Source organism: Nicotiana tabacum, chromosome 6, assembly GCF_000715075.1.
Source record: "Nicotiana tabacum cultivar K326 chromosome 6, ASM71507v2, whole genome shotgun sequence".
Classification (NCBI taxonomy): domain Eukaryota; kingdom Viridiplantae; phylum Streptophyta; class Magnoliopsida; order Solanales; family Solanaceae; genus Nicotiana; species Nicotiana tabacum.
The window spans coordinates 153,325,526-153,397,614 of NC_134085.1; the positions used below are offsets into that span (position 1 = coordinate 153,325,526).

Sequence of the window (72,089 nt, forward strand, 5' to 3'; positions counted from 1 at the left end):
TTTCCTAAAACCAGGCACCCACCTGCATAACAAGGGAATACATCCTAATCTAGTGTTTAGTTCACTCTCAGCACTGCACCAGTAGTATCAGTGGGCTACGATTTTGCTAACGACTCACCAACCTTCCCAGTGCAAACTGGGTTAGGAAATTTTGTTTGTTTTGTTTGTTTTGATTGTCAGGGGCCTGCCTGTAGAGCAGAAGATTGTTATATGTCAAAGATTGAAGAGGTTAGGGGTCCGCCTGTAGAACAGCGGGATCGTTCTAAGTCAAGCCGTAACCCATTGGAAGGCAGAAGGCTACAACAAAAATCCCCAGCACTCAATCCAAGATAGAAGCGACAAGAAGCTCGCCCCAAGAATGCGAGTCAACAGTCTGAGAGGGTCAACAAAAGCTAGTCACAAAAACAAAAAAAAATGAAGAAAAAAGAAGAAAAATGAATGAATCCAAAGCACGGAAGTGGAGAACAGATGTGATCTGCTCAAGAACTAGCGCCTACAACTAGAAAGTATCAAGGTTCAAATCCAAAGTCTGTATGAAGCACCATTCAAGACTCAAGACCAAGTTTCAGAAGACTTAAGAGATAGGGATCCTTGTAACTAGTAGCTGATAGGCTTAGTTAGTCTTTTTCAGTTTTCATTTATGATGACAGGACCGCGGACCGGAACCTCAACGGAACGGCACCTCGATCGGCTCTCCACCTCGGTACCCTCTACCATCTCTCTCATTCCCGAACTACACGTGGCCTGATTCCTGTATAACCAAGGATATGTAGGCAGCTCAGATACCAGGGCTCGGTCACATTCCCTCCCTTTCCTTAAGTGTAGTCCGTCCAAGTAATGGTCGGGTCAAAAACACGTCCGGTCGTTCTTTGTCGGAAAACTCTTCGTGTTTCCAGTCAAAGAGGGGCAGCTGTAAGCACGTGATTTTTGACCCTCCCCGAGAATTTTCACATTTTTAGCGTGAATATGTGAAATTGGGTCTAGTATAGTTATTTTAACTATTTTTACTTTATTTCGTTGCAAAAGAAAAATTTCAAAAAAAATATATATAAATTTTAGTTTATGTATCTCTCATAAACTTGAAAAATACAAAAAAATTGTACTTTATTTGGTACTTTATATAAATTCGAAAATTAAAAAAAATATATATATAGTTCTATTAATGTTTGCAGTCGTTATAATTTTGAAAAATACAAAAAATATTACTTCATATTTTATCTTAATATTTAAAAAACGAAAATTACAAATAGTTTTATTAATATTTTGTAGCTATTTTAAACCTTGAAAAATATTTAAAAAGATATAGTTTTGTTTAAATACTAGTATTATCTTGGTAGTTATTTTGCTTACATAGGACTAGTTAAGCAACATGTTCCTATTTCTCGGGTCCGGGCAAAAGAATAATATTCGGGTTCAAACTACTCGGTTTTAGGCCTAATTTTCGGACCTAGCCCATAATAAACCGTGTCCAGGACACATGGGGAACCCCACCACGCGTGGGGGACATATGCCTCGAACCCCACCACGCGTGGGCTCATTTTTCTGGGCAAAACCCAGTGCAAAACACGGACAAAAGCATGGGAGAGGAGAGACTTTTTTGAAAAAGGGGAATTTGAAAAATGGGAAAGACTACTGTTCTTCTTCCTTCTTAACAAAAAAAAGAAGAAGCAGAAACCAGGAGGAGGCCTTCGACCACCGGACCTCCCTCCCCACGCTCACACTCCCCGTCACGACCCCTCCGTTAAACCACCCAAACGACCCTCCAGCAGCACCAAACAAGACCCTACCATTGTTCCTCTTTCTTCTTCAAAAAGAAGAAGAAAGAGCAAACCCTACGGATCGGAATCCCGACTTCCCCCAGCGTCCAAAAACCCAAAGACCACCCCGTCACCTTCCCCAGCTCCCTCTCCGCCATAACCACCAGCCCTCTCACGTCCAAAAACCAGCTCAACACCACCACCAAACGTCACTGCCCAAACAGCTCGACCACCGTCCGAACCAAACAACCCCACTCACCCAATGCCGGAACCACCATCGAACAACCCTTCCATCAGCTCGTTCACTAGTCCGGCAGCTTGCTCGACGCAGCTGCTTCCGGACGACCTTCCATAGCTCCTCCTTCTTCGCGTCCAAAACGACCCCTTTCCATTGCATTTCTCGAGCCCACCTGCTGCGTCGAAAAATCCAGCAGCAACTAACCTCTCGAAAAATCCAGCAGCAGCAACAGTTTTTGGCCAAGCTTTCTATTTCATCGAGGTCGTCTTTGGTTCGTCGAGGTCCGGTACGTCGAGGTTGTTGTCCGAGGTTGTTTGTTGAGTTTTGCTGCAGAGTTTTTGGTCCATGGCTCTATGCGTTTCTGTTTATTCAGGTTAGTAAGCCTCGATGTATTGGGTAAAGAAATTTTACGTTCAATGTTCGAAGTTGCAATGTATCGATTGATATGATAATTTTCTGCTTATGTTTCACCGTATGCATTTTAGTTCATTTTTGTGTTATGTTATTATCGTTTACTTGATGTCGTTTAATTAAATTGGACTAGTCGTTCTATGACACAAGTTTGACGTTAATCTGTTCGTCCTTTCCTTCGGTTAGGTCATTCGAAAAAAAATAGTATTAGTGCATGCTGTTACTACTACCGAAACACTCATTCACTAAACTCCCTTTATTAAACTTCTAACAAGTCATGGGATTTTAGTTGTAAAGAGGCCGTAAGTTTTAGTATTGTTAAAGACATAAAAATGGCATCATTTTAAAAAATAAAAAATAAAAAATAAATAATAATAATAATAATAATAAAGAATAAAATGAGACGAGCCTCGCCGAATAAAAGGGACAAATGGCGGGGCCCTCACAAAATATATTTATTAAATACTTAGATTCCGGGATGGGCCGTTTAACAAATTTCACGGCCCTCCCCAAAAATAATAATGCGCTAGTTGCTTTAGGAGCGCCTTTAATAATGTTATCTCCCTAAACTCGGGTGCACATTTATGTGACCCAAATCCAAATCTCAACGGAATCGAAATGTGTCTCTAATCACGGGTACATTGACTGTGACGTGGTCTGAGATGCATTTCCATGACGTTGCAAATTCTAATAAAAAAATGAGATGAGCCTCGACAAATAAAAAATACAAAGTTGCGGGGCCCTCTAAATGTATATATATTAAAACACTTAGAATTCGGGACAGGCCGGTTAGCGAATTTTACGGCCTTCCCCAAAATGACAATACGCTAGTCGCGTTAGGCACGCCATTAATAATTCAATTTCCTTAAACTCGGGTGCGCATTGATGTGACCCAAGTCCAAATCTCAACGGAGTCAAAGTATGTCGACGACCACGGGTACACTGATTGTAACGTGGTTCAAGATACATTTTCACAACGTTGCAAATTCTTGATAAAACAGTTAAATGATAAAAGCGGTTAAAAGTTAAATTTTGCACATAAGTTCACGCTTGTATAAAATCAGATAAATAAGCCGAATATAACAATTGAGCGACCGTGCTAGAACCACGGAACTCGGGAATGCCTAACACCTTCTCCCGGGTTAATAGAATTCCTTATCCGGATTTCTGGTACGCAGACTATAATATAGAGTCATTATTTTCCTCGATTCGGGATTAAAATTGGTGACTTGGGACACCCTAAATCTCCCAAGTGGCGACTCTGAAATAAATAAATAAATCCCGTTTCGATTGTCCTTTAATTGGAAAAAACTCCCCTGCGCCCCTCGGGTGCGGAAAAAGGAGGTGTGACACGTCCTAATCCGTAAGGCAAGTGTACTTAGCCGATTTTAGGAACCTACATAAAACTTAACTTCAGACCTGAGGTCTGGTGAAATATACAAATATCTGTTTTAGAACCTTATTTATAAATTCTTTAAAGTTTAGCTGCCGTATAATCAACTTTCTTTGGTTGTGTAGTGAAAATGACCAACTTGATGGTCATGTCCTTATTCAATTGCCCGAAGACGACATATTTACTCGGAATCTGGCAAATGCACAGAGTCAGAAAGAGAATAGTGATTATGACAACAATGCTGATGAGTCTGAAGATGACACACCCTTTCTTGATGAGGGTGATGAGGAGGAGGAAGGGAATGTCGAACCTGATTTGACGAGGGAGCATACTCCATCTCCCGTTGGACCAAGAGTGTACCAGTCTCACGTGTCGTTTCATTCAAGGCATATTCCCTATCTTGATCATTTGCCAAGTATGCCGGATGTGGATGCCCTCACAAGGTATATTGACGAAATTTGGATAGCAATGTGAGATGAATGTAGACCAACAGTGTTGTCAAAGGGCATGCTTTTTCCTGATAAGGCGCGCCTAATCAGGGCGGTGAAAATGTATAGCGTAAAAGAGTGTCGTAAGATGATGGTATGAAAGTCATATCCGGATGTATACAAGGCTATTTGTCGTAGATGGTTTACAGGTTGTAATTGGATGTTGCGTGCGAGGAAGAAGAAAATAAATATGTGAGTTGTGGTAAATACATTGGCACCCACAATTGTGAAATGGACACATTCATCGGGAATCACTTTAACTTGGATGTTGACTTGATTTCTCTTGTCTTGATTCCACAAATTGAAGCCTCTATAAGGTACAAGATCAAAAAGTGTATTACATCTGTCTACCAGGAATATGAGTGTAACATTACCAAAAGAAAGGCATTTCTTGGGCGCAAACGTGCGTTTGAAATTGTTTATGGTGACTGGGATAAGTCATTTGCATCTTTACCCAAGTACATGGCCGCATTGCAACACTTTAACCTCGAGACTGTTGTTGAATGGAAGCTTGAGCGGAGTTCGAGAATACCAGAATATATATTTAAATATATGTTCTAGGCATTTAAACCAACAATTAATGGTTTTGTGCATTGTTAGTCGGTAATATCCATAGATGACATTCATGTCTATGGAAAGTATGATATTAAGCTATTGATCGCCGTTGCAGTAGATGCTAATGGACAAATATTTTCCCTAGCTTTTGCTATTTGTGCCAATGAAATCCAAGAGATGTGGATGCTATTTTTGAACCACTTGAAGGAGCACGTTGTCAAACAACGTTCAGGTATTTGCCTAATATCTGATCGGCATGGCGGTATTTTAAGTTCTGTACAACGTTTGCCTAAGTAGCAGGAACTGTATGCATACCACATTTACTATGTGAGGCACCTGAAAGCCAATTTTCAGAAGGCACATCCCAACAAGGACTTGCATAATTTAATGTGGATGGCTGCAACTGATCACCAAGAGTGCAAATTCAGGAGGCGCATGGAATCGATCAGTCAGGAAGATGAAAGAGCCTATCATTGGTTGATGCGACATGAGCTTGACAAGTGGACAATGTATGCGGATGGTGGCAGACGATGGGGAACCCTGACTACAAATATGTCAGTCTTTCAATGGGTTATTGAAGTCTGCACGTGGATTGTCTGTCACTGCCATGGTGCGGATGTCATTCAAACAGATGGCAGAGAGGTTTGTTGAAAGGCATAGAGGTGCATCAAAATTGATGGAGAGGGGTGTTTAATTTATGCCAATACCAATGAAAAGATTTGAGAAATACAGGAGACGAGCACATTGACATTCATTTTTACAGTATTATAACGAGCAAAATATTTTTGAAGTTCGCACCGCTATCCATCAAAACCGGGGGAATAATACACACACCGTAAATGAAGCCAGCAGGTTGTGTTCTTGTGGGAAATGGTCCATCTACCATATACCGTGCTCACATGTCATGAAGTGCTTTCAACATACAGGTTTCGCAACAACCCTGTACGTTGATAAGCAATATAGTGTTGCTGCATACTTAAATACATATAGTGGGCAGTTGCAGCCAGTGGGTGCTGAGCATTATTGGCCGCCGGAACCATTTAGAATAGTGTGTAACAAGGAGTATTTGCGTAAGCTACAAGTACAAAAAAGAACGCGTATAAGAAACCAAATGGATGTTGGTGATACCGTTTATACGCGTAAATGTGGCATATGCTCGCAAACAGGACACATCCGTCATAAATGTCCTTCAGCTGGTTTGGGTGGCGGTGGTAATCTAACTCCTAGTAGAAGTTCAACTAATGTGCCCAACTATCAAAGATACACATAGTGTTTTATTTCCGTAATATGGTTGTAATAAGTGTATGTACTTATTTATCTTACAGAATGTATAAAAGAAAATTATATTTCCATTGTTGTTAAATCTTTTTGATATTTAACATTAATACTTCAGTACACCAATCTAACATAAACCATTAAAAAAATAGCCTTCAAAATAATCTTTTTTGATATTAAACATTAATACACGTAGTGGCATTTTTTTAATGGATGTTGTAATGTTTATTCAAAAGGTCTTTGAAATACATATGACTTGGTTCAGTTTAAGAAGCTTTCTTATACCCGAAATAATTATTATCACGTGAAGCATAGCGCAGTTACATACCATGTTGCGTGTATTGTCTTGTCAACCTGAAAAAACTGCCGTTCTGGAAAACCTGTCTTTTGGAAAAGCATTATTGTACTGTAAAGAATCATTAGCAAGCGAAGCATAGCACGGTTAAATACCACGTTATGTGTATTGTCTTGTCAATCTGATAAAGTTACCATCCTGAAAAAGCTATCTTTTGGAAAAATATTATTGTACTGTAAAAATCATTAGCGCGCGAAGCATAGGGTGGTTAAATACCATATTATGTATTTTTTCTTGCCTATAAATGACCAGCACATTTTAGTTATTATCTGCATTTAACCAAAACAAATAGCAAAATTGTCCATAAATTTATCATTTTTCTTGCATAACAAATGATTGGACGCAATGGCCAACCAAAGTGCTATTGTGGCAAATGTGCGATTATGAAGGCATGTTGGTCCGATGGTAATGTTGGACGCAGATACTGGATGTGTCTATACATGTTTGGAGGCAATGACGGAAATCATTGTATGTTTGAGGAATGGTATGATGAACCCATTAACCAGGAATACTACAAATCAATTTGCAGTATGTTTGGAATAGGAACGCTGAATACCAACGATAGATCTTTGAAATGCAACAAGAAATTATGGCACTACAGGAGAAACTAAAAGAGGCAGAAGAAGAAAAAAAATGGAAAAGAATTTTAAGTGGTTGGAGCAGAGAATAATGAGCGGTAGTGACTAAACAAACACATGTATGTGTTTAGTGTGATATTTTATCTTTATGTTTTCCGTGTCATGTATTTTCATTAGTTGTATCGAATTTAAATTATGTTAAGTTGCTATTTTTGTTTTGCCCAGTTTTACTAGTAAAATAACAAAGAAATCGAGAAATAAAACATAATGCGCATATAATGTTAAACCATAGATAAAGTTACTATTGTTTACTGATTGTCATATGTACATAAAATAAAAAAAAATCAATGTATCCCACAACATTTATGCTTTAAAGAAGCCTCTGGCCTGAGGCGCATCCCATCCCACCCAACTACACTATCAGGATCATCCTCATCATGTCGCCTCTTTATCGGAGGATGCGCTGCATCATGATCGTCACTAAGGCTAGCAGGCTCAATAGAAGTAGTCGTCGTTCCAACATTAACCTACAGAATAATGCGATATTTTAGTATATGAAATATGTATTAGTAATTTATGTGTTAGCTAAAAAAAATCAAAATGTCTTACCATGGTCTCATCGGCCTCCTCAATATAATCAACCGTCTCAGGCCTATCCGTGATGGGAGAGGAAGATGGCTTCAAAAAAAAATTGGCTTTAGATATTTTTGACTAATCAATGAAATAACACAAATATAAATAATAGTAATACAAATTAACCAAATCCTGTGAAAGATCCTCAACATCCATCACTGATGAGCCATAATTCAGTCGGCGCCCACTATTCACATCTCGTACCGGACGAGCATGAGCAACCATCGATGCATCTGGAGGGTTAGGAAAATATGCATCCCAGTCATGTGAAGTCAAGGTCGTGCCCTCGATCAACAATGGAGCTGACAGGGTCACTTGTGAAGTCCCTGGAGTAAGCCCTAGGCTAAATGACGGGATATTACTAGGATCAGGGTGGTCACCCGGCTGATCAACTCCAACACCCGCAACAGGTGCCTCAACGCCCCCTTGCTGGGGACCACCTCCTCACCGAACCCTATAACCTCGTGGGACACCCCTTCCATGTCGACCACATTCAGGCTGCACTGGTAGCCCACGATGGTACTGCTCTAGCACCATATAATCAGCCTCATGTCCCAAGCACTCATCATCCCAGGCTCGCTGCAATGTCTGGGCAGCCAAATCTGTAACCCACAGGCCATAGTCGTGCAAAACAGTCACTCCCTCGCCGGTATACTACTGCATCTGTAGTCCCAACTGGTGGAACTGATGTAGGCCAATAACTTGCATAACATGTAAAATACTAATTACGAAACGGTAAGGTTAACGTTATAACTAAGTATACCAAATAACATACCAGCGCCTCATGCCTCCTAGCGTATGGAACGAACTGACCGCCAACACGATGAATGGGATTCCTGATGAAAAGTCAGGTAATGCTGCGGTACCAGCCGATATATGCATGCTCACCATCCATAAGATGGGCTGGAGGGGGTGGCAGAATCAGGTCACGTCGCTGGTCCCAAGTCTGGATCTGCAACTCTAGCCATGCCTCATATGCCTGGTCAACCCTCGAATGATCATCCCTCTAGTAATGTATCCTGAGCCAAGCGGGCGGTGGAGGTACATGTTGCGGTCGACCAAACTGGCGAAGGACTCACTCGGTGGGATGATGCTTGACAATATCGAGACACATCACCGGGACGGAAGAACTCTAGATAAGTCGCTCGGTCGAGCAATAACCGGGCAAACCAGCTATTAGCTCGTTGTTGTATGGCCTCCAAATGAACTATTACGTAAAAACAGGAACTGTGAGTATACACAACATATATAAATCCAGGCCAAGTAAACTTAAGTATAGAATTACCTACGCGTCCTCCAGCAAATCTCTGCAATAGGGGAGATTATGTCGAGCCTCGTACTCACGTCCGTATCCCCGCCTATCAACCTACCTCCTATCCAAAGGGAGAAACAGTGTAGGTGGTGCATCCTGAGCTATGGGTGATAGAGGTGGCTGAAACTACAAGAACCGCTCCCAAGCCCAAACTTACTATACAATTTGGACGTAAAATTTAAGGTATATTTTTATGATGTATGTTATAATGAAGAGAGTATTTGACTATGTTTTCACCTACAGTAGTGGCATAAATCCTACAACGTCTCGCTGGGTGCCTGATCGGGTCCAACCCTATACCACTACAGAGTAACAAGAGCGGTCGATGCAGCTTTTACCCGAAAAGGTCGCGATCGAATCTACAGGGAGCTAATACATTTGGAGTTGGATTCCTATCTAATCTAGCAGTGTGTAGTACTCTTGATTACACTTCCAATCATTTTTGTTTGTTTGTTACTTCTAATTTTATACTAATGATGTGCGAAATTAAGCTAAGTAGATAAGTTTGTAGGGTTTTCTAAATGGGTAAAGAGGCACTAGGAAAGTGACTTACTCCTAGGTGAGTATCTAACGGGATCAAGAACTTAGAGCAGTAATATTATAGTTGGGATCGTGATATAGCCAATGCACAAAGCTACTCACTCTATACCTCTCGGTAGTAAGAGTGACCTTGCCCTAGTGGGCTTTCTCAAGCCCAATTGGGTGTTTAATTTGGGCAAGCAATGTTGGCTCAAGTCGGGTATTACTATCTCTAGGTTTAACCCTTTAATTGTGGCTATCAATCTCTTGAATACACCTCAATTCCTTGTTGGCTTGAAATTTATAGACTTAGTCTCTCTTTCTCAAGAAGAACCTAAGTCAAAAAGGCACAAATTAGTGTTTGCAACCACTAATTCAACATAGAAAGCATAAATCAAGCCAAATAACAATCACCCATAAACATCTAAGCCCTAAAATAAAAGACCCATTAAATACCCACACTAGGGTTGAGCTACAACCCTAGCTAGTGGGTTTAGCTACTCATAATTGAAGAAGAAATCATAGATTGAGATGAAGAATAATCCATAAATTGTAATTACAAGCTAAGAGACTAAGATTAATTGCTAAGTAAGCTACAAAATTACTCAAAATAGTCAAATACGATGTTTCACATGCTCAACTGACGTAAGATGACCTAAAAATTTGAAAAAAAAGTATTTATATACTGCTAAATTTTTCGGACAAAAATGCCCCTGACGGAGGTACCGATGACAGCGGAAAATAGACCGCTGCAGCGGTGAGGTTACCGTGGCCGCGGTAAATCAACCGCGAACCGCGGTCTTCGGCTTTTGCTCAAACTCCAGGCTCTCTGAACTTCTTCTCCGCGGACCGCGGTAAACTGACCATTGTCGCGATGGAGGCATCGCGGTCGCATAAAATCACCGCGGACCGCAGTAGCTTGAATTCCAAAAATGCCAACTTTCTGAATCTTTGCCACTGCAAACCGCGATAAAAGGATCGCGATCGCGGTGAGTCTTATGCAGCCGCGGTGGATTTTCCACTGTAGCGCTGCTTTGACTTGGCTTTGAACTTGTGCAAGTTTTACTCCTTTTTGAGCTGGTTATGACATCCTTGTCTCCTTTTTATCAAACACTGCAAACAAGCACAACAAGTTAGCTTTTTGGGAATACTTTTACACATTTTAGTCCAAAACTCAAGCAAAAAGGAGCATAAACTAGACTAGAATCCCTAGTTATCAGTGCCCATGCATGCTCGGCACATCCACCTGTACAAGTAACCATGAACAACAACACTCCAGCTGTACTGATATAAATCATCTAGCTGCTCAAGATGATAAAGAAATCTCAAGCTGACTAGGTTTCCCGAAGTGTTCAGCAACAATACGCCTCCAAACATAAGCAGCAACAGCGACCTCGTGTACCGATTAATATGAACATCCGGTGTATCATGAGTAAGTCCATCATGCATGGCCTCCAAATGCAGCCGAACGGGCGTCAACACAAGATGACTAGCCCCAACCAATGCACCCTCATCCTCTGGCGGGAAACCAATGAGTCATTGCAACGTCTCCAGGTACTGATCTCCCGTATAATCTCTCATGGCTTGCGGCAAAGTAATAGGAAATCCATCAACCTGTAGCCCATACAGAACCTCCATGTCATGCAGTGTGATAGTGGCCTCGCTAATGGGCAAATGAAATGTGTGTGTCTCTGGTCGCCACCGCTCTATCAATGTCGTGATCAATGACCAATCCAGATGTAGCCGGCCGATCTCAATGATCCTATAAAAACCCATATCCTACAACCGTCTGAATATACGGGGATGGAGCTGGTGGTTTTTAAGAAAGTCTCACATGTCGTCTACTCTCCTAGAACATAAAGTCTGGGCCAATAACTGCCCCTCCCATATGTAGAAAGACCTATGCTCGGCCTGTAGCAATAGTAACTCTAGGGAGGCAGGTCCGAGATGCAAAGACGGAACCTTCATGACGAGTACTGTAAATTGAACAAAATTAATTACATTATTTTTCTTTTCCATTGCTTAAATATATTGCAATACCTTGAATATTAAATTTTATTCGATATTTTTACTATATTGTTAATTAGGTTGATACATTTTCAATATTATAACTTTATATTTTATATGTTAGTTTTATTATTTTATATGTTTGTTAGTTATTCACCTATTTTTAATATACATGATTTAATTATTAAATATTCACATTTTGGTTTCAGACACAATATTTGAAGTCCAGTAGCACCAATGTATCCTGAATTCTTATATTCATGATGATAATTTTTTTTCGATGTTTCACTCAACATGTCTGTTATTTTATATGTTAGTTTATTATTATATATGTTAGTTTTATTATTTAATATGTTAGTTTTATTATTGTATATGTTTGTTTGTTACTGACTTATTTTTTACTATGCTAAAATTAAATAATTAATTTTCATAACTATACATGATTTAATTATTAAATATTCACATTTTGGTTTCAGACACAATATTTGAAGTTCAGTAGCACCAATGTATCCTGAATTCTTATGTTCATGATGAGAATTTTTTTCCGATGTTTCACTCAACATGTCTGTTATTTTATATGTTAGTTTATTATTATATATGTTAGTTTTATTATTTAATATGTTAGTTTTATTATTTTATATGTTTGTTTGTTTGTTTGTTTGTTTGTTACTGACTTATTTTTTACTATGCTAAAATTAAATAATTAATTTTCATAACTATACAAGATTTAATTATTAAATATTTACATTTTGGTTCCGGACACAATATTTGAGGGCCAGCAGCACCAATGTATCATGAATTCTTATGTTCTTACGTTAGTTGACTATAATTGGAGATAGTTTGTGTTTGAACTATTAGTTTTTTGACTTATTATTGGGAATAAGAGATAATTAAATGATTAATTTCTATAACTACAAGGATACTACGCTAAAGGGCACTACGTTTTACTACACTAAAAGGTCACTACATTATAAATACGAGCACTACATTAGGCCACAAGATACCACTACAGGGAACTAAAATAATAATTTATGTAGTTTACTAGCCTTTTAACAAATAAATAGTCTAAACCGGATAAAAATAATAAATCAATTTTATTACAAAACAATCACGAAAATAAATATACCACAGTAAAAAGTAACTAATTAATATTTTTTAAACAAGTAATAACAAATTCTCTATTTTACGATTTTTTTTAGCACACTAATACTATAGTCCGGATAAAAAATAACAAATTAGTTAAATCGCAAAACGATCACAAAATAATATAGAGCACATAAAAAATAACTAATATGCATTTTTATCCAAGTTTTAACAAAAACTAAGTGAGAATACCTCGATTTAAGTTTTTTAAAAAGTTGAAGATTTTGTGATTTGGAGCCGAAACAAGCAACAATGTCCGAAATAATGCCTTAGCTAGCACGTGGGACCAAGAATCTTTACTTTTTGTGGGACGGGTGGGTTCCACTCAAGCTTTTTTGATTAAAATGGAAGGGAGGGGGGACCGTTTTGATTTTTTAATTTGGGAGTTGGGTTCGATGATTCTATTTTGGGAAGGAAGAAGACGGTCTATATTATATCTATCGTGTCTTTTGTTAATACGCTATATATATAAAGTCTTAACAAAAGATGCTATACTTAAGTGGCCAAACGATCAATTAGAAAACGCTATATATATTATGGTCACTATATTTTTGTTCTTTGAATCCATAATAACCACATTTTGGTTTCGGATAAATAAATTCACTTCAACACGGGAAGAAAAACACCAAAGTACAGAAAAGAAGAGGAGACAACTGTATTTTACCCTACTTTTTATTCCTTGAGAGAGAAAAAAAGAAAGAAAAGAGCAAATGATTGGAAATTGTACAAACTTCCGACCAAAAAAATACTACTACTAATGTTTTCTTATTTTCAATTGAAGGGTTTAAGGGGAAAAAAAACACAGAAGGGAAACGTTGTAAAACCCTAAACCCTGTCCCCGCTCCGCCCTCAACCCTCCTTCAGTGAACTGGCGCAAAATTCTTTCTAATCTCATCCTCTGATAATTTTACAAATAGTGGGTGTTTCTGAATTTCACTGCTCAAACCCTAGGAAGAGACTAAAATGGCGTCACCGGCATTGAAGAAAAGTTACAAGTGTGTGCAGTCTCTTCAGCAATTCTACACTGGCGGGCCTTACGCCGTAGCTTCGGATAATTCGTTTCTCATATGTGCTTGCAATGACACAATAAAGATAGTCGATTTATCAAACGCTTCAATAAAATCGACCATAGAGGGTGATTCTGAGCCAGTGACAGCTCTTGCTCTAAGCCCTAATAATAATTTCCTCTTTTCTGCTAGTCATAGCCGACAGATTAGGGTTTGGGAACTTTCCACCCTCAAATGCCTCCGCTCCTGGAAGGTAAAAATCTTTCATTTTTAGCTTTACGTGTTAGAATACAAGTTATTTAGTAGTGGTATGAGCCGAGAGTCTGTTGGAAACAGACTCTCTATCTTAACAAGGTAGGGGTAAGGCTGCATGCACTACCCTCCCCAGACCCCACTATGTGCGATTATACCGGGTTTGTTGTTGTTGTTAGTAATGGAATGAAGCGTGCTTTAGTGCTATAGCAGAATCATAGGGATCGAGTGGGTTTTTGTTGTAGTTCCAAACTGCCCAAGTTTTGGTGGGCGGAGTTACTTGTGTTGGTAGGAGGTTTCAAGTTACCCGTGACATTAGGAGGTAGCAGGTATTCGTGCTGGCAGGAGGTAGCAAGTACCCGTGTTGGTAGGAGGTAGTAGGTACCCGGGCTGGTAGGAGATTGCAGGCACTCGTGCTGGTTGAAGGTAGCAGATACCTGCGCTGGTTGGAGGTAGTAGATACCAGTGTTGGTTGGAGGTAGACGATACCTTAGGAGGTAGTAGGTGCCCGTGCTGGTAGGAGGTAGTAGGTACTCGGTGGAATAGTCGAGGTGTGCACAAGTTGACATGGATACCGCCGTCATAAAAAAGTTTTTATGTTGTTCCTTTATAGGTGGGATAGCTAGCAGAGAATTTGGTGCTCTTTTGGATCTTGAACACTGGCAACTTACTTTTACAGGGGCATGAAGGACCTGTGATGGGGATGGCTTGTGATGCATCAGGTGGATTGCTGGCAACAGCTGGGGCTGACAGGAAAGTTCTCGTGTGGGATGTCGATGGAGGCTTTTGCACTCATTATTTCAAAGGTCACAAAGGGGTTGTCACCAGCATTATGTTTCATCCTGACCCGAATCGGCTGCTGGTGAGATTTTATGATTGTTATAGTTAGTGGTTTGCTTCCTTGTCACATTAAAGATGTAAACAAATTGCCTTGTTTCTTTCAGCTAACTGTTTATAGAAAGCAGGGCACATTTATCAATTTCTTGGTCCATTGAGCTTTTCGTGTTCCAATTTGTTTTGAATGGTTTCTTTTGTGTTTTCCTTTGAACATATTCAAGGACAGGAAGTATTTATGTGTTATATGGATTCGGCTACAGGTGCATTGCCAATATGCGTGTGTATAAGTATCCTGTATGGCTCCAAGCATCTTTTATTTAATTTTAGTGTATTTTAGAGTATGACACCAAATGAAAGAATCAAATGCAAAATACTATAATCCCATTGTCACTGGAATAGTCATTTTTTAATTACAAATTGGACACCCAGAAGCTGATTCATTCTCCTAGGTTTTATTTTTGTGTCATTTTCTTTCAAAATTTTTAAATTTGATTCGAATGTCCACTGCGCTTCATAATCCTATGTGAATTTTACCTTGCCGGTCCTAAACCTGGATAACGGATGAGGGTTGGTGACTACAGAGGGTCAACAACCAGCGAAAAACTAGTTGAATGATGATAAACCCTCACAATAAGAATGGATATAGAGGATTCATATATTCGACTTCAACTGAGATTTAGGATTTGTAGTACTAGTTGTTTAAGCATATCCAATTTTTTCATGATTTTCTAATGGTCTCTCATATCCCTGTTTTTGCTGGGAATGGTGACTCTTTAACAAGTCCATCTCAGGCAAGGCTTTTGTCTAATAGAGTTTTTTATGATATTCGAACTTTCAAGACTGAATAGGCAATCATTATGCAGCCTGGTGACTCTTGCTATATCATGTAGAAGTGCAGCAAACTGCATTTTTGGTTAGGCAATCATTATGCAGTCTGGTGACTCTTGCTATATCATGTAGAAGTGAAGCAAACTGCATTTTTGGTTAGGTGTTAGAATTTAAAGATGAAAAAGGAAAGTCGTAAAAAACCTTCTCCTTTTTTGTATCAGTAAAACCTTCCATTTCGTTTTTGAAACAACAAATAAAAACCTCCTATTTTTTTGAGCTAGTAAAGTTTTTGTTTCAACAAATTATTGCTACTACCTACCCCCTCTTTACAATAGCTAGCTATCAAGTAAGCCTTTTTATGTGGTTAATGAGTTTTTGTGCTTCTTCTTCCCCATACTTGCTAATATAAGTTTCTTCTAGTTATGTTGTGGGGGACATGCTAAATTCTACCCTTTTAATCTCTGGGTTATTTGGAAAGAGAGGAATAGAAGGGCTTTTGAAGGTGTGGAACAAGATTCTGTAAAATTGCAAAAGTCTTTTGTTTCTAGTTTCTTTTTGGTATCGTGAGGTCCCTATTTGTATAGAGGATTGGGCCTCTTCTTATTGAATTAATTGGCTCAGCTTTTTGTATTTGTCTATACTCTATAGCTGTTCTCTGGTGGTGATGATGCTTCCATAAAGGTCTGGAATCTGACGAGGAAGAAATGTCTGTCAACACTAGAGAAGCATCAATCAGCTATCACTTCCATGGCAATATCTGAAGATGGATGGACTCTGCTTAGCGCAGGGAGAGACAAGGCATGTTCTCCTTTTTACTTTATCTTTTTCTCCCACTTTATATTTTAGTGGGGTAGGTTGAGAAAAAACTAATTGTTGCTAAGGTCATGAAAAAAAGTAATGAGGATTAGAAGGAGCTTTATCCATCTTGTGGCCTTTAAAAGACGAACCCAAGAATCTAAACAGAAAGTAATAGCCTGCATCAATCTATAAGCCAGTAACTGTCCTGCCAGAAGTCTCTTTCCCGAAAAAGAGAAATCTTTGTTTCCAGATTGATATTAAGTTATCAACAAAGGGAAGGTCACCTTTCAGAAGATAAGGCATGAACATACTCCTAGCGATGAATTAAACTCCTTTTTTCTTTTGGTTTGGGAGAAGAGTTACATGTGAAGGTATGCTTAATAAAATTTGATCCAGAGGGAGATGTGAAGTCAATGCCCCTATTCTGGAATGGCTGCTACTTTAACCATTATTATATCCTGGCCTTGTTGAGGACCGGGTACTTTTTACAATTTACCATGCTTGGCACAAATCTTTCTATTTGCCGTACAAGAAAATATTAAAGAATATCATGTCATAGAGTTGTTAGATGACCTATATACATGCTAATGAGACTTTCAAGCATGGATATTACTTATCAAATGTTTTTGATTCAAGTCATAAGCTTGGAAGTGCTCCTTTTTTCCAATTCTTCTTCACGAGGACACCTTGAGTGTCAGTTGAAGCACTATCTGATACTAAGATTAATGACAGGTTGTAAATTTGTGGAACTTACATGATTATGGCTGCATGACCACCATACCAATGTTTGAGTCACTGGAAGCCCTGTGTATAATTGGTCCAGAATCTCCTTTTGCTGCATGCCTGGCTTCATTGACATATCCGCAGACAAAGAAGAGAAACGATGTACCATCAATTAATTTCATCACTGTCGGTGAACGGGGATTAGTACGGATATGGAGTTCTGATAGGTACGTGTCAATCACTTAAAGTTCTAAAAAGGATCTAGCATTCAAAGCAGTCGAAACTTGAAAGATACATCAATTCAGCTCTTTAGTTGCATCTATTGTTTCTAATTGTTCTCTTTTATTATTGATTTTGCTTGATTATGGTAGCCATTTTCACTCTTGTGATTCCTACAGTTCTGTTGGAACTAACTTTGTTATATCTTCCGACAGTTATAAAAACAAAAAGTATTATAGATCCTGCTCTAGCATTCAAGGCAGTCGAAACTTGAAAGATACCACAATTCAGCTCTTTAGTTGCAACAAATTGTTTCTAACTGTTCTCTTTTATTGTTGATTTCTCTTGATTGTAATAGACATTTCAGTCATGTGATTCCTGCAGTTCTGTTGGATTATTAAATTGTTTAATTTTCTTTTGCAACAGGGCACTGTGCCTTTTTGAGCAGAAATCCTCTGATATTGCCGTAAGCTCTGACAACGAAGATTCGAAGAGAGGCTTTACTTCTGCTATGATTTTGCCTGCAAGTCAGGAGTTACTTTGTGTTACAGCTGACCAGCAGTTTTTTCTTTATTATCCGGAGGAATCTGAAGGTAGTCTGAATGTAGTTCTTAGGAAGAGGTTTGTTGGATACAATGAAGAGATTGCAGATATGAAATTTTTGGGTGACGAGGAACAGTTCCTTGCTGTTTCAACAAGCGTAGAGCAGGTCAGTTCTGCAATGCTTTCCTGGGTTTAAATTATTGAATAATATATAGAATACTGCACATAGTTGTAAGGTTTTTGTGGCCCATCTTGAAGTTGCTCTTCAGCATTTGACATCCTTGAATATCTTTTTCCAAAATTATAATTTAATGACTTGTGAGAGGAGAAAATTGTTTAACTGAATTTGGCTATTAGCTATCAAAACCATGTTATGGTGATATCTTATTTGAGAATTACAGGAATCATGTACACCAGGTTTATTATCAATTGTTTAGCAGTACTTTTTGGTTGGTTAAGGGGCCTCTAGCCTTTATTGGGCCCATGTTGAGGATATTGCTATCTGCTCCATTGTCATTTGTTGTTTCATATGATGTGCACTTTTATATGCTGAAGAGAAAAATGGTGTAGAAGAGATATTACTGTTTGCCTGCCATTTTTGGTTAAACTTTTGCATTTTTATTCAGAAGTTGCCTAGGCCTCCATTTCCAACATATTTACTGAACCTGTGAACATTTATCATTTTTGTCAAAACAAAGCAGTGAGAAAAGACCTGTCAAAATGTTCTACTTTAAAATTTGTTCTTACCATTATATACATTTTGAAGAATATGAATGAATATGAATTGAGTAGATTCTTTCATGTAACATACAGTGTCCTAATTCGAATAGTCCAAACCATTCTTTGTCTTTTTGTTTATTTTACAAGCCTCTTATCTGACTAGAAAGATAGCATACAAGTCTAGTACTCCTTTCTATTTCTTTTTATTTTATGTGACACAAGGATTAAGAAATTGATTGTTTGGCTGTAATACTGGTGCATGTATCAAAGTAATAGTTGGAATTTACTTTTGATAAAGCAGTCATCACATCACCGTTTAATTTGACTCTTTTCTCAGGCTCTAAATCATTTCATGTATACAGGTGCGAGTGTATGATCTTACATCAATGTCATGCTCTTACGTGTTGGCTGGGCATACTGATGTTATTTTGTGCCTTGATTCCTGTGTATCAAGTTCTGGAAGAACACTTATTGTGACAGGGAGTAAGGACAACTCCGTAAGTCTGTCCTATCTCTTTCTGCTCTTTAGACACATGCAGCATTTGATGTACGCTTTTAATCTTTATCTGCCTGGTTACCAAGATTGTACTTTGCTCTGCAAGATTAGTACCAATTTTTTCTGCTTCTGATTCTACTGTTTCAATAGGTTAGGTTATGGGATTGCCAGAGCAAGGCTTGTGTTGGAGTTGGCATAGGTCACATGGGAGCTGTCGGAGCTGTTGCTTTATCAAAGAAACATCGGAACTTCTTTGTGAGTGGTAGTAGGTAAATGATTATCCCTGAACGCTGTAGTGGGCATACCCTTCTTCTATAAATTTGTATGAGAACAGGATCTGTCCAAATTAACTTTTCAGGAATCAAAATTATGTGACCTAGAAATCTTTTTTTAGCTTCAATGTTGAATTTTAGCTCACAAGTAGGAATTCATAAAGGCACAATTGTAAATATCTTGCTTTTAGAATTAGTTGATAATCACGTCTTTGCCATGACCGTCCTTTAGTAGAACTCTTTTATAAGAATTAAAACTAGTGTTGTGAAGAGCGTGAAGCGAGGAAAAGCGACAACCCCTATTTCACGAAAAGCGAGAAGCGAGAAGCGAAGCGCTTGCTTTTCTTAAGTGAAGCAGATTTTTAAAAAAAAAATTAAAATAAATACTGCATAGATAACACATGTAATTGTAAGCAAATGTTCAATACTTCAATTAAAAAACTAAAGAGTAGCATCAATTAAAGCACAAAATGAGCATCCTATTCTTCTACAACATTGTCAAATTCTTGTATTCCACTATCATTATTATATTGCTCGTCATCTTCTTCAACTTCATCTTCTTCATCAACTAGGGACAAAGTAGCTGCCTGTTTTTCCTTCCTCTGTGAACTTGAAGTTGAGGTACTCCCCCTCAAACCATAAATCCTCTCCCCAATTCCACGCGCCTCCGCAACATCACCCCAAGTGAAATTAGAAGTATCCTCAAATACTTCTTCATCTGCATGATCTTCCGGGACTCCAGTTAGCCATTCATTAGCATCATCGATGTTGTCCAAACTAATTGGATCAATTACATTGCGAACATTGTAATGACGCCTCAACGTTCTATTGTACTTAATGAAGACTAGATCATTGAGGCACTTCAAGGTTAGTTTGTTCCTCTTTTTGATATGAATCTGCAAATAATAAGTAATTAGTAATATTAGGACAATTGAGATATAATTTAATTATCTCAATATATTAAATCTTTCATATTAGTTCTTACATGCTCAAACACGCTCCAATTCCTTTCACACCCGGATGAGCTACATGTTAGACTTAGAACCTTGATGGCAAACTTTTGTAAATCTGGAGTGGAATGACCATATTGCTTCCACCATTCAACTGTAGAAGTAGAACAAATTTTCAAAACATAATATTGATAAAGAAATAACTTATTAACTATAAAACAACATATAGGCACTCGCTCACCTGGTGACTTCGTCTTTCTTTGTTTAATGGCCATGTTTTTTCCAAAAAGTTAGCTCAGCATTCCTATAAATACTAAATTGCTCTGTGATTTTATCTTGCACGGATTCTTCAGGTATCAACTTCTCAATACATTCATAGTATCCATTCTACAAAGGTTCATCTCCTAGAATCCTCTCTTCATTGTCATAAAACAGTTCCGGATTCAAAACAAGTCCAGCTGCATGCAAAGAGCTATGAAGCTTACTATCCCACCTTTTATCTATGATCTCAAAGACTCTTTTGTATTTTCTTTGATCACTAAAAGAGGCTTGAATAGCCTCCTTTGCCCTATCAATTGCTTCGTACAGGTAGCCCATTGGTGGCCTTTGTTCCCCATCCACCAAACGAAGCACTTTAACTAAAGGACCACCAATCTTCAATGCATGAACCACATTGTTCCAGAATGAAGAAGAAAGTATAATATCTGCAGATTCTCTCCCTCGAGCTTCCCTTCCATAGGCACTGCTAGTGTACTCATCGAAACAAACAACTTCTTCAAATTGCTCTTTTGCTCATACATCCTAGCCAAAGTCAAGAAAGCAGTAGCAAATCTTGTCTTTGCAGGTTTCACCAAGCCTCTTTGTTTAGTGAATCTCTTCATCATGTTCAATAACAAAGGCCTTTGAACAATATAGGAATGCACTCTAATTGCCTGATTAAAGACAATACTGAAGGGTCTTTCCTTGAAAATATCACCGAAGATCAAATTAACAGAATGTGCTGCACACGGAGTCCAATAGATATGCGGGTAGCAAGCAGACATCATATCACCAGCTTTAACATTTTCACTGCCATTGTCCGTGACAATTTGAACAACATTTTCTGCTCCAATAGAGTTTATTGTACTCTTGAACAAGGAGTACATTTTGGTTGAATCAGTCGAAGAGTCGCTTGCATCAACGGACTCAAGAAACAGGCTTCCCTTGGGAGAATTCACCAAGATATTGATGATCATTTTTCTATTTCTCGCCGTCCACTTATCCATCATAATGGAACAACCAAACTTGTTTCATTCTACTTTGTGCTCCTCCACGATTTTGTTCACCTCCGCCGCCTCTTTTTTAGATATGACCCTCTAACTTCATAATAAGTTGGAGGCTTCATTCCTGGGCCATATTGGCCTACAACATCAATAAAAGCAGCAAAAGTGTCAGTATAATTAACACAATTAAAAGGAAGACCTGCATCATACATCTACCGGGCAAAAAAGGTAACTGCACGGTCCCTCAAAATCGCTTTGGCATCAACTTGAGGATTACCACCTTTTCCTCCCTTATCTCCAGATTTTTGCGGGAAGTAACAATCCATAGGACCTTTGGTCTTGCCAGTAGATCCACAACTAGAAGACATTGGTGGAAGCATCCTTCCCCGCTTTTGTGATTTTGGTGGAAGCGACGAAGCATCGTCACCTTCTTCTGTTTCATCATCATCATCATCTAGATTATAAAGTTCCTGTTCATGAATCATTTGAGTCTTTAACTCTTTCTTTTTTTGAAGGTAAGCTTTCAATACTTCCTTCACATGCCCCGGAACTTTAGGACAAGATGCGACATTTGGATCACCACCTATTAGATGTGCTTTTTGACGATAGATTCCTCCATTTGTAATCTTATCACAAAAAAGACATCTAATGACCATCTTGTTGGTCTCGTTAACTCTTGCAGAGTAAGCCCAAGCCGGATCTTTCCTATCTTCTTTTGGCGCCATTAAAAGAACAACTATATAACACATAAGAAAGGCAATAAGAACTAAGAATAAAAAATATAATAATTGGGCAGAAATTGAGTAGAAACTGGGCAGAATTTTTCTGAAAAAAATTCGCCAGCATTTTGGCGCTTTTTGGACGTTTAGAAAGAAAAAGAAAAAAAGAAGAAGAAGAAGAATGAAAATAAAAAGTGCAGAACATGCCTGTTGAAAGTTGCTGTTGTACTGCTGAAGAAGAAGAAGAACTCTAGTTTGAAGAAGAGAAATCACTGCTTGAAGTTAATGAAATAGAGAAGAAGAAATCGCTACTGCTGAAGAACCCTAGTTTCTTGCTGTCGCTGCTGAAGAAGTCGAAGAAGTCCAGAGAACTAAAACAGAACCAAGTTTTTAATTAAATAGGGCTTTGGGTCTTTTAAATCAAAAAAGCGTCCGCTTCACTCGCTTCTTCTCGCTTCACCGCTTCTCGCTTTTTACAGAGAAGCGGTCGCTTATACATACCAGAGCCGCTTTTAATGGTAGAAGCGCTGACCCTTCCGCTCCGATTCGCTTCTCGCTTAAAGCGAGGAAGCGCTCGCTTTTTTTTTTTATCACTGATTAAAACTATTATGTTATACAAAGAATAAAGCCCAAAAGAATACTGGTGAGTGTGGCTGTCTTTCTTCTAAAAAATGTTTTTGCTGGTGTCAGCATGCATGCTGTAAAGTGACATTTATCAGATCTGTGTCATTCAGATCTGTGTAAACTCCTTGATGCGTCCGCAATAATTCTCTTTCTGAATTGTAGTGCTCAACCTTTTTAATCTAGTTATACCACTGTGATGCTTCTGCTTCCTTGATATTTGAAGTACATGTCATGAGGATTTAGCACTGAGTTGAGTTTGCTTACGGCTTTGTTGACCTGAGTTGATATTCTTTTTTACTGGTTGAATGCAAATAACATTCATTGTCCTGTATCTGCATACCATCTTCTTTTAGCCTTAGATCGTGTACTTCATCTTTTTAGGCTTCAATATCTGTTACAAGATGTTGATTATTGAAGCCAAATGATCTAAAGTGTTCCTAATCATATCTTCTAGAAATTATATCTTTGATCTTTCTACATTCTTTCCAGTGACCGTACGCTAAAGGTATGGCATTTTGATGGTGTCTCTGACAACAATGAAGAAGTCCTAACTTTGAAAGCAAAAGCAGTTGTAGCAGCACATGACAAGGATATTAACTCTTTGGCAGTAGCTCCAAATGACAGTCTTGTTTGCAGTGGTTCCCAGGTTTGTAAGATTAGAACATCTGATTAAATCTTCGCATAAAAAAATCTGCTGCAGGAGACATATTATTATCTCATGCTTCTTTTATATTTTCTAAATCTTTCATCCCATCTCCTCATATTACTAGGATCGCACTGCTTGCATATGGAGACTTCCAGACCTTGTATCAGTGGTTACACTGAAAGGGCATAAAAGGGGGATATGGTCTGTTGAGTTTTCTCCCGTTGATCATTGTGTGATAACAGCTTCTGGAGACAAGACAATAAAGATATGGGCAATATCTGACGGATCATGTTTGAAAACATTTGAAGGGCATACGTCAAGTGTGTTAAGAGCAACATTTCTTACCCGTGGCACCCAGTTTGTTTCTTGTGGTAATGACATTCTGGAAGCCATTGTAGCTTTATTTAAGTGTTGATATGTCTGTTTCTCATCGCCTACTTTTGCTAAAAAGTATGACCGTCTCTCCAGGTGCTGATGGTTTGGTGAAGCTGTGGACAGTTAAGACAAATGAGTGTATTGCCACATATGACCAACACGAGGATAAGGTGCTCAAATTTTTTTGTTATTTATTTATGTCCATTCACTTGAAAAGAGCATTATATTATCTCCACCTTGGAAGATCCAATTGTTCTGAATTAATGAGCATAAGCCTGCACAGCATATTTGGTTTTTGACCAGTGCCATTGGCCATTTACATATCAATATTTGAGTGATTGACCAAAGATTCGATGAACGCTTTTTTCCAACTGTCGTTTGAATTTGCCATTTTCATGGCAACTGAGGAGCAAAGTTTGGGTCCTGGCCTGTTGATTGATGAAGTGACTCTCCAGTTTCTATTACCTGCAGTTTAAAATGGTACTGAAATTTGAATGACGCGGACGATTGGGACGAGAAGCTCTGAGGAAACCTTAAGAAAGCTTGAATATTCATTCTCAAGTAGAGCTCTTAGGGACTTGGCATATTCTGGCATGTTCATGTGTGCTCTGTATGAAATTACTTTATTTGTTGCTGCGTTCTGGTACCACATGTTATTAGGTCTTTGAATGTGATTGTAAAATCTCTCTATTGGGAGATTGTTGGCTATTTGACTGAATAATTTCGCCTTGCTTCTAGTTTGCACCATCTTTACAAATGATAGGTTAGCGAAGCTAGCTAGTTTCGTAGTTTTATACATTGTAAAGTTGCTGACAATTTTACTGTTTTCTTACAAAATGACACTCGTTCATTTTCTTCTCAGATATTTGCCACACAGTTGGGATTGGTAATATCTTGTTTTCTCTCTAACTTGCTATCCAGATTTGGGCCCTGGCTGTTGGTAAGAAAACAGAAATGCTTGCAACTGGCGGTGGTGATGCGGTGATCAATTTGTGGCATGACTCGACAGCTTCTGATAAAGAGGAAGCTTTTCGTAAAGAAGTAAGTAATCATATCAATTTTCTCTTGAAGTGATAGTCATCGAACAACATTGTTGGGTGTTGATGAAAAATAATTCTGCCAAGGCATAGTTTCTGTGGAAGAAACTTTGTTAATGGGCGTCTTTTGCCCCAGCGAGGTCCTGATGGCTTGATCACCTTAAACTTTTGTTTCCCAAATGTCTAGAGCAATTCTTGAAGAATGCTGCCTTCTCTCGAGCTTCGTAATTGAGTCAAGGAGTACTTCCAGTTAATGTTATCAGACTAACAGTATAACCTTTTACTTTTCTTCTGTCTTTTAAAACTTTTGAGAGATTTTTGCGAACTAGTTCTGTGAACAATTCAGGATGCCTATGGTGTTACAGTCATATTAGTATAATTGAATTAGTTAATTAGTTGCTATGAGCTGTAATTTTATTTGTGTTTATTACTATATATACAAAGGGAGAAGAAGATCCGGTCTGTTTGTGATGTGGTTGTGTCTGAAAAATTACTACAGAACTTCATGTGATGATATCAATATGTTGCTCATGCAGGAGGAAGGCGTTCTAAGGGGTCAAGAGCTAGAAAATGCTTTAATAGATGCTGAATACACGAGAGCAATTCAGATTGCATTTGAGCTTCACAGACCACATAAACTTCTAGAGTTATTTGGCGACCTCTGCAGGTAGTCTTGACCTCTCCATTTTTTACCTTTTCTCTTAGTGATGGCTCTATTTTTCTGTTCCCTTTTTGGTTATTGATGGTGCAAATGCTATTGTACCACAACTTTCATCTAACATCTAGCTCTTGGCAGGAAGAGCGATGCGCAAGATCAGATAGGAAAAGCAGTAAAGGCTCTTGCTAAGGAAGAGCGTCGCTTGCTTTTTGAATATGTCCGGGATTGGAACACGAAGCCAAAGTTTTGTCATATTGCACAATATGTTCTTTTCCGGGCATTCTGTGTTCTCTCACCTGCCGAGATTCTTGAGGTACCATTGTGTCTTCCCCTTAAATGTACATGGAAAATTTGGTCACAACCGTAGAAAAAGAAATTGTTAAAATTGATACATGTTCCAGAAGATTTACCATGCCAGCAAAGTCCACTAACTGGGGGGGTGAGACTTCCAGAAATGTTTCTCCATTGCTTCAACGGGCTGTCAAACTGTTATTATATCACATGCTATAATATCTATCAAGAAAATGATTGCATATATTAGCTTGGTGTATTGGTCTTTTCAGTGCTCGAATTTTTTCTTTATAGCAGGAAAGTCCATTTAGTTGATTGGCTACTTGATATACTTGCTTGATTAGGCATACATTAGACTTTACCATATCTAGCATCAATCTCTTGGTACTATTCTGTAACACTATGCTGTGCTCTAGGCACTACTTTTATCTGTTTTGCTCTATTTGGAACTAGTTTTACTTATCTAGTGCTTCCTTGAGAGATCTTATGGTTTTCCTTCTCATTATACAGATTAAGGGTATTGGAGAACTGCTTGAAGGTCTTATTTCTTATTCTCAGAGGCATTTCGATAGAGTAGATAGATTAGAAAGAAGCACGTTCATGTTTGACTGTACTTTAACTGGAATGTCGGTCATTGAGCCAGAAGGTAATGAGGGGAGATCAGAGGACAAGGATGCCAGACTTTCTATTGGTGCAAATAGCGAGCAGTTAAGTGAGATTGATTCAATGGAGCAAGAGCAGCAGCACGAAGAAATGAAAGAAAAAAGATCTTCAAAAAAGCGAAAAAACAAATCAAGAGATGCCACTAGTAAGAAAGTGAAGGGGGTGACTGACATTTGAGATTCAGTTATAGCATCAGTGGCGTAAGATGTTGCTATTTGATGAACTAAGCGAGTTGCTTCCCTTTGTTGAGCTTGATGATTGAAAGGGGTTGAGCCTTGGTGTTGCTGATCTTCATTGAAAGGGGTTGCACGTGCAAAATGCGGAAATCTCTTTGCCAGGAAGGTCTTTTCCTCTGCCCCGAAAAGATTTTGGATGCTAGCCATAGAATACATCAGCAATTTTTAACTACTGTAAAGATTTTGGACGGCAAAGGAAAATTTTGGACACTGGAGTGGAAGTTACCTTGACCCCTCTCCAGTATTTTTAGGTTATTTATTGATATTTCAATTTTAAACTGACTTTTCTTTGTAACTTTATAAGAAACATATTTATTATCTTATAGTCTGTAACCTGAAGATGTCCAAGGACATCACATTTGTTAGTTCTATTCCACTCGGACGCCACAATATCTGCATAGCAATTGTCCTTGCTAGTGGATTTTTCCCATGAACACTGGGTGAAGGTTATGTCCTGAATGTGAAGAGGCTAATCTCAGGTATTGAATTCCTCAATAGTCAAAGTCAAACATCCATTTGCCTATAAATGTTGCCTCTCTTTATCCTATTGCATGTGATAACTTTGACAGAAACGCTATGTGCAATAATTTCAATGTATCATCTGGTTGAGTCGCATAGAATTTTGTAAAGTTTTCTGCTCTATTAGCAATCTTAAAGCTGGAATATAGAGATCTGAATTGTCGACATCGATAGCCGAGCTCTAAACGTGGATCTCCTTATGGTTTGGCTTAAAATCCGAGCGTATATTATCTGCAGTTGCTCTTTACGAAAAATTGTGGAATAAAAGTATAAAAACAGATCCTAATTAGGCATATTTTCCCCGTATTCCAAATCGCAGATCTCAAACAATAAAAAAATATTTACTAATTAGGCTTAAAGTTATACCGTTGCTGTAGGTTATTTTAACCCGATTGTTTAATTGTTGTACATACTCTTAGGGTCGTTTGGTACATGGGATAAGGATAATAATTCCGAGATCAAGGTTGGGATTAACTTTATCCTATATTTGTTTTGGGGTATTTGCTATCGGGGAATAACTTTATGGTGGAATTAGTTATCTCATATATAGAAGGTGGGATAACTAATCTGGTGGGATCTCCTACCCCATGGGACATCCCACCATTGTACCAAACAACCCTTTAGGGCTTTGAGGGATAAGGGATAATTAATCCTGGGATTAAATTTGAGATGAGTTTATCCCACGTTTGATTGAGATAAAATCACGGTATAAGTGTATAAACTAATCCTAGGATTAGTTATCGGGATTGTAGTGTTATTTTTATCCCTATGGGAGGGCGCAATAACAATCTCTAAATAACTAATTCCAGGATAATTAACTATGGGAGAATTTATTTTCCAACCAAACAACCCCTTAGGGATCGTTGGGAAATTATTTCCCATAATTAAACATGGGATAAATAATCTCGCATTTTATCCTGGAATTGTTATCCCTTGTACCACCAGCCAAACAATACCTTAATGAATATAATTAAACTCTAAAAAAACTAGTCTCTCTTTTATCTCCATTTCCTTTCTTTGGCTTCCCAGTAGTGACACGTTGGAAAGTCTCTTTGCGTGAGTTATGTTCCCACCTTTCTTACTTTCAAGTTTCAAGAGTCGTGCCTTATTCTCTATTCCAATATGATCTAGAACATCAAAAGAATGAAAAATCAAATACGTGTGTTTGGTAAATTATCTTTCTTAGGAGCGAAAATAATTTTCTTTCTCTCTCTATATATTCTATTAATACCACTAAAAATTGGGACCAGTTTAAAGAGATGAGGAAGAACAGTCTATGTGTGATTAACGAGGGTGGCCGGCATTTACACCAATCATAATCAAGTTCAACTTTTAATAACTAGAATTTATTATTATTAAAAACAAAACAGAAAGTAACTATTACTTCTAAACTTTTGAATAAATTTCTCTGAGGTTATGCCAGCTTGCATAGCGCTTGAGATCAATAAATAATGCAACCAAATTAAAGAGGGCAGACAACAACACTCAACTAATTTTTTAAAAAATTAACATGTTGTATCAAGTATGTAATTTTTCTCCCTTTCTACGTTTTGACTAAAATAGGCTATCACATTAAATGTTTTGCGTGTGAACAGCAAAGAATTCGGAAATCAGAAATTCAGCATTCTGTAATTTGAATTTTGAGCCACATGATTTTAACAAGTAGCCCCAACTTCTTCCTATTTCTTAGTGTGTCTTTCTGTCGTCTGCTCATTGACAGTTAGGTAAGTTCTTGTGTTGTACACATAAACAGAGCCCACATAGGTGACGAATTTAATGCAGATTTAGTGATTTTTCAAAACACCATTTTTTCTTCAGTAGTTTGGTATATTACTACACGATGTTCTTTTCGCCTTATTTTCTTTTATTTTGTTCTCGTTATTGCTTGTTGCTATTGTTCTTTTTCTATTTTTTCTCGTGTCGAGGGTTTACTAGAAACAATTTCTCTACATTCAATGTAAGGGTAAGGTCTCTGTATTATCTACAGAAGCGGACCCAGTATTTTTACGGGGCACATTATTCTGCTCAACCAGTGCCCCTAAAGGCTTGTAGTGTCCCGGTGCGAACTACTTTAAATTAACCATTTTCAAGATATATACTTGTATATATACAGGATTTTGGCCGAAGTTTAGGGGGTTCAGTGACCCCTCACCCATACACATGGGTCCGCCTCTGTTAATCTGCCATCCCCAAATCCCACTTGTGAGATTATACTGAGTTTGTTATAATAGTTTGGTATAGGCTGTATTAACTACTTCTACGATTCGTTTGCCAACCATCTACTTAACCACACACTCTTTTAATGTTTAATTTCTTTCTTCTTTTTTCTTCTTTAAATACCATCTTACTTTTTCTTATCCTATTATTACTAGCTTGTGCTTTTTTCAATTTGTCCAGCTAAAGAAAGTTGTACTTGACATTTTAAAGGAGAAAAAAGGGTTGCTTCTTATTTGGCCGAGGTAGTCATGACTATTGCACAAGACTTGTATAATGAGGAGGATTCAATGTTTTGTTCAAAGAAAGTTTGTGTAATGGAGGCAGCTGGTCAGCTTGGATCCACACTCGTACACCGTCTCTTGCTCAGAGGTTACACTGTCCACGCCGCTTTTCAAAACCATGGTTCGTTTCTTCCCTTAATAGGGTAGCCCGGTGCATTAAGCTCCGAGCGGGATCCGGGAAGTGCCGGTCTATCATACGTAGCTTTACTTTGTATTTCTGCAAGAGACTGTTTTCATGGCTCGAACCCGTGACCTCTTGGTTCATGGCACCAACTTTACTGTTTAGTTTCACCATCATAAATCGGGGACATTTTGTCTCCTCTAATTCTTGATAGTATAATAATGATATTATTGCAGTAATAGAAAATCTGATCCTGTATTTTGCTTTTGGACAGATGAAATGCAGCGTTTTAAGAGGAAATATGCTGGTGGAAATGTGGATGAAAGTAGAAGTAAGAATTTGATATGTTTTCATGCTGATCCCTTGGATTATCACAGCATCGTGGATGCTCTCAAAGGCTGCTGTGGCTTGTTTTACTCTTTCGAGCCTCCCTCCGATTATCCTACCTACGACGTGAGTTATTCCACAATTACTATACTTGTTTTCCATGTCTATTGGAAACAGCTTCTCTACCTTCACTCGTTAGTAGTAAGGTCTGCGTACACACTACCCTCCCCAAAACTCACGTGTGAGAATATACTGGGTCTGTTTGTTATTGTCGTTACTGTACTTGTTTTCCTGCATTGTATTTGGAACAAGATGATTACTCAATTTTGCTCTCATTTTCCTGCTTTTATTTTATTTTATATTGAAGTCAAAGTGCCAACTAAAAGTTTTTGAGTTATGTTGCAGGAATTGATGGGAGAAATGGAAGTGAGAGCAGCTCACAATGTGATGGAAGCCTGTGCACAAACAGATACCCTAAACAAGGTAGTCTTTACATCCTCTGCCACAGCTGTGTTATGGGGCACAAGGAAGAGGGACCAACACGACTCTTCCCATTCTCATTCTTGCGTCGATGAAAGAGATTGGACAGACATCAGCTTTTGCAAAAAATACAAGGTAATTTACCTATTCAATCCTCTACGGATTGGCAACAACAAGCTGTGAAAGAGCCTAGGGAGTAAGCATTAAATGATGAAACTGATTTTACAAATAAGCAATTATGTATTTGGATAGAAGTGCTGAAACTAATAATTGAAAAAGGGCGTATGACGGAAATGGAATAGGGAGGGAGACGGTTTTGTTTTAAGGAGGTTATTCGGAGATTGCAACAAATATAATGGATAAATAGTAAACAGCTTGGTCAAACAAAAATGACTTTTGGCTGATTTTGCTTGCACACACTTTGACGTTATTATCAGTACTTTTGGCGTTCACCGGACATATAGAAAAGTCAAAAAGTGCTTATAAGTTAGTTTAACCTGCTTATAACTCAAACACCACTGAAGTCTAACACGATTCGGGTTGGCAGTTATGGCATGGGCTATCAAAGACACAAGCAGAGAAAGCAGCATGGGCATTGGCAATGGACAGAGGAGTAAGCATGGTATCTATAAATGGCGGGTTGCTAATTCATCCAGATCTCAATATCAGAGAACCTTACTTGAAGGGAGCTGCTGAAATGTATGAAGGTGGTGTTTTTGTTGCAGTGGACCTGAATTTCTTAGTAGATGCCCATATTTGTGTGTTTGAGGATGTTTCCTCTTACGGACGATACTTATGCTTCAACAGAGTCATAAACTCCAGTAAAGATGCTACTACACTAGCCAATATGCTTCTGCCTCCTTCAGCTTCATCAAAAACTGAAAGGTAAATTCTATCATCTACTTCATTTATAGTAACCACATTCGATTTTGTTATCCTTTTGGATTTACCATTTGTGCATAAACTGCAGTTTGGAGGATGATATGGTCTATGAGCAAAGGATCAGCAACCAGAAACTAAACAAGCTGATGCTGGAATTTGATACTGGATCAGATGTCCAAGTCTATTGATTGATGCCTTTACTGTGTATAAAGCATGGCTCCTACAAAACTAATTGAGGATTCTCCAAGGAGACGAGAAGAGCTCCCTCAAATTTTTAGATAGATTTTTGAGGTTCAAGACCTCATCATAAGTTTGTTACAAATTGGACTTACAACAAAGTTGCATATACAGCATGACAGAAATGTTAAATGACCAACAGAAGCATTTTGCATAGAGGCAAGCCTTGATATATGTAACAATAGCTAGCACCATTTTGCTTGCAAATTACTATACAATGAAATTGATTAGAATGGATGTTTTGTCCCTAATGCCACTATTTATAATATAGCTGCAATTACTACTAATAACATTACTCGATCGTACGCCTAGATTTGAGTGATCAACTCTGTAATCAGTTGTTAGAATTGATAGGTCTTCAAATTGTTCATTTGAAAAAAATGAATCACAAATGAAAAAACAGTTCTCCCTAAAAATATGAATCAAATAGGAGTTTTACAAAGCCCCTTATCGGATTTGAACCAATGACTTACCCTTGTAGGCTGCTTTTTCCAGAATGCAATCCGAGATAACTTACCCTAGTAAGTACTTTTTCCGGAATGCAATCCGAGATAACCGTAACCGTGCATATATAGAAATATATTTTCCTCCGTAGTTTGGCATCGCCAAGTTGCTAAAAGTATCACTCAATCTGATCTTGCGCCTCTTTTGCGGACAAGGACAATCCAAGTAATCAACCAGACAAGAAATTATGCCTCACCCAGTATCTTAATTGTAAAAATAGCACGGTATAGCCAGTTTTCGGACTGGTCATTCAAAAATAGCCAGCGTTTACGAAGTCAATGAAAAATAGCCACTATTTTGCTGCAACAAAGACCGGTCCAGCATAATATACTGGAGTTCGGTGCACCTGTGTATGAACTCCAGCATATTATGCTGGACCGATATACTTTGCTGACTCCAGTATAATATACTGGAGACTAGAGCACTGGTGCTCCAAACTCCAGTATATTATACTGTACAAATATACTTGCTGGAACTCCAGTATATTATGTTAGAGTTCTAGTGTACTTGGAACTCCATCATATTATGCTGGAGTTCCAGCATACTTATCCTGGAACTCCAGTATAATATGTTGGAGTTCAAGCATACTTATGCTGGAACTCCAGTATAATATACTGACATATTTTCCGGGTTTTGAACAGTGTTTTCGCTCAGATTTATCTTTACATGAAAAGTGGCTAAATTTCGATTACTTTTAAAACTGAGCTATTTTTGAACAACTAGTTGTAAATCTGGCTATTTTTGAATTTCTCCCATCTTAATTAGCTCGCGGCCAACAGTGTCATTTAAAACATGAGTTTAACTTCTATACACCATTAATAGTTTAAAAAAATTACACTATCTAGTCACCTAAAAATAACAAAAGGTAAACCATCTATAAGAAGTTCGATTAGTGATCCGGAAAATAAGGTAAGCTACCTACTAGAATATGATACTAATAGTGTAAAATACTTTGCACTCTCAATGTACATAAGTTAAATCCTTAAAAACATTACAGACAATTTGCTCAGAATTTTGTTCCATCGTACCATCCTCTTGTATGTTTTCTACTCATGCTCTAAGTCAGCAATGTTTTATGAGGGAAAGATCTAAGGGAACCCTATCTGCATTACATTGACCCAGAATTGCTGCTCCTCAAGGGATATGCACATATGCTTAGTAATTCTGGAGGTAAACCGAGGTTCAGCCTAGTTGAACATTTTTATTACACCACTTCCATCATCTCAACGATCAAATGGCCATATACTTCACGAGGACAGATCAGGCACTTAATGACAGGGAAATAACCGAGGATAACTTGTATTTGCGTGCCTTAGTTGAACCTTTTGGTAGAATTTTAATCTCTGTCCTGGAATGGACAGTGACTTCTTTCCAGTCAGAAGCTGATGCCCCTTCACCACGATAATCTCGAGGACAGTAGAGAACTTGGAGTTTGGAACTTGCTGCAATTCCCAAAGCAACAATAGATTTCTTAGATTCAAGGAATATAGAACGTAAAATAACCGAAGAAATTATCACAAGGTTATCTCCCAGGACGATCAGGTGAATGCATTTGCTAACTACCACAATATTATTTTCCTTACCTACACCTAACATGCTTGTTTTCTGGATCGTCACTTTACTAACTTTTGATCTCCTGATGTTTCCCAATGCCTGAATATCTTCATTGTCCCCTTTGAACTCCAGAAACTCTCCAAGGACAAATTTATTACCTTTAAGCTCTAACCTGCATTTATCGGAAATTCAGAATAATTAGAGTGCTTAGAGTTGGAAAAGCTTTACTTCAGTTTAAACTGCAAGGATATGTGCAAATTACTTCCAAGAGAACAGAAGGAATGTTTATTAACTCACTAGCATGTGCGATACTGCTTATGCACAAACAACATGATTCCTTGAACCCCCCCCCCCCCACCCCCACCCACCCCCACCCCACAAAAAAAAAAAAAAAAAAGAAAAGAAAAACACACACACACTATAGCCAACACTCTCTTGCTTGATGGCATTCTTCTATGTCCATTGAAGATCTTACACTGTAAGTGAATTAGTAAAGGACCAAAAACACTTTTTCGCAAGTCCCCTAACTTTTTATTTTTATTTTTTTTATTTTTTATTGTTAGGTCCCCAACTTTAATTACACTAGCTTTAGAGTACGTGCATTGCACGTATATTCCGCATCACTCAATTAAAATTTGTGCACAAGAAAAACGATTAATATGAAATAGTAAGCCTTAAGGTATGTTAAAGAAGATGCAACACTCATTTATTATGTTTACGTAATAGTTAAATAAAAAATAATTGAATATCTTTTGCACTTGTGAGATGAACAATTTGTATTGACGTCTACATTTGTCCATGTTAGTTAATATGAAATTTGTATAGAAAGATAAATTTTTAGGTGATCCCATTTTCTAAGCTCCTTGTTTGAGTTATAAATCACTTAGCTATTGTTATCCTACCTATTTTTTTTATCCAATAACAAACAAAGTTTATATTGCAAGCATATTCGACATAATACTTTTCTTTCTTCACCAAAATTTTCAAATTACAGCCTAATTTTAAAGAAAATAAAAATTAATTGAAGCAAGTGGTAACATTTAAGCAAATTTCATAGGCAACTTTGCAACCAATATCAGTTGACTAAAAAATACATGATAGCCTAAATTTAGGATAAGAACGTTTAATGACGTACAGATTCTATGGTGATTTGAGTCAACATTAAATATATTTTTAGGTAAATAATTCAGTTAATTATCTCGGCGATATTTTCTTATGATACAAACGCACGCACATACTCCAGCATATTAGACAACAAAATATACATTGAATTTGACATCTCAAGTTCAATTAAATTTTTCTCATATGCTTTAGACCTCTATCCTTTTTGTAATTGTAGCAAATTCCTTATAAACTTAATATGCTACATACAATCAAACATATGTATATACCACAAAATAATAAAACATAATGATAACAAAAATATCGAGCAAAGAAAATGCATATAACAAACAAATATCCAAATACAACATAATAATACGCGTTGCATGTGTATTTTATATCAACGAATACAAATTTTAAGAAAATTACTTGGATATTATTCTCAAAAGTGTTGCAAAATTTTAAAAATCTAAATTCCTGAAAGAAATGATGAATATTGTCAGTTAACCACATCCCTAATTTGATATTTGTTTGGGATTACATACAATATATATCCGCTAGATAGATTTATCGACACTATGAGAAGACAAAACTCTATGACAACACTTTTGGAAAGTGTTTTATTAACATTTTCTTAAAAAAGAATAGCGTGAAATAGATAACACTTTTACATTACCAACTTTAAATCTATAAAAATTTAACGATCTGAAAATAGTTGTTAGCTCATGAGTATGGTTTCTGTACTGCTTTAAGTTTTTATCTCTTGGTATCTTGAAGTGGAACACTTCTAATGTCACATAGATTATTGATATTCTGAGTGAGATAACAATTCTTAAAATTATGACTCTTATGAAAATTAACTTATTCGACTTATATAAATAATCTTATTGGGATTACATTCCTAAATATTATGATTTTCTATATAGTTCAAATAAAAAAAGATTTAAGAGTAAAAATTTTAGTAAATTTAATGCTCTAAATATTAAAAATAATAATTAAACGATGGTTATTTCCAATATGAAATTTATTTAAATGATAAAAATGTTGATCAATTTCTCATTGAAGTTCTGGGCTTTTATAATAGTCTAGATTAAAGAACACAAAATTTAAAGAAAAGTGAAACACTATTTTTCTATATATTTTGCAGTTTTTATAATAGTCTCACATTATTTACCATGTAATTAGAATAAATTAATTTATTACAAATATCAAGTAAAATTATTCTTCAAAAATATTACTCATTGTTGTTATAAATTATTTTGTTCATCATGAATAAATGGAGTACCATTACGTTGTCAGTTTTCAATTTTCATATAGAACTACATCAAGACTACAAATTTTGTAGTAACATTTATTTAAGGTAAATATTAATTGACTTTTTAAATATTTATCCAAGGTAAAATTTTAATCAATTTTAAAGTCCTAAAATTTAGGTATCTAGTTTAAAGAAGAAAATAGTTAATAACCAAATCTCAACGAATTTCTAGTTCCTAAATATTAGGAAAATATTTAAAATGACTATTTTATCTAGTATGAACTCTATGTTTAAAGGGTAAAAAAGGCAAACGACATTTCGCTAAGGGCCTTCGTGCTTTTAATATAGTACTAGTCTCTCGGCACGCGCGTTGCGCGTGTATATTCTGTTATAAGTTTAATATTTTAAATAATATAAATATTATATTAAAATTTGTGTGTAATCCATAGAATAAAAATAAAAACAGAAGTGTAAGTAAATGGTGATTGTCGATTCTATTTAGCCAACTCAATGAAGGAAGAAACTCTACCTTAGAAGTCATCAATCATTTTAGTCAATATATTCAAAACTTAAATTTCTTTAAGTTTTAAAATTTCATTGCTCAATTTCAGATTTTTTTTTTTTTTTTTGAGAAGGTAACATTTGTTGCATATATATTAACTGCATCAAAACAGAAATAATTAACCATAATTACCAATTTCAGAAATTTTCATGCTTACCTTTTAGTTTCAGCTATAACATATAGTAATGTTTTATGAAGTTTTTTAATTTTATTTGGAAATTTATTTATTTATTGCTCTTATGTATATAAATAGAGTCAGCTAACTGATATAAGTTACTTTTTCCCGGGCAAAAAGTAAAATTTTCTATTTTTTTAATCTATAGAAATTAATATGATAGCTTGCTAATATATTTACTTTTTAATTATATATCTTATTATTTTTGTGGTTTTCTTAATTAAGAATTATCACATACTCCATTTTTAGATTTTCAACTATAGATTTGTTCTTGAGCAGTAATTATTGAAACTTTGCTACGATGAAAACAATCTGATAGATATACAACATTTCTATCAAGGTGCTTAATTTTGTCGTCACTCTTGAAAATCATGAGAGTTGGACATATATTTTTTTTAATTTATAACTTTCTCATTACCTTTTTTTGATTTTAAATTTCCATTCCTAAACATATTTTTTACCAAATGATAATTTTGACCTCTCCTTTCACGCGAACAAATGAAGGAAAAAATCACACAGAGACCAAACTCATCTCTCCTTTTTAATCTTCAAAATATAACAAAGGAAAGAAATTAAATCAGAAACTTATTATGGTAGTAATTTATGGATTCTAAGCTGAACCAACATATGTAAGGAAAGAAAAATCAGAATCATACTTTAGCGAGTATTAAGTAATAAAAATTCATTTATTTGTCATGAAAAATAGTCGATAATAAAAAATAACACAAATTTATTGACATGCAAAAAAAAAAAGAAGGATTTTGAATCCTTTTATCTATCTTTGTCAAGGGCCGACATTGTTAGAACTACCCAACAAATCAATAAACTACAACATAAACAGCATGCAGGAGAGGTAAAACAAAACAGCCATGGGCGCAAGGAGGAATTAAAAAAAAACTTTAATTTCTTCCATACTTACCAGGAGTCTTAACACATATGGTTCATGTGTTGCTATTGCTGGTATATTGGTGTTATCAAAATAAATGTATTACGTTGTTTTTGCTGGTATGTTGGTGTTATCAAATAAATAATTTTAAGAATATTTGGTAGAAAGGTATCAAAAGAATGAAAAGTCACGATTTATTTATTTAGCTTTGGGAAGTAACAATTTATTTTTTTAGATTTGAGAAGTGATGATTTGTTAATGTTAGTTTTGTAATGTGAATGGTTGTGACTAATTGACTATTAATGAAGGGGTATGAAGCATTGATTGGGGCTATTTGTAGTGTTAGTTTATTCGTAAATCTATAAATAAATTATTTAAGTTATTTAGAAGGGCAATTTAGTAATTCAACTTTTAACTTTTGAGCTTTCCACTTTTATAATAATATAGATTTAGAACAAACATTAACAATACAAAACTTTCTTTATAATTTAGTACAATACTTTAATCGTTGGCAGAAGGTTAATCTTCTTAGACTATCAACTACATTTACTTTAAAAATTAATATACTTGATTTTTAAATACCCAATAGAATAAAAATGTTTATATTTGGCGTAGAGAAGGATATCAACTAATTAATACAACCTAAACCCAAAAGGAATACAAAGTGGTCAAAACTTTGTACAGTTCGAAATATTAGAAAATTAATTTACTGACTTTTCCTAAATATTAGGAAAATAATTAAATAATTATTTCTAAATATTAGAAAAATAATAAATGAATATTCCTAAGTATTAGGCAATTAGTTAAATTACTATTTTGTCTAGTGCGGACTTTATTTTTAAAGGTAAAAAAGATGAACGGCATTTCACTAAGGGTCTTCGTGCTTTTAATATCGTATAGATGAATTTTGAAGTTCTATCAGACGGGTCAACATTCTTGGTCATAACGGATAAACTGACTGTTTCATTCCAATTCTTGAAAACATTACTGTCATAAAACAGCATAAAGATGAACGCAATGCGACAGACCTGTCCCACATTGGAGCTGTGCTGAGTACAAGATTAAGCTTCTCATGTATTGATTCCTGCATTTCCTTCTTCCCACCATGAAATGCACCTTTAATCCAACCAGAAAGCATGTTCGATTCTGGTTTTAGTTGAATCCATTGATCGTATGTTATGACCTCAGGGGGGAAAGAGTCTGACACAATGGTACTGCAAGACAGAAGTAAGCTTTAACAGTAATCAGAAGATACAAGTTTAATGATCACAAGAGAAACATAACACTGGAATAGCATAAATGATCTAATTTGAACGTAGATTTTAATTAGTTTACATTTAGTTTTTTTTTGGTTTATCTGGAATAATCTCCATCAAGTGTTTATTGTGAATTGTTTACTTATTTTATTTAATATTCTCAAGTTCTATCAACTCAGATTCAAGATGGATAGTAATATACCTTTGTCATCCCTCAGCCCCTCTACCACCTTTTATATCTATCAATAGAACTAGGGCCGGTGGCTACCTCACTGAGCTATTGATCGGGAAGCTATAGCCTGGTTTAACAAACCGTAATATTTAGCTATGGAGCTGGGATGGATCTTTATTGTCTTAAGCACCAAGGAATAGAACAACTAGTTACATCCAATTCAACCTTTAAAATCCCACATCTTAAAAGTTATTATTCATATCATCTAATCAGTACTAAAAGTTTCCTCCCAAAAGATGCTCCTCGAGCTTCAAAGAGGTGTTGGTTAGAAACCAGTAACATCATTCGCAGCAAGCATTATTATGTTTTCTGTTAACCAGACCTAATTCTAGAAGGAATAGCTTGCAATAATTATGTGGAATACACGCTTAAACGCCATAATTACTCTGATATATAACCAGCAGATGACCAAAATGCATACCGGAAACTGGGATTTGAACATATGACTTTGCAAGACAAATATCCTTCAGGAAGAGTGATGCCCCTTTGTTCAAGGTAGGATTCAAGAATAGGAACTAATCGTTTTGCTTCGGCTACCTGAAATATAGAAACTTATAATAACAAACGCAAAAAACTAAAATCTTGATATAAGCAGTAGAAAAGTAAATTCCACTGATCAATGATAAATAATAGAATACCACAAGTTGCTTGACAAGATGATAGATTGAGGATTCATATCACTGAGCCCAACTTGCTTGAGATTGAGGGGTAGTAGTACTTGTTGTTGTATGCACTTGCAAAGAATTAATGCAAGCAATCAACCAAGCAATAGGTGGAATCTGAATGGAACTGTTCTCAACTGAATATTTTAAAGCAGACAAATGATGAAGAACATACTAAAATCCCCCTTCACAACTTTATGGGCACTTGATCTCACAGGTATCCTCAAATAAAGATGACCCTACTTTCGTAACAAGCAAGCAGCAAAAGTCATGCTGCTTAACATCTATGTTGCAATTCATCTTCTCAGCAATAGTTTTCCAGGTAGATTCGCGTAAAATTGTCAACCTTCAATACGAAACGATGTCGCTACTCTGCACTTCAATCCAACCCAAGATCAGCCTTGGTGACAGAATGGTTTCACAAGTTTGGAGGGGATTCATAAAGGACAACAGTATCGGAAGAATATTCCTTCCAGAAGAACTTGAGCAAGTAACATCTATCCTTCCGGGCAGAGTGGATCTAAAGTCATAGAAATTCTCCATGTAGAAAGAAAACCTAGTCAGTGCTTTACTTTAAAGTCCTTAAGCATAAACTCAAGGTGACATAGCATCATCCTTCTTGGGAAGACCATCACTGAAGAAATCCTAGACAGCTCAGGCCAATACTAGTAAAAACTAAAAGAAGGCAACACCGGCATGTATAAAGGACCTAAAGAGAGTTATAATTGCATGGGCCTCATAAAGAAAGTTCATTATTGAATGGGCGCCTGGCCATATTCACTTTAGAATTTCCCGCATCATAAAAAGAACATGGAGGAGTTGGCCGCCTAAGCAGTTGTGCAAGTTTAGGAGCAAAAATCTCACAGAACCTATGAGATCTAAGATAATGTTTGACCAACCAAATCATAGAAAAAGCCATGATAGAGAACTAAAGTTTTTCCAAGTGAAATAATCAATCAAGTATCAAGTAGTTTTAGAATTTTCAGATTCGGTAACACATAAAAAGCAATAAGGACAGATTTGCAACTAACAGGATCTGGGAGACGCTCCGTCTTATGGCCTCCAGTACAAACCCATCTCCCGTCCTTATCAACAGATACAAACCCTGATACATTCTTAACACAAACTACCACAGCTTCCCTGTAGAAAAAAAGAGAGGCTAATTTGAACTGGTTTTTCTTTCCATCTAATTGAAGGAAACAAAATTCTTTAAATCGCAGATACGGTAAAAACCGACAAAAATATCATTGTGCTCCATATACAATGAAATGAGTTTGAAGAAACAAAAAATAAAAGAGTTTTATACTTTAGAACCGTTTTAAAGGGCAGAGGAGTAGCGAGACATTGACCTTCATCAAGGTAAATGTTAGCCCAAGGAACGGGGCATAAGTCCCGCGTATTTTTTATTTCTAATAAATTTTAACATAAAAGTACTTAAAAATTAAGTAATTTAAGAAACACATTAAAATTTTATAAATTCAAAAGCAAAGATGTCACAGAAACGATTTAACTGTCTAGGGATAACATATATGTACATAATAATATTTTAAATCACCAAATACTCACCTAAAGAACAAAATAATATACAATAAGTTAACGTTATACAACTCAGAATGGACAATCATGGTGTAAAGCATCAATCAGTGTTCTAGGGTGTACGAGCAGTTTTTAGTGGCAGAGCCAGGAGATTATTTAAGGGGATTCAAAATGCCACACCTGTGATTTGATCTAATAACCTAAACCAATTTTTAAACCCCCTTTGCCACCACTTCACTAGAACATTTCCTTATGTAAAGGGATTCAACAGCTTATATATAACCAAAAAAAAAAAAGAATTTTTGCCTTATTTACACAGCATATTTCAATGAAGGCAATTCAATTGAGCCGCCCTCCTTCAAGCTAGTTGTCCCCGTGTACGAGGCCAATGGTCCAAATCGTAAAGCACACATGGGGCAAAAACCCACGTGTTAGTCCCAAGACACGTTAGCCCCATGATTGCCTTGGGACGTTTAGAGGTGTCTCCCCTAGAAGCAAGTCCATAATAAGCCTTTATTATTGCTTGAGAATGCTAACAAAAAGTTCCTACTCATACGTGAAGATCAAAATTACGCAACCATGGAAACAGGTAAAGTTTTTGGACCAAATTTTTTTGCACAGATACACATTTTTCAAATAAGCATACATATAGTTACTGTACCACAAAGCGATGTGGGTTCAAGAGATGCACCTTTTAGTGACGAGAACTAAATCAATACTCTGTCGAGAACCAGAATCTTGGTCAGGAATTTGAAGCCCAACATGAGCTTTGCCACCATAAAGCTTCTCAAGTCTAGTTTTGACAAAAAACGAACGAAAGATCACAGTAAAAATGTATGAATCAACGTAATGAAGATAGGAGCTAAAAACCCCAAATAAAATATATGGGCTTGTGGCGTTATGATTACAAAACGATGAAACTGTAATACCTTTCGGCAACGGTAAAGAGAGCATTGAAATCGGAGGTTCCAATGTCGATAACGTCGTCATCGTAAAAGAAGTACTTAAGTACTATCACGACGATAAGGAAACAGATCAGCTCAACCAACATGCCGTCTTCTCACTGTTATTCCGATTATGATAATTCCGCCTCCGTCAAAGTGTCTGATCTTTGGAGCTAAAGAAGTGTTGTTTCGGAGACGAAATATTTCTGGTTGAGAAAAGAGGAAAAGTTTGCACCGACGAGTACACGTCATAGTCCTAGGATCCTTTACCTGCCACGCGGGTCAGTGGTTACTTGATTTGGCGGTTTAGGATTTTACTTGGAGCTCCGGCGCTACTTTTGAGGTTTTCGGTTTTCCCCTAACCAAAGTCAAGATATTAAGCTCAATCCAAATTAACACTGTACAATCTCTTAAAATAATTTGAGATTTTTGGAATTATAATCCTTCAAATCCCACATGTACTTTTACACTAAGGGGTTATTTGGTAAAAAATTAGGACATTTCAGCATTATTATAATCCCGGGACTAAACCACGATAATATTTGGATAATCTATCACATCTTCCATATGGGAGTAAGTTATACCAAGATTTTGGTATAAAAATTATTAATTTTAGTTAATACCCCCAACTTAATATGAGATTAAATTAATTTTAAAATTTATATAGGAAAAACCACCTAATCCTTTGAACAAGTGGCCCAGAAGACTCTTGTCGAATACAGATAACATAAACAATTAAACTTTAATCTCAACTAGTTGGTATACATGAACCATTTATTTCGATTATATATGGTGTTATTCTATTTTAGCTAATTTTACATTGAGACGTATTAACGTGCCAAAATTCCAAGGGCCAAATAATACGCCTCGTGGAGGGTAGGTCTATAACTGATTGTTAACCATTTAAAATTTGTGTTTTGGCAACTGACCAGCGATATTCAAAGTTTTTATCAAGGTTGCATTATACAAGGTTAAAACTTATTTCTTTTTTTAGCAAACAAAGATATTTATATTAGTACTTCGTAGGATTTAAAACATTACAGATATTGTTCGTGTCACTTAACACATTGGTTACCTAGACTTACTAGAACATTACAAGCGTCAGTAGCTAGATGCTTCACAAAAACATATTGTTCCTTCTTGTCTTTGATTACAAAAGATTCAACAAAAGACGGGGGCTTCACAAAATATTTTTTCGTCCTTGTTTGTACGTCAGTCTTCTTTACTAGCTGATGGGCCACTTCGTTGACTTGCCGGAACACCTGTATGAGGACCACTTCCTTCTCTTGATGGATTAACAACCTGCATGCGTCAACAATATCACCATACATTTGATTATCTTGGTGTATACATTGGATTACCTCAGTGGAGTCTGTTTCTATTTCTAGTGGGAACAATTTTCATTCTTGAGCTGTTTGAAGTCCCTCAAGTAGAGCCAGGAGCCTGCTTCCAATGAGCCATTTGTATGCGTGGATTTTGTAAAACCTACAATCTAATTTCACTTGTGTTTCTGAATACACCTCCCAAACCGCTTTTTTGGTTGATTTTGTAGCTTGCGTCAATATTTAATTTATACCATCCTTTTGGGGGTTTATGCAATGCATTTTTTTGTTATTGCTGTGATGATTTCCCGTTAGGAGCTTGTATTCTAAAGATCTTTGCATGATGTAGTCAATATTGATGGGGTTACATGTGTTGTTTTGGTTGTTGTTATTTCTATTTATCCAAATACTCCATAGTAAAAACGAAAAAAGAGACTTTCAGTTTATATAACTATTTCCAAGGTTGTGATTAAAATCTCTTACTTGTAAACGCCAATGGATGTCCGTTGGTTTATAATAATTTGACCATCCCACACTATCCCAATAGAGACTAGTCGTTTTACAAGCGAAGAAAATATGCATGATGGATTCTTCCTCCGTTTTGCATATTGGACATATGGGGTTTATGTTAATGCCTATATAAGCTAGGTACGTTCTACATGACAGTCTATTATGAAGGTATTACCATAGGAAGAAGTTGGTTTTATTTGGACAGCTCAATTTTCAAAAACCAATCAAAATCTATTTCTCTTGCTTTTGGTGATTCAATTAGGTCATATCAAGATGTAGTGGTAAAAAGACCTTTTGTGTTCTGGAACCAAATAGGTGTATCGCAAAGTGGATCCCTAGTACGAATCCTAACCTTAGAAATATGCTCTTTGATATCCTCGGGGATTGTTGTAGAGAATTTTTTGAAGTTTCAATTATAGTTGCTATAGATATCGTTAATTTTTAGAGAGTGGTCATCAATTGAAAGTCCCTCAATTGTGCTTCCATGGTTTTCTATATTTGGGATCCAACTTGTATGCCAAATGTTCATATTGGATCTCTGGTGGGGTGACCGAATAATACCTTTGGTGCAATATTCCCATCCTTTCAAAATACTCCTCCAAACGAAAGAGTGGTGGTTCTTGGCTTTGCTAGTGCCATGGGAGGTAATAATTAGTTTTGCCCATAGGGTAGTTGTGTTAGTGAGCAGTCTCCAGGCTAAACTTGTTAGAAGGCTAATTTTTTTTGCACTAGCATTTCTTATGCCCAGCCCCCCATTGGACTTTTGTTGGCACGACCATTTAATTAGATGGAGCTTTTTCTTTTCGGCAGTTGTTCCCCATATAAAATCTCTTTGAATGTTGTTAATGTTTTTCAAGATTTTTATTGAGAGTAAGGTGTATTGCATATAGTGGTTAGGGATTGAATTTAGGCAAGCTTGTGCTAGAGTTGTTTTTCCTGCTATATTAATAAACCTAGTTTTCCGGTTAGCTAGTCTAGCCCTCATTTTGTCTATAATAAAGTGGTAATCAGCAGGTCTTGGGTTTTTGGTCAGGATTGAAAATCCTAAATAAGTTCCAAAGGAGTCATTTTTTTTAAGTCCCAAACTGCTAGTAATTTCCCTAGCAATATTAGGGCAGCAATTGTTAGAGAAAATAATTTATGATTTTGTAGTATTTATACTTTAGCCTGATAGGTTACAAAAGAAATTTGGACCAGTTTTTATGGCTTGACATGATTTATTATTTGCCTTGGCCATCATTGTTAGGTCATCTACGAAATATAAGCAAGAGAATTGGGGGGGTTTTCCTTCCTATAACAATAGGGTCCTAATTGTGTATATCTACTTGGTGGTTAATAAATCTAGAGAACATCTCCATACAAAGTATAAAGATATATGGAGATATAGGGTCGTCTTGCCAAATTTTCCGACTTGGTTCAAAGAAATTGGTGATTGAACCATTTACTAGGACCCCTATTGAGCTAGTGGAAATACAATTTAGTAAGAGTTTGGAGAATTTACGGAAAAAATTAAAATATCTGAGGGTACGATAAATAAAAGACCACTCGGCGATCAAAGGCATTTTCGAGGTCGATATTTAAGATCATTTGATCCCGCTTTCCTTTCAATTTTTAAAGTTAGAGATTAACACTTGGATTATGATTGCATTACCGGAGGATCTTCTGTTCATAAAACTGGTTTGGAAAGGACTAATAATATGTTTTAGGAATAGCTTGAGACGATTTGCAAGTATTTTTGTAACCGTCTTGTACATAGTATTGCTTAGGCTAATTGGCCTAAATTTTTTGATATTGTTTGCATTTGGCATTTTTGGATTTAGGCGTAGGTATATTTTATTAATGTCACTAGGGATCTGTTGGATGTTGAAGATCTCATGACAAAGGTTTTTTTTATAGATTTTCTAATAATATGCCAATATTTTTAGAAAAAAATGGATAGAGGCCATCTGGTCCAGGAGCTTTAAAGGGTTTAAAAAAGAAGATTGCTCTCGTAACTTCACCATCTAACAGTGGCTTGTCTAAGATTTTTAGATCATACTTATAGCAACTATAAGGGCTTGTTTTCATGTTATTCCAATCAGTACTTAAGTGCGAGGTAGTGAAAGTATCCCTAAAGTAATTGCAAACACGTGGCATGATCAAGTGTTGATCATTTAGCCAGTTTTCAGCCTCGTCTTTAAAATAGGTAATCTTATTTCTCCTCCTCCTATTTGAAGCGGAAATATGGAAAATTTTAGTATTAGCATCTCCTTCATTAAGCCACTTTATTCTAGACCTTAATTTCCAGTATTCCTCCTCTATTCTAAGGATATCATTGTAATCCTTTTTAGGTTAATCTCGAGTATATGAAGAAAATCACTCGTTGTGTAATTCTTAGAGTTTTGGATCCCTTGAAATCTTGCCAATTTTTTTCTTTTTTTTTTATACCAAAAATATCCCCAAAAGTCTTGTCCTTCCATGACTTTATACTAGTTGCAAAGTTCTTACTAGCACTGCAATAATCTATTCCAGTCCAATTTTTGCTAACTAGGTTTTGAAAGTCGGGGTGTCTACATCAAAAAAATTCTAATTGAAATAGTTGTCTATACTCTTGTCTACCTCTAGGAATTAATTCTTCTAGAAGTGGGTTATGATCTGAGTAGGTCTTTGGATGGTGGATTACTGAGCAATTAGGAAAAACTTCAAGCCAATCCTCATTTCCTAAAATTTTATCTAGTCGTTCCATGATGAGTCCCTTTGTTTCTTTTCCTATGATTTGACCGCGTAAATTTGCAACCCTTATAGCCAATGTCTATTAAATTGCAATTACTAATTTTTGACCAAAGGTAATTAGCTCTATTACTGTTTAAAGGTCCCCCCCTCGAATTGTTTATTTGATCTCATAATGTCATTAAAGTCACCTTCTACCATTCATGGGCCTTTATAATTTTTATGGATATTTTCTAAATTTTTTCACATAATATTCCTATTAAATTTATCAGTACTAGCATATATAGATGCAAATAATCAAAGTTTACGAACAGGAAGTACCTCAATTGTTGCATAAATTTCCTGGTTCCTGCGGATAAAATTATGGATAGTGACTACATTGTGGTTCCACATTACCACCATACCTCCTGCTTGGCCTTCAGCGAGAACTTCTATCATTTCTGAGAAACCAAAATCATTAAGCATTTGAGCATGGTTTGCCATCCTAGTTCCCAATCGTATATGGTATGTGGGTGTCAACCATCTCCCTAAAGTTTCTCCTAAAATCGTCATTATTTCCTTTCCTAATGTTCCAAATAATGAAATTAGTTGGACGATTCATGGCTAGGTTTAGATTCATGTTTGCTGGGTCCCCATTCTCCCTTCCCCCTTTTAGAAAGACAGGGCTCCTCCTGAGTGAGGGAACTAGAATCGTGGCTCTGTTGCCCACTGTTGGGTCTTTTGGTGGCCTAATGTCCATTGAGAACTTGTACAATACCAGTGGGCAGTTGAGCACATGCCTCTTCTTTTGCATCTCCTTGAAGAGATACACTTTTACCTCGTTTAGGTTTGAGAACTCCAGAATCTGTTCCATGCCTGGGTTGAGGGGGTCTCCTATTTCTTCCATGGCAACCTCTTCTTATTCTGGATCCTGCACCATCTGGGGGTCAGGTCAATAATAGCTATGCTATTGCCCTACTGATTTAAGGCCTTCGCCCGATCCCGAATGCACATTTTTTCGGGTTCATCTTCAATTGATGTTTTCTTAACCTTTCGAAGACCTTGCGTAAATTTTTGATGTGGTCGTTCTTTCTTTTGAAAGGAATACCAAATATCTTTTGGTTCTTCGGTCATCCAGAGGTGTATATTCCCATTCTGCCTAGATCCGGTATCATAAGTCATATCGTTTCTACTTTTTCGGGAAAATCGATTTTCGGGTATCTAGGCATGATTTATATTATGATCAGTATATGTATTCCTTATCTGCTGCTCTGTAGCTGCCTTCCTCGCTTCATCTTCGGCTTTCAGAGTTGTGAACTAACCTCTTCCTTTTATAGCCAGAAAACTGGCAGATAAGCTAGGCATCTAAAGAACATAAGATCCGAGTTGCTGCCAGGCATAGTGGTTGTTGCTCCATTGGTGGTGCTTGTTGCTCCTAAATTGTTGTGTATTTTTCATGGCATGAAGATCGGGTTTAGTTGTGAGAGAGTTTCTGATGAAAAGAAGGGCATGTCCAGGAGTAGAATTTGTGGTTGTATGGGATTGAAATAGGGTGACATATTCCATTGGATCCTGGGTTCAGAAATGGTGCATGTGGGTGTAGAATATTGTTTAGCCATACTTGATTTAGATAGTTGTTCATTGCAAGCCTCATCCCTTCGGATATCAACTGTGCTAGGTAGTGGGGTTTTTTGGAGGATGACTATCATCTCCTGCCCATTTATTTGGAGATTGAAAGAGACTGCATGACCCATCAGTCCCATCTCCATCAATGAAAGAGGCTGGTAATCTTGTGCAGGTGGTTGGACATAGATGATTTGTGATTTTTTCATTTGTGGGGTGAAATGAGGTAGATTTTCCATATTCTAAGCTCTTTGATATCTCAAAATCTAGATTAGTCTTTGTCTTCTCCTCAATGTGGAGGGAATTCTTGGCATCTTGTATTAATTGGTGGGGTTTAAGAAGGCTATTGGCAGGTGTGGTTTTGGATTCACCAGTGATAGTGAGAGCATAAGTAATTAGGGCAACGATTGAGTTTTCAATTTACATGTCATTTGGATGGAAAGGCGTAAGGTTTATAACATGATCTTCTGAAGATCTAGCTTCCATTTCATGTTCTAGGGGATGTGCCATTTGCTTGGTGATTGAGTTTTGGTTGGACATTTGTAAGACATGCTCTTGGGGCCCCTCTTCTAAGTTCTAAGAGGGGTACCTTATCTCTCATAATTTGTTTTGTAGTATTAGTGTTTAGGGAATGTTTTAATTGGTTATTAGCAGCGGTAGGGTCATTATTTGTTAGTGGGCTAATCCTATTGTTAGGGGTGCTCTTATGCATGGCATTCTTAGTAGTAGTATTAACCAATGACATGTTTGTTTCTAATGTGTCTATATTATCCAAACTAGTGTCCATGTGTTCATCTCTAATAGAGTAGTCGTTTTTAATTTCTTTTTGATTTTCGTTGGTTTCACACAAAACCATTGCTCATTTTCTAAGAGAGAGAAATTGTTTTGGGTTTGAATAGTGGTATTTCCCATGGCCAAGTTTGTTGAACCCTCATTGGTGGATTTTTCTTGATTTCTAACAGGATTTTTAGATTTGTATTGCAAAACTTGAGTATCCAGATACTTACCTGTATTGACATTGAATAATTTGATAATGATACCTGAGTTGTTGTGATTTTTCATTGATTTGGTGAAGCTTTTTGGATTAGTTTTTCGATTTTGCTTCTTCCCTCTGTTGAAAGATACTATCTTCCACTCCCCGTCAGTATCTTCAATTGTCGTTGTTGGTTGGTCCTTGTTTGGAGTCGTTTTTTCCATGCTTTCCTTTTGAACATAAGTGCACTGAGTTTGTGTATGACCCAACCTTCCATAGTTCTTACATAGATAATTTTCACCTTCGTAGTGGATGTATTGTTTATGGTGACCAATGTAGATAAATGGCTGTGCTGGGTATTCCAATGGTAATTCAACATAGAGCCTGACATAACGACCTCGTACTATGGTTGATGTGCAAGAATCAATTTTTAATAGACGTCCTACAAAATTCCCAATTTTTTCTAAGATTTTTCCATCATAGAATTCAGTCGGCAATTGTGGTAATTTAATTCATACCGCTGAGACTGTTAATTTCTCCTTGGTGGCTACAAAGTTTGGTTTCCATTTTGTAATTGATAGATATTGGCCATTAATGAACCATGGTCCTTGGTGGAGGGCCTTTTCCATGTTCTCTTTTTTGCTAAATTTGATGACGTAGTAGTCTTCCCCTAGGTCAATTAATGGGAAAACCTCTGAGGAACGCCACAACTCTTAGATTTTTTTTTTTAGATAATGATGTATTATATGTTTTTCGAAACGTTTCTTGATGATAGAGAACCTTCATGGTTCATAAATTCTCTGCTTCTCTTCCTCTGAACCTTCATTGTCTTAAAGTTCATTGGGTCTAAGGATACTAGCATGTCCCTAATTCTTCCAGGCCATGCTTTGTGGTTTTCCCATGCTCTAAATCGGGTGGTTTTGGAGGAATTTTGTTTGAAGGTTCAGAGAACTGGCTATTCATTGTAGAGAGAGAATTCAAGATAGGTGGTTACAAGGTTGAAACTTCATTCTCACTATCTTCTTCTTTTTTTTCTAATTCAAGTATAAGAGGAATATTCACGCAAATATCTAATTTTCTTCTGCATGATGAAGTTTTAAGATTTTATATCCTCCGGGGATAAATGGTTTAGCTTTTGACCTCATATTAATTTAATCATTAGATGCCTAATTTTGACTCAGATTACAAGTGAACCATTTCAGCTGCATTATACTTCTCTATTCTGATGAACCTATGCACATTGAACCGCTAATTATGAATGTTGCTGTGTTTGGATTACTGATTAGATAAACAAAATGAAGAGTAAAATGACAAGGTCCGAGTGTGTTTCTTCACCACAAAGTCAGTAATGATTTTAACTTCATTAATTTAACTAGGACATAGACGATGGAACCAAGACCAATCCTAGACCATATCAAAGTACACTTGGAAAAAAAAAATTCTCTCTTCTCCAGATGCAAATTTGATACTAGAAATATAGAAAGAGAATAAAGCTAAAAAGAATAATACAAAAATAAAGGATATTGCCCAACATGATAAAACCACATTGAGAAACTGAACCCCAGAACTAATAAGAATGGAACACTACCGATGATACAATCCTTTTCTTATGTAAACACCTATTTGAGACAAACAAATAGCCAAAAAAAGAAAAGAAAAGAAAAGCAAAGATTTTGAGCAAACACAATTAAGTCCAACATTTACTCTTGAATTTAGTATACCTCTCTACACGTCAGGCACAAGATAGGTGACAACCGGTCTATTACTTCTGGCTGCTGGTGCCTTTCTTTTTCAGTAGGCTTCCAAATTTATGAAGCAAAGGTTTCTTCTTCTTCTGACTTTGCGGCTTTGTAGGAGATGTGCCACCATTCTCAGGATTTTCCGCTGAAGGTACTCCATTTACCTGGTCGAAGCTCTCTCCAACATCTGTCTTCGACTCTGATTCCTCTTCTTGTACTGTCTCTCTTTCAGGAGAGAAGTCTTTGTCGCCAATCTTGCAGCTCTCCCACATTTTAAACTCGCCTTCTGCTGAATCATCATCTTCCTTTTCTTTGTGCTCATTTCCGGTCAGTTCTCCATTTGGCTTCTCAACTTCAGCTAAGGTCTCAACAACAGCTTCATCGCGCAAGGTGATATTGACTTCTTCAGATTTTGCTTCAGTGGATTGCTCAGATTGATGAGGCATAACTTCAATCTTAGGCTTCTCCAGTATTCCTCCTCCATTTTGTTCAGAGAATTCCACCACCTTTGGAAGCATATCATAATCTTTTTCACTTTCAGAAAGCTCTCCATTTTCTTCAGATTCCTTTTTGGCCAAAGCTTCTTTGAGGGACTTGGACAACTCTTCAACTTTCTTTAAAGATTCGGCTTCTCTACTATGAAGCTCCTCATTCTCCTGAAGAATATTCTGCACTTCATTTTCCTTGTCCAACAGCGACTCCTTCAACTTCATGCTCTCGCCCTTTGCTTCACCAAGAACCTCTTTTAGATAGGTCACCTCAGATTCAGCTTCGTTTAGGGAATTCTTCAATTGAGCTGCTTCCTCTTTGAAAGAAGCTTCTTGCTCAGCCTCTTTTAGCAGATTTACCAATCGGTTTATTTCTTTTTCCCTTGAAGAATTTTCTTCTTCAGTTTTCTTTACACAATTCATCAGATGAAGCTCCTTGTCCTCCCACTCAGCCTTCGAAATCTGGTGTTCATTCTTAGATTGTTCTACTGAAGTAGTGAGATCATCAATTTTCTCTTTTGCTTCATCAAGCAGGCTTTCGTACTTTTCATTGGTAGCTTTCAATACTAACTTCAAATCTTCTATTTGTGTTTCGTAATGTTCATGTTCAGCTTGGCTAGACAACAACCTCTCTTTGGCTTCTCTTGCTTCTGAAGAAACTTCATGTAATGCTGATGCCAAACTTTCCATCGCCTTCTTACTTTTCTCTTCCTCCTCCCTGGAGTTTTCCAACTCATTTATAAGTTTGTTTTTTTCTTCCAAAAGGGACTGAACACTTTCTGCTGCTAGTTTCTCGTGCTCGATAGCCTGAGTTTTCTCCTCCTTCACAGTTTCAAGCTCAGCAATAAGAGACTCGACCTTCTTTGCCATTTCAGAAGCTTCTTCCTTGGCAATCTGAGCACGACGTTCTGATTCCTCAAGATCCCCTTTCTGTCTTGTCGTTGACATTTCCAGTAGGCCCACCTTCTCCTTGAGAGAAGCAATCTCAGATTCTGCATCATGTAACAAATCGTTACTTCCTTCGAGCTGTTTCATGACCGACTCCAGTGATTCAGACGCAGATCTCTCCAAATGACGGGCTTCCTTAGTCTGAGCCTCTAATTCCTCAACCTTCTGCTGCCACTCCTCCATTAGATTATGTGCGTAAGATTCAGCCATCCTAGAAGCCTCCAGGTCAACATTAAGTTGCTCCAGGAGAGCTTCTTTCTCCACCAATTTCTCTTCATAACTTTTTGCCTCCTCGAGATCTTCCGTCAGCGTCTCTATCTCAAGTTTCAGGTCTTCCAACAACTTATTCTTCTCACTATCTTCTTTTCTCAATCCCTCGATCTCAAGTTTCAGTTTTTCCAACAACTTGTTCTTCTCACCGTCATCTTTTCTCAATGCCTCAGTCGCAAGTTTCAGATTTTCTAACAAAATATTCTTCTCATCATCTCCTTTCCTCAGTGCCTCTTTCTCAAGTTCCACATTTTCCAACAACTTATTCTTCTCACCATCTTCTTTTCTCAGAGCCTCCATCTCGAGTTTCAGATTTTCCAACAACTTATTCTTCTCACTATCTTCTTTTCTCAGAGCCTCTATCTCATGTTTCAGGTTTTCCAACAACTTATTCTTCTCACTGCCTTCTTCTCTCAGCCCCGCTATCTCAAGGTTCAGATCTTCCACCAACTTATTCGTCTCACAAGACTCATTTTCATTCCTGGATTCAAGCAAAGATTTCACTCTCACTAACTCAGCTGAGAGAATTTCCACCTTCTCTGCCTGAATTTCAGCAATTTTTGTGGCATCATCGGCATGGCTGAGTGCCTGATTTTTGGCATCAGAAGTCATGGTTAATTCTTGCTTTACACGTTGAAGTTCCTCTGTGGCGGATAGGAGAGCAGCAACATCCAAAGCATGTTGGTTCTTCACGGCATCAAGCTCCTTCTGCCATTCCTCTTCTTTCTTCTGAGCTGATTCAATGCCCGCTTGTTCCATCTCGACAGCACGAAACTTTTCAATTTCAGAGTTTTCTTCAGCTCGCTTTTGAGCTACCATAGCTTCTCTCAGCTTCTCATTGGCTTCTTCAGCCATTTTCTGAGATTCCTTCACTTCTTCAAGAGCTTTCTCCTTCTCCTTTTCAACCAAAGCCAATTTCTCCTTGGCCTTCTTAAGGTCTTCATGAGCAACATTCAATTCAGCTTGCAGCTCCGATGGCTTCAAGATCCGCGTTGGCTTTTTCTGACAACAATAAAATCATGCAATAATCCAGATCAGAATTTATAAGTTTCACAAACAGCCTGATTTTGAGACAAAAACAAATAACTTCCATCTAGCATTAATGTTAGAGAGTCTATACAATTGACTCATCACCACAACTGCTAGTGCATATAATCACGCGATGGTAAATCAGAACTCATCCCTTAGGGTAGGCTGTCTACATCACACCCCTTAGGGTGTGACCCTTCCTGACCCTGCGTGAAGGCAAGATACCTTGTGCACTGGGCTGCCCTTTTTTCTTTGGTGAATCAGAACTCAAATTTCACCTTATTAGACACAGAGAACAGCAGGACATTGCAATTTAAGTTGCATTTTAGCATTAAACTCCTCACCTTCTCCATTTGTAGAATCAAACACCAACCCCCACCCCGAAAAAAATGCTGACGAAACCAAGGAAATGAAGTCAAGGAATTTTGCGGAACTTACATCAGGCGGGGTACTGTTCTTAGGGGACCGCCGTTCCACAGAAGGCTTGGAAGTTACAGATCTCGGAGACTTCTCAACTGGAGGGCGTGAATTTTGAAAGGGCGAGGGTGAATCAGCATCAGATTTTGATAGTCCCCTGCTTACTTTACTCACCCGGTCTCGAGGAGTTGCTGGTGTTGACTTGTCGGATAGAGTGGATCTGATATAAAGTTCAAAATATTCAACAATTAGGCAACTTCTAAAATGCAACATTACACTAAGCACAAACTCATTATCCTATTAGAGAAAATGCAAACACAATTTGATGGATCCAAAGCAAAAGGTAGAAACTTTATCAAATTACAGCAAAAAAAAGCTTCTTTTTTAGTTTTTCTAACAGCATTAAGCATATAGTTGCAGTAAAATAAGATCACACCTTTAAATCAGGGCAAATTGGAGTACAAGTTTAGATCCAGAGATCAAGTCAAAAGTACATTAGAATCCTCAAAGAATTATGATCCATAAAAAACAACACTACAAACAAGCAAATCTAAGCACTAACCAAGTACAAAATGCACAAAATCAAGAATAGAGGCATTAAAAAAAAGAGAATGTTTTTCTACAAAGCACCACAAAATGAGTAACAAAATGCAGATACAACCCAAAAACTAGGATCAATTGAAAAACAAGAAAATACCCAAATCAGATCCAGTGGACTTACTTTGATTTAGTAGCCATGGTGTCGGTGGAAGGCAGATTTTTACAGCAAACAAAAACCAAGTTCCAATTTCACAATTTATGAAAAAAGAATGGTTCTTTATCAAGAAATGGGAAGGTTTGCTGCTATAGTGCTGACATGGTCTTGGGCTTAGAGAGAGAAAAAGACTGAGGAGAGAGAGAGATATAGAAGAAACAAAGAAGTTGTGAGAGACTATATCAAGATAGAGTAAAATTCCAGTAGTAGAAGTACACTTAGTAGCAGTGAGTAGGAATTTACAGAGAAAATCATTTGGGGTTGGTGTTCTTCTGTCTCCAGAGTGGCCACACCATTACATTAGTAATACTACCACTTTGTCTATGTATCTCTCTCTCACACACACACTCTTTCTCTCTCTCTCTCTCTCTGTATGTATTGTTTTGCAGCTTGAATTACAAGGTGGAAATTACAAGAAAACCCCTGTTGATTCTCACTGAGTCAAAAAATGGAAAGAAAAAAGGTCTATGCTTTAGCAGCTGTGGTACTAGGAGTAACTTTTTTCAGAACCAAAGAAAGACCTGTGAATCCATATAGTAATATCTATTTCTCTCACTACTTTTTCAGCATAAAGATAGGAAATGGGACAAGGGTCCAGGGGAGGGTCGCTGTTCTTTCTTGTGCCTATTGTATAAAGCTGATCACTTTCTTTTACAAAAAAAAAAATAAAAAATCAATACACAAGGTATGGGGTCGCATCCCATGAATGTGATGCAAACAACTTATAGTGGCTACTTTCATGAGATATAAATTACACGAAAATAACTTTACCTTTCTTCCAAGACTCCTCTTTACAAAAATATTTTTTGACAAAATTGAAGATTTGTTTTTCTGAATTAATAGTTATCTCTCTACAAGGTTTACTTAGCTATTACAATGACGAAATTGGAATAACTTTTTGTGTGAACTTGAATGTTATTTTAATTTTTCTTAAAATAAAGTATATATTCAATAATTTATTAATTAGTATAAGAAACACAAATTCTATAAGTTTAAAGTGGTTAGAAATTTTGGGGTCACATAATAAATTATTTGACTTCTCAATTTGAAATACAATCATAAATTGTGCATTCCCCTTCTCTCCACTCCCACACCTCGGACCTTTATTTTTCGTTGAAATTGGAGTTTCTTTTTTTTTTCTTTTTCTTTTTTAAATTTTGTGTGGGGTCCACTGATTTGGGAAGGTTGAAAGGAAATGTGCAAGTTTAAACTTTGAGTTTCTCACCCAAATGCATTCAAATTCTAGAGAATATCCACTTCCTTATAAAGGAGAAACTTAAATTTCCTAGAATAGTAAGGAAATGAAAAGAAGGCAATGTGGATGTTATTTGTTCACGAGCACTTGTCGAATTAGAGCTTGTTTGGAATAGCTGATTAAAGTAGTTAAATAAGTATGACTTAAGGTCATTATTTGCTCAAGACGAATAATGTGTAAATTTTAAAAATTTCAAGAGAAAATATTACCTTACCAAAGACAATTAGATGTAGGTTAAGAAGATGCTACACTTAGCCATTTCAGGGGCCCTAATGTACCAAAAAGTAAATATTAGAAACACAAAGTTACGCTCTAAAAATTAGGAGTGGGTCCCAATGGTCAAAATGATATTACTCCTTCCTATCCAAAATAAGGGGGTGTTTGACTAAGTTTATAAGCTGGTTAAACTGACTTATAAGCACTTTTTGGCTTATCTACGCGTTTGGTAAAATTAAAAGTGCTTATAAGCCAAAAGCCATAAGTTGGTCTCCCCCAACTTTTTAGGTTTGACCAAAATATTTACTATTCTATCCATAAAATACTTCTTTTTAAAACAAAACTTTTCGTATACCCAGTTCTTCAGCTGCTTATTATTAATTTTAGCACTTTTATCCAAACACGTAATTGCTTATTTTTTAAATCAGTTTCAACACTTAAAAGTGCTTTTCAGCACCTAAAAGTGCTTTTCAGCACCTAATGCTTATCAGCTACTCTAAATCAGCTAAGTCAAACGGGCTCTAAGTGATTTTTTTGTTTTTTTTCTTGTGGTCCAAAATAAGTGATTTTTCCAGATTTCAAGAATGAATTAATTATTTTTTTCCTACATTGCCCTTGGAGTAATTAATGTTAGAGTATATGTTAGGAGTATTTATGTAAAGAGATAGTGAAGGTTAATATGGTCAATTTCATTGCTAATTAATGTTAAAAAATAAATTTTTTAATATGTATAAAAACAACTAAAAAAATCACTTATTTTGGACCGGAAGGAGTACATACTAAGCATATTTTGAAGGACAGTGTTTCCTAGAAATTAATTTATTTTTCGAGTCCGATCTTATTCCTCAAAGCGTTTTGAAGGGAATGGAAAGCTAAACACCTTTTTACCAGCAGTGCAACTCAAAATTTTAATGTGAATAACTAATGGGGCATTTTGAAAGATTCCGTGTATTAATTGTAAAATTGTCTAGATAGTATTTTGTTATCTACCAATTAAATTCGAATGCCATTAATTTCTAACATTTAAAAATTTCCTTTTGAACGTTTAAATTGACTACCATTTGTAACGGCAACCATTTGGTAAAAAACCTATGGAACGTCTAACCTCTAAATTTTATACGTTTCCTCACCAGGGCTGATGTAGTGTACCACTTACGACTTACGAGTTAGGATGAATTCGGTTGCTGTTATTCCAATGTGATATATTATACTGTATGTTAAAAATTTACTAAATAAACATAAATAGTAGATTTCGAATTCAGTAAGTTAAAAAGGTTGTGGTAGTATTCTGAACTTTAAACACATAAAATTTAACTTCTGGATCCGCATTTGTTCCTCACAATTTTCAAACTTGAGAAGTCATAAATCTCACATCAAGAATATTGCCGGCAGTAGCTACAATAGCAGTCAAAGCAAGAGTTAATATTTAAAACTTATGGGTTCGGATTCTAGTCTTTTTAAGCTACAAAGTTCTAGATTAGTGTTTACCCCAAAACTAGGTAACAATTAAATTTGTACGCGCTTTAAAGGATACGTGGTTTAATTCAACATGAATAATTAAGAATACCATATAAATGAATTAAAGATGAAATAAACGATCAAATCAATCGTAATGTTAAGACCAGGACTGATTTTAAATTGAATAATGAGCTCGTCCTCGATTGGTATCTCGGTTCAAGCTCAGTCGCGAATAAAGAACAGAACAAATGAGTAATGCCTTTAATAGTAGCTAGAAGACAAAAGTAAACCTTTATTGCTTTGAATTGTTTGTTATAATATGTCAGCCTAAAGAAGAACTTTCCCTTTGTATAGCAAGAGAGTTTCAGTCCTGGTATAAGTCTAAAAAAGGTAAAAATCTTCTTTTTTGTGTCATTGTTGATACATAATCGACATCGAATGAGATTCGCACCGTGATATTCAGTTGAGAGTGAGTATTATGGTCCTCTATGTTAGTCAATCTGTATTACTGTAATAAATAATGAAACAGTAAACTTTCTGAAATAGAAACAGAAAAAGAAATTTAGTAGCAACAGAATGTCAAAATAACATCTGAAAATAATTTCGGAATAAATCGAGCCCACTGAATGCACAGTCTGTCCGTAAGGAAATTATTCCCCTCAAGTACTTGAGGTGCTGAAATATTATTCTCCCGGGATAGAACGATTTTAATTCACCAATGTAGTGGCACCAAAAACTCTGATAAACTTCGTACCACTCAATGGTTGTAAAACACACTGGAAAATATGTGCATAAGAAGATTAGAAAATTTCGCAACGAAAGTTCTTGGATTCAAACATATTTATAGCCTTTCTGGCACTGTTTCTCAAAAGGTTTGCAACCTTTCAGAATCCAGGACAGAAACGGAAGGGACCGAGTCGTGTCGCGGGTCCTGGGTTATTTCGGGTTGAATTTTCTTTAATTAATTAACTTAATTAAGATTAATTAATCAATCTTTGACCGAATGTCAAAGCAGAAGTCGAAGCCGAGTCGAGCGACGACGACGGCGTGAGGCTTACTTTCTTTCTAACTCATTTAACACCAAGATAAGTGCTTTCTCAATATAAGCACATTTACTTTCTTTCCACCACCGACGAGGGACACTTTGTTCTTCCAAAGCAAAAGGGAACTCACTTTCCCTCCACTTTCTTCCCTCCATTTCCCTTCACCAATCTTTAATCCCAACACTCTATCTGTCACACCCAATTGTTTACCGTATTTTCCGAGGTCTAGAACTTATACTTGACCTGAGACGCGTTGCTTTACCATGTCCAATGTTGGATATATCATTCACTCTTCCCGGGTCTCGATACGAAGAGTCTCTGACCTCGATTACAATCTCACGATCTGTGCTCCCCCTTCGTTCTCTCATCGGGGAATCGAGGTAGACATTGCCCTCGATTTTACCCGTACACAATTAGCAATATGTGTATAATCCAATGAATTTAATAATACAAATAGAACGTTTTAACTAAAGCTATTGGGTTTGGCCTAATCCGCAATTACGAAGCTAGTAGCAAATACTAATTCTTAGTGCGAAAATAAAAAATGGGGAGAAAGGAGATAAAGAATGATTGTAAGAAACAACTAGAGAGGAAGTTGACAAGCAAACAAACAAGCAGAATGACAGATTAGTTATTAAGTAATATGGTAGCTAGAGGGCAGAAGTCTCTTCCTGCCACTTCAACTTGAAATTGCAATTATTATTACGTTAGTTATAGCTTGCTTGCTAGCTGGGATATATAATATATGGACTTTTACACATTTAGGTGGGGAGTGAGTCCCCTCTCTAGTCCCTACACTCATCCATAAAATTCTTCCTTAGCCGCACATCTAATTACTCATCTTCCTTATCTAATAATATTAAATTTCAATTTATATACAACAACAACAACAATAAACTCAATGAATTCTCATAAAAGAAGTCTTAGGAGGATAACGTATATGCAGGCGTTACCCCTATCCTTGAAAGGCAGAAAGATCGCTTCCAATAGAGTCTCGACTAAAGAAAAAATGAAAAGAAGCAGTGGCAATAAGTAGTAACAACGGTAAGATAATAAGAATACAAAACATCTTATATACAATGTCAGTTAAATTCTTTTTATAATATTATATTTGTGCTTTTTAACTGGTTTTAATATGCCATTTTACTATTATTTTACTAAAATTTAAGTATATACACGTAAAATATAAATAATTTTACACTAGCAATACAAATTTATAGCAACTTATATTTTTATATTATCATATCACACTTGAGTCTTGATATGCAAGGTTAATTTGTTGTTGTAGGTCAATTTAACTTGATAACGTACAAATATTTTATACCGTCAGGCACAAAACATAAACTCAATTAGAATTATTATAGATGAGTACATATTAATTACTATAGGCCAACCTAGTCTTAATGGTACAAAGATACACGTACGGCCGAAGTTAAACTCAATATATTTGATAAATTTGCTTGTAATTTGTAGTTCTTTTTATGAGATAGGCTGATAATTTTACTACTACAATTTTCTTTTATCTAGTATTTCTTTTCAAAAGAAATATAACATGTCACATTCAACCAGTAACTTTTGCTTAATTGCATTGGAGATTAGAATGCCATTCGAAATTGTGAACTTACCTTTCACATTAATCTGTACAAGTAAGTTCTATAGAACAAACTGGAAAGAGACATATTAGGAGAAATGAGAAAGTGGTAATAATGAAGATTTAGGAGTATCAATCAAGTAAAATGGAAACAAGCTCAATAATTAGCATTGAAATTAGAATTAGTGCGTTATTAGATTATCATTAATGATGTAGAGGCCAACTAATTCATCATGTGCCAAAGGCGGAGAACAATCTCAACAAATGATCAAGTCCCACTTGGAAAGGAAAAAAAATTCCTCGACTTAATTTTAATTAAATAAAATAGAACAAACTGGGGAAAAGAGAAGAATATAGGACCAAAAATTAAATACTTTCCAAACACCTCATTGGGGGGAGAAAAAAAGAGAAAAGAAGATCACCTTTTATATTCTAATGAATTTAAATGGTGGAATTTTCTAACTTGTACAAGGAACATTTAATAAAAGTATATATGTTGTGGAATCTAACTATTTCAAGTCTACTTACAAAGAAATTGAGCTACTAGAAATGTTAAGATTGATTTCGTGTTTTGGCAATAAATTTTCACTAAATCAACTTTTTCGAATGATAAGAGAAATAAGCACATAATTTAGGATTTGAATGTTATGGTTTTTGGACCGTGTTCGAAATTCTATCCCAATACACTTAATTTATTTGGTTCGAAATCTATTATATTTGTATTTATCTAGCAATTTTTTTAATACATAAACAAAGTTTAATCCAAAGTTATTGAATTGGATGAACTCATAACTTATTCTTTACGTCCGCCTCCACTAGAAAATTCTAATTGAAACCGAAGAAAATTAAATAGTAGTAAAAGAGTAACTTGGTGGTAAAAATGGCACCTTGTATCATACAGGTTTTAAGGTTCGATTCTTATCAAATTATTAATATTCCCTTTAAATTAAAAGATTACTCTAATTGGAATACATACAACAGAAGCAGAGGAAAATATATTAAAGGAGAATAAAACAAATGAGTAGAAGATAAATGTTTTTTCCAGGAAACCGAAGCTGATGGATTTTATGGAAGGTAGCAAATAAGCATCACAGCACATGGCTTTGCACTTTGTTAATATGGTAGCCCATGTTACACTAATACTCCTTGCAATTATACTATGAATTGTTCCATCTTGTAAATAGTATTTCCTTTATAAAACAACTCAAAATTTATTTTCTAAAGCTATAATGTTTTTGAAAAAAATTGCTTTCATTTTTTGGCTTTTAATATACGAGTAGGGGTTTGTTATAATATGGCTATATAGATTTTCACTATGTTTTTCCTTTTAAGCATTTTTGGTTTAAATCTCTAATCTCTATTTACATATCAAAATCAAAGGAGACCCAATAAAATTAGTGGCCTAAAGTTAAATTTAATAAGAGGCAAAAATTAATAAGTAGCCATTTTTATGGTTGGTCATCGACATTTAGCTACAAATTCAAAAGTCATCGATACTTAGCAATTAGATTCACACGGAAATGTTTTTTTTGACAATAATACCCCTCTTGTGTCTACAAAAGTTACGTCGGCATCACCCCATACATATTTTCGAGACATCCTTCTATAGATTTTCGCTTCCGCCTTACAGATTCAAGTAAGTTCTCGTTCTTCAATCGTCTCGTGATTATAACACATAATTTAGTTTTGGGCTATAAGCCAGATTGTAAACGATTTTAGAGCCAAATTCTGGAGTTTAAACAGTAGCAACTTTAATCTCCAATAATCTATGTTTGTGATTGAATTCGTAGATGAAAAGGTGCTGAACTGCTGGATATTGGAGCACATTATAAAAATGTGGATTATTAAGCTGAATTTCATATGAAAAGAATTCAAAAATCTAAAATGTTATGCTGGATTATTTCCATCTTTCCAAAAAAAAAATGTTGAGTATCAATAATGTGCAAGTTAAATAAACATCAATTTATTTTGTGATTGATTGTGTAATAGATAAAATGTGATTTAATTTCCAGTACTTAAGTTGTGATTATAAAGCTGAATGTTTAGTGGATTAAAAAAAACACAGTTAAAAGCATTTGAATATCTTGTATGAATTCCAGAAGAAAATACTGGAATTTCATATGACATTAGTTTAAACACCAGTATTTTATACTGGATCATATGTTAAAAGTTCAAAACACCAGTATATTATGCTGGATTTTTCTGAATTCATATGTAAAAATTTAAATCTCCAACATATAATACTAGAACTTTCTCTGATTCATATAAAAAAACACACGTGAATGTCTTATCTTCCCCTAATACAGTCAGACCTCTCTATAACTGTTTACCTCGAAAAATGCAAGTAACAATTAAAGGTGATTTGCGGTTTTAAAGATATGTGATTTATTCCAATACTAGTGAATACACAAGTAATATTAGGTTTAAGTAAGAAGAATTGATGAACCAAACCAGTGTTGTTAGAGCAACAGGGACCTCGAGCTCGATTATCTCGGGGGCATCGAGGTGAGTTAAAAGCTAATGAAGTATGAACAATAAAGTAAAAATAATAAAGCTGAAGAATAATTGTGGAGCACAGTAAACGAGAAAAGCAGAGTAGAATGTTCTATTGCATTGAATGAGATGATTTTTACAAAATGATTAGAGTCCCCTTTATATAGAGAGGAAAAATCCGAATATGGTACATTTTCAATTATGGTAAAGAATTCTATTGGTACAGCTGTATAACAACCTAGTACGGACTCGTACTATTTCGTACAAATCGTGTCCCTTAATTTATGCCCTGATCCACGTGTCCTTGAGAAATTCCCGCTCTTTCTTGAGTGTCATCGAAATTGTGCTGTCCTCGAGGCAGATCATGACGGGTCTCCAATTTGCTTCTCGAGGTGCGCATATCCCAGCCAGGCTCGATTCTTACTTCGAGCTTTCGAACTCGAGCTTGAGGTGTGATCAAGTCTTCTAAATCGAGCTCTCCGATTTAGACCGTATATAGATAGTCCCCGCGTTTCTTATAATGAAAAGATAAGAAATGATCTGATTCTCGCCCCTTCGATGCCCCAATCATGATGTCAGTCTAGTGAGGTCAACGGTCCGTGTGACTTAAAAGTCGTGCAGAAGTTACGCCTACATAGTTTTCAAAAAGCCTTTAATGAAAGACGGCTATTGGTCGTCTGTTAAGCTTCTCCAATATGCTTAGACAACCTCTATAAATATTTCAATCCTTCATTCTTCAAACTTTTACTTTTACAATACCATCAAATCTTTTTTGCACTTATTCTTTCCTTGTGCCCATTTCTTAACCAACTCCTTCTCCTTATTTTGAATTTTCACATCAAAAATGACAAAAACTTCTAATACAGTTCCACAAAAAGAGAAGGCCTCTTCGTCTTCACGCCCATCGAAGAACAAAATGGTGGTACCTCTTCGCATTGAGGAGTGTACCCCCGGGCTTTGTGATACGTCTTCCGATTTCAAGGTCGGCAAGCCTGCTTCAGTTCCAGAATAATGTGAACCCATGTCTCGGTATATTAGCTTAATAACTGGCCTCAAACAAGTGAAGGCAGATTGTCATTGGGGAGATGAAGTACACGTGGAGATCCCTTCACCTGATGAGGATATAACCACTCACAAAGCGGGGTACCTAAGCATGTACACATACCCATTTACCTTAGGTCCCATAGATCCTTCTTTGCCCTTTACAAACCTAGTGGTCCTCGATTTCTGTCGACAATACTAAGTGACACTCGGCCAAATTTATCCTTCCTTCTGGCGGATTGTTCACCTAATTAGGTACTTTTCGAGCAAAGTCGAGGGGATGTCTTTTACCCTCGACTATCTGATCAGATTATACAGCCCTCGTCTCTATCGAGGTGGTTTGATAAAATTGCAACGTCGATCTCCGAAGTTTTTCTTCGCTAGCATCGATGAGGATAAAGACCGAGGGTGGATGAGTCGCTTCGTTCAAGTCAGGACCTCCGACCTGATTCCCGCTGAAAAGTTGCCGTTCCCCGAGGAATGGAATATGAAGCGTAAGTAGAGACCTATCGAGCATGTTTCATTACTTAGACATTTTCCCGTCCCTTTGAATTAATTCCCTTTTGATGATGCAACCGTTGATTGGTATCCAGGTGTGGTTCCGGACCTCCCGGGCTAGGTTCGGCAACTAGATTCCACTTCCACATATGTCGAGCGCGTCTGGCGTGATTTGGCCAAAGGCTGATGGGACGTCAAAAACCATGGTGAGTTCTTATTATTTGCATATTTAAATCCCTTAGTGAAATACTCCTCAGCAATACACTTAACTTTACGCTTGTGTAGGCCTCAGAGATGATGTTTCGATGAGGCCTCCCCCACCTGGCGAGGGAGAGACCAAAAAACCTGCCAAGGACAAGAAAAGAAGGAAAGGTTCGCCAGCGGAGTCCCCGAAGCCAAAAAAGTCCAAACTTCAAAAACCAAGGGCCGATACGGTGGCCTTGACTCCAAATATTGTTGCACGTCTTCGTGTTGAGGACGAAGAGAGAGATGAGGTCGAGGACGAAGATGCTCGCCCATTAATAACTCGGAGAGGAGGAGGCACCGATCCTTTAAAGTTGGCTGAGCCAGAGGCCACCGAAGCGGTTCAACATCAAGCTGAGGAAGTTCCCAGGGGGAGCTAGAGCGAGGTTCTTGAACCAACTAGTGGCAAGAAAGCGCCCTATCCTGAAGGGCACTTGGCTGATGAACTTAGAGAACCTAGCCATGAGGTTCCTCAAAGGCAGTAAAAGGCCCCGATAGGTCCACTCGAGGTGATTGATGTAGATAACTCTCCGCTAGGCCCGTCATTTTCTGAGGGGCAAATATGGGATGCCCAAGTTATGAAGACTTCTGATGTGGGAGCATCCCACGGGGAGAATGACATCTTCGGCGAATACCTTGGAAGAGGGCCCCGATCTTGACGCCTCGTTTATCCTCGATGTTACACGCCACAATATTACATCTATATTATGTCTCGTAGTATTATATTACAATGATGTTACGTCTTGCAGTATTATGCTACGATAATGTTACGTCCTGCATTATTATATTATGATGATGTTATGCCTTGCAGTATTGCATTACGATGATGTTACGCTTCGCAGTATTAAATTACGACGATGTTGCACCCTGTAGTATTGTACGTTGAATTTGTTGTAAGATAATTTGCATCAGTCCAAAGAAAAGATTATTTGGAGATTATAAGGATTATGCTATTTCAAACAAGTGATGAGTAAATTTGTGAAGGTGAGAGGGGAAGCAAGTCAAAGAAAATGAATTTTCATCCAAGTTTGGCATATTGGGATAAAATACGGCCGGAGCTAAAATACTCGATATTTATAGACTAGTGTCATTCAAGGTGCCACATGACCATTATAGTAATGTGTATGAAGTGTGTTAAAAATGAGTAGTATTTTAAGTAATTTGAGATAATTTTTAATTTTGTGGGCAATTGATTAATTATTGATTAGATGGAAATTAACAAGTTAACAAATCAAGTGGACAATTTGGTGGATAAGGTTGTAACATGGCAGCCAACTATTCAACTCAATGACTCTTAAATTGAAATGCAAGGTGTCACATTTTAAGAGATATTGATGACTAAAGTAAGCTTATTAGGTGGGCCCCACATCAATTCTAACAAGAGTTTTCTCTAAGAATATCAAAAGCAACGTGAGATTTTGATAAGAAAAGTTATCTCAACTTAAAAGAGATGCATATTAAAGTAAGGTCTTCGAAAGTGTCTTCAACAAGATTTTACAACATCTTAAGCAATGTGAGATTTGTAATTTTAACGGATTATGGTGCAATCTTTCTCAAGAATATCATACGAATTTTCTCCTACTTCGATCCGTCGTTACATGTTATCGCAATCAACGAGGGTTAAAGAGATTGTCAAGAGAATCGATTCAGGTATGTTAAGGCTATCCATTCTTTCTTTTGGCATGATCTATATGACACAAACGAAGCGAGCAAATGCACAATTTCCATAATGACTCTATTCATAGAAATACTACAGATGTTTATGTTCTTGATTTCCCATGTGTCATATTATTCTATCATCTATTCACGGGTGTCAGAAAATACATAAGTTGATAAAGGATATTTCATGATATTAATCAAAAGCATAATGGTCTTATGACGTACCGAGAGATTTTATTAACGTATTTCATATGCATTTTATGCATTTATACATGCACATTGACCCATGACCAGATGGCGTTATATACGCGTATATATATGTATATGGGATATGGGAAAGGCTATGGCGTTATATACGCACCGTCACCTGATCAGCTGGTATATGTTGATGATTTTGCCCACATTGGCCGAGATGATATGATGGGATGCCCTCAGAGGCTTGATGAAGTTATGAACACATGTACCTATGCACGACCATGACATTTATACATATATGCATGACACTATAAGTATTACATGATTTACAGAGTTATCCAGACTTACATGTCGAGTCTTTTACTCCATGTTTCTCTCATGTCTATTGGCTATTATTTACTGATTTTCATTCCTTACATACTCGGTACGTTATTTGTACTGACGTTTCTTTTGCCTGGGGATGTTGTGTTTCATGCCCGCAGGTCCCGATAGACAGGCCGAGAGTCCTCCAAGTAGGATATCAGCTCAACAAAAAATGTTGGTGCGTTCTATTTGCTCCGGAGTTGCTTGTTTGGTCAGTATGATTTAAACGTGTATTTGTTTGGTATGATGGGGCCCTGTCCCGACCTTTATGATAAGTATGTATTCCTAGATGCTTGTAGACAGATATTATGTATACAGATACTTGTATGGCCTTGTCGGCCTATATGTTAAGTATATAATGGATCACATTGGCCTTATAGGCCCGTATGTCACATGTATGAGTTTCTACATCAGGTTGGGTCGTTCTTTGTTGGGTATTCCCTCGTGTTTTCTCTGGTTATCTTATGACGCCCTTTCTAGCCCACTTACCTATGATGATGTAATAAGGAAGATACGTTATGTTGGTACTCGGTTGAGTAAGGTACCGGGTGCCCGTCGCGACCCATCCGTTTGGGTCATGACAAAAGTGGTATCAGAGCAGTTCTGTCCTAGAGAGTCTACAAGTCGTATCTTGTAGAGTCTTATTTATGGGTGTGTTGTACTCCACACTTATAAGCAGGAGGATACAGGACATTTAGGACTGTCACTCTTTTTTCTTACTCTAGAACGTATGGTAGAGCTCACTTATAAAAATTCAAATTTCGAACTTCTATTTTATTCGTAATAAGATAATGCCTACATTCAGAAAGACGGTCGATAAGAGATATAGTTGTGGAAGTGTTGAGTTAGAGGAACTCGATTTTATATTTTGCTTATGATAAGTAAATGTGAGGTCTTCAACAGATCATGCATGTACTAAAAGGTGTAAGGTTCTTGATAAAGAGCTTTAAGGAAAGAATACTTATCCACTCTTACGGTAAAAAAAAATAACAGAATCGGAAGTTAGACACAAATTTCAACAAGTAAAAGAAGCAAGGTGAAGAAGGGTGCGAGGTACCCAGTTAATAAAGATTATCCTTATTTACCATTCAGGAAGAGAGATATAAGCATATTGAGTTACCTTCAATAGTAACAAAGGTATGTATAATTGGCCACACCGATCTAAGTTATGCTCTATGGAAGCTAACAAATATGGTTTAAGAGAAGGACATAACATCACGATCCGGCTGGGTTTAGAGTGACCCAAAATGGTGGATAAATTGTTTGCGTTAGTTAACATTGCCGAAGGATATTGCAAATGTACTAATAAATCTCTTTGTGAGACACCCAGATTGTGCATTCTAAAATAGTACAACTAGATATGAGTACTACAAAGATAGGAACTGAAAACCTTGAAGGGATAAATATCACCTAATATGGCTCTCGTCCCTAGTAGAGAGAGAATGTTAGGCATCCCGAAGAGCTAGTAGATGGAGCAAGGGGAGGTAAAAGCGAAAAAATGTCTTGTTAAGTTTTCAGAATAAAGTAATAGGTAGAAATATTAGCAGGGAAGTATGAAGAGGGATAATGAAGCATTATGAGTGACATGTGATACATGGATGGCAACGGTAGATTATTACAGAATCTATAGTCAAATGAAGAAAGAGACGAGACGTGATTGGCCTTAAGACAACAAAAGAGTATAGGCTATACGGTCACATCCTCATTTCGAGGAATAAGTTTGTGGCTCTAACGTGATTAACAGAAGGAAAAGTTAGACCAAGAGTAATAGAAATCAATATGGACTGGTGAACAAGATAAACTAAACATGAATTAGGAACTGAGCGATTTAATAATAGTCATCATCATGAGAATTTTAGTTGCGTTCCGGAAAGTAATAGAATAGACAACAGAAGAAGATCCTTGATGAATTCAGAGAATGGTCATTTAGGAAAACACTTCCCTAAAGTAAGCAATGTGAGTAAAGTTAAGCTTAAAAGACTATATGTGCTAGTTACACTAAGTGTCACCATCGCGGATGAGGAATTTTGTTATCCTTGGTATAGAAGGATTACCACAAGGCGGGTAAGGGTCATTGATAATGTGAAATGACGCCAAATATGAAGAGGAAAAACATCTATAGGCAGGTCGTCATAGCTCCATGTCCTAGTATTCCCTTAAAGGGGGAATATGGAATGATAAAGGAAGAATGCGATAAAAATGAGAAAGGGATGAGATTGCACTTATCCAAATATTACAGATATGCTATGATTCCAGAACATTATGTAAGCACGCTGTCAAAAAGAAAAAAAGTAAGGGTTCCTGCCCGGGATGTTATTGATAGATAAGGAACCAGGACGTGAGGTAAGTTAAGACAAGGAAATAATCTAAGAAAGATTACGTGGAATATGGATATGAGAATGGGTCGACGAGTAGTTAGTAGTCGATTCAAGAAGAGCCTAGTCATGACTAGACAAGAAGTTACAGACAAATCAGCAGATCATGCAAGATAAATGTAGTAAACCCCAACATGGAGAATTAAGTCTCACTGTAATGTCATTATAATACTTGAGATATATTCAAATAGGAGTCGGGGTCGTTAAAGGTACCGTATAAATGTTACGGGGATAAAAGAAAGTGCCACTAGAAAGGCAGTCAAAATATCAGTTCAGAAGCAACCCTACAAGAACAAGGGCGTGGAGGTAAGTAACTACGGATGATTATGGGCAAGGAAGGACATGAAAAGGTCTGTAATAAGCTCACAGCTTTACGAGAGTCAAAGGTTCCCCCTAAGTACTACAACGAAAGCCTAGCTGAGGAAATAAGGAAGAAGGCTTCACCTCAGCACAACGACCTAAAGAGGAAATGGTCGTGTGACAACAGTCTCAAAACACAACATTGTATGCACTCCCTATAAAAGTGGCACCTATTGAGGCTAATAAACAGGGAGAAAAATCAAAAGTGATATTCAGGATCATATGAGTTGTATGGAATTTCAATATATGTGGGCACTAAGATAAGCTAAGTATGGACGCAACAAGAGGACAGAAAAATCAGGAAGAGTAATAGCTTACGTTTAAAGAAAGCTAAGATGGAAAAAAAGGAATTACTCAATCAATGATCCAGAGTTGGTTACATTATGGATGCACTTAAGGGTTCAGAGTTTTATACATACAGCATATACAGTCGTAGAAGATTCTGGTATACATTAAAAGAAGGAATTGAGCCCAGGTCATAAATGAAGGATTAAATTAAAGGATTGTATCATGCATATTCCTCAGCGCCCATGAAAGGCTAAACATAATAACTAATACCATGAACCACAAATGGAGAGATAACTTAAGCCGACATAAAGGCCGATTAGAAGAAGGAGGAAACTAAAGAGTTACATCAATGAAGCAAATCAAGAATCCGATTATTGGACCCAAAAGTTATAGGAATCATGATTGAGAACATAGCAGAATCACTCTTAATATTAGAGGCGCAAGAGAGATAGCATAACAACCATATTCTATAACGGCTCTATGATAAAGCTAGTTAGAAAATACTAGCCTCATAAGAATTCAGTATGGAACTCCCACCGGATTGTATAGGCACCAGAGGTGCACCTATTATAATAGAGCTTCAAATTGTGGATGTGAATTCTACATATATTAAGGAAGGTCATGAATGAGATAAAAATGTGATGTGAAACCTTAAAGTAAGTAAGGTAAAAGTGAACGACGTACGAGATACTCAGATGCAAAAGGTTGTGAATAGTCCACACTTTGGATAGAAGGCTAAAAGTGCAGGGATTCAATATCCAGTAATGATAGCGGCATCGTTAGTGGCATACCTTCCAGCCTATGGTTTCAAAGTACCGAAAGATCTAATTAGAGAGTAAAAGAAGAGTTAGAGACGATGCAATGTCTCGCTTGATATTCCAGAAAAGCATAAGGGAATCGATCGCAAGCTAAAGTATGATAGAACAACAAGGTTTTAGAAAAACAAGAGTAAGGATATGAAGAAGGCAGGTGAGAAGGTGACAGAAGTGGTATGGATAAGTCCTTGAGATTAAACCGTGAAAACAAAGGAGCTGATGGTTCATCTAAGTTATCGAAAGCTCAATATAGCCTGAATGAACTCAAAGGAGTCTAAGACTAGTAGCATTTAGAAGAGATGAGATACTGCCATGATAGCAGAATGAGGGTGTAGTTATGATAAATAAAGGATGATGTTTGGGCCTTCTCTTGAGTAATAATTTAAAGAAGAAGAAAAAAAAGGATTTCATGAATTGTAAGAAACTAAAATACCCATATAAGGCGAGTCACATTGGGATGCTATAAAGTACGATTATGGAAGTATAGTATCACCCCTAAGTGGATCAATCTAATTACTCCAGATGTCCCAGATGAGACACGAGCCCTAGCGGTGGTGTTACATAAAAGACCAAGTTATCAGTGGTAGATGATGAATCAACATTAAGGTGAATAAAAAATAGATGGATAAAAGTTAAATAGTATGAGATGAGATTAGACCATCAGTCTTGAGGATAAGCAACAAAAGTAACCTGGAGTTGGTTGCATACCTCAGTAACGATAAATCAAAGTAAGAATTATGGTATAGTATGACCTACGTAGATGCAGTAAAGTCATACGAATGGATAACCAGATCTATGAAATAAGATATGGCTATATGCGTAAGTTTTACAAAGTATCGAGTGAAGAACTTCAGTACACCTATAGATGCCTAGAGAGACATCCT

General features: G+C 36.7%; 4 protein-coding genes across 4 annotated transcripts; 2 read left to right on the forward strand and 2 right to left on the reverse strand.

The window, feature by feature from the left end:
• Positions 1–13,288: 13,288 nt before the first annotated feature.
• LOC107829068 (protein TORMOZ EMBRYO DEFECTIVE) lies at positions 13,289–27,347 on the forward strand. The gene is made up of 14 exons (XM_016656496.2): positions 13,289–13,924; positions 14,603–14,785; positions 16,237–16,386; positions 17,119–17,336; positions 17,755–18,037; positions 18,954–19,088; positions 19,238–19,356; positions 23,404–23,560; positions 23,685–23,931; positions 24,029–24,105; positions 24,857–24,976; positions 25,509–25,639; positions 25,769–25,943; positions 26,432–27,347. The coding sequence occupies exons 1-14, from the start codon at positions 13,628–13,630 to the stop codon at positions 26,759–26,761; spliced, it is 2,622 nt and encodes an 873-aa protein (XP_016511982.2). The 5' UTR covers positions 13,289–13,627; the 3' UTR covers positions 26,762–27,347.
• A 2,332-nt stretch (positions 27,348–29,679) lies between these two features.
• LOC107829067 (cinnamoyl-CoA reductase-like SNL6) lies at positions 29,680–32,135 on the forward strand. The gene is made up of 5 exons (XM_016656495.2): positions 29,680–29,958; positions 30,233–30,411; positions 30,691–30,900; positions 31,313–31,650; positions 31,736–32,135. Exons 1-5 carry the CDS (start codon positions 29,805–29,807, stop codon positions 31,833–31,835), a joined length of 981 nt encoding a protein of 326 aa, XP_016511981.2. The 5' UTR covers positions 29,680–29,804; the 3' UTR covers positions 31,836–32,135.
• A 1,177-nt stretch (positions 32,136–33,312) lies between these two features.
• LOC107829066 (uncharacterized) lies at positions 33,313–42,819 on the reverse strand. The gene is made up of 7 exons (XM_016656494.2): positions 42,537–42,819; positions 42,299–42,400; positions 41,103–41,211; positions 39,831–39,946; positions 38,950–39,135; positions 33,972–34,114; positions 33,313–33,830 (listed from the first exon to the last, which is right to left on the reverse strand). Exons 1-7 carry the CDS (start codon positions 42,656–42,658, stop codon positions 33,649–33,651), a joined length of 960 nt encoding a protein of 319 aa, XP_016511980.1. The 5' UTR covers positions 42,659–42,819; the 3' UTR covers positions 33,313–33,648.
• An 8,394-nt stretch (positions 42,820–51,213) lies between these two features.
• LOC107829065 (WEB family protein At3g02930, chloroplastic-like) lies at positions 51,214–55,912 on the reverse strand. Its single transcript, XM_016656493.2, has 3 exons — positions 55,280–55,912; positions 54,580–54,778; positions 51,214–54,114 (listed from the first exon to the last, which is right to left on the reverse strand). The coding sequence occupies exons 1-3, from the start codon at positions 55,294–55,296 to the stop codon at positions 51,430–51,432; spliced, it is 2,901 nt and encodes a 966-aa protein (XP_016511979.2). The 5' UTR covers positions 55,297–55,912; the 3' UTR covers positions 51,214–51,429.
• Positions 55,913–72,089: the final 16,177 nt, after the last annotated feature.

Excerpts from the sequence above, each read along its gene's own strand:
- LOC107829065 (XM_016656493.2), bottom strand. Across the intron at positions 54,115-54,579 it reads AGAACAGTACCCCGCCTGAT|AAAAAGCCAACGCGGATCTT; the intron begins GTAAGTTCCGCA and ends TATTGTTGTCAG.
- LOC107829067 (XM_016656495.2), top strand. The coding sequence starts at position 29,805 with ATGACTATTGCACAAGACTTGTATAATGAGGAGGATTCAATGTTTTGT. Across the intron at positions 29,959-30,232 it reads CGCCGCTTTTCAAAACCATG|ATGAAATGCAGCGTTTTAAG; the intron begins GTTCGTTTCTTC and ends GCTTTTGGACAG. Across the intron at positions 30,412-30,690 it reads CCGATTATCCTACCTACGAC|GAATTGATGGGAGAAATGGA; the intron begins GTGAGTTATTCC and ends GTTATGTTGCAG.
- LOC107829066 (XM_016656494.2), bottom strand. The coding sequence starts at position 42,658 with ATGTTGGTTGAGCTGATCTGTTTCCTTATCGTCGTGATAGTACTTAAG. Across the intron at positions 41,212-42,298 it reads TTAGTTCTCGTCACTAAAAG|GGAAGCTGTGGTAGTTTGTG; the intron begins GTGCATCTCTTG and ends TTTTTTCTACAG. Across the intron at positions 34,115-38,949 it reads ACAGCTCCAATGTGGGACAG|GTTAGAGCTTAAAGGTAATA; the intron begins GTCTGTCGCATT and ends CGATAAATGCAG.
- LOC107829068 (XM_016656496.2), top strand. The coding sequence starts at position 13,628 with ATGGCGTCACCGGCATTGAAGAAAAGTTACAAGTGTGTGCAGTCTCTT. Across the intron at positions 14,786-16,236 it reads CTGACCCGAATCGGCTGCTG|CTGTTCTCTGGTGGTGATGA; the intron begins GTGAGATTTTAT and ends TATACTCTATAG. Across the intron at positions 19,089-19,237 it reads CAGGGAGTAAGGACAACTCC|GTTAGGTTATGGGATTGCCA; the intron begins GTAAGTCTGTCC and ends CTGTTTCAATAG.